The following is a 70,921-nucleotide window of genomic DNA, read 5'->3' on the forward strand; positions in this document are numbered from 1 at the left end:
TTTGATCCTTCTTGTTTGAATAAACTTTGGTGGCCTCGGGGAACTTCTTTCAGTTCCCTGAATGCCAGCGATGATCTGTCTTGCTGCTAGGACTTTGCACATGCTGTTCCCTCTGCCTGGAACACTGCATGGGCAGCCGGCCTGCCTCCCTCCACTCCAAATACCTGCTTCACTCCCACTCATTGTCAGCACCCATCCCGGAAGTCTTCTTTACCCCCTCCCCCCACAAACCTGATGCTGCTCCCACAACCCCCTGCACATAGACGTGTCAAGGGCTCATTGCCCACAGCACCAAGTCTGATATGACTCACCAGTGCTCTCCAGCACCCAGCTCGGGGCATAGTAGGTGCTCAGTATTCACTTGTTGAATGAATAAATGGAAACATTGTATTTAACCTGATGTACAGCTGTGGCCCACACTGTGGGTTGGCTTCCTCAACTGCCATTTCTTCATTTCTTTCTTTCTTCCTTGCCTGCCTCTACTCTCTATAGAGGCTGGTTTGCTTTTCCAGCCTCCCTAGTACATAGAAGTGACCATGGGACACAGTCATGTCAATAAGATATCTGCTGGGGATTTCTGGGAAATTTTTTCCTTGTTTATAAAAGGAACTCACAGCTGGTGCTGTCTCCTTCTTCCTGCCTGGAACTGAGCTGTGATGCTTGGAGCTGCAGTAGCCATGTTTTAACCATGAAGGAAAGGCCAATAGAATCAAAGAGACAATAGTTTGGAAGTTGCTGAGCCACAGAACCAGAACAGTGGCTACTTGTCTCTAGATTTCTCCTTATTTGAGGAAAATGAATGCCTATTTAGCCCATTGTTAGATGGATTTTCTGTTATTTGCAGCTGATAGCATGCCTGATAAAATGTGTCTTGATGGCTGCCACCAGGGATGTAGGGAGAAGGAGAAAACAGTAGGGAGAGTGTACTCTTTAGCTTGTCAAAGAAGGAAGTTAACATTTGTTGAGTGCCGATCTGTCCCTGGTTATTACACTAGTTGCTTCATATATATGACATTTAACCTCACAGTTCATCCAAGTAGAAGTATCCTGTCATTACACAGATGAGGCAACAAAGGCCCAAGACCTACATGAATTGCCTCGGTTGGCAGTGGTAGAGCTGGGGTAGGGCCAGGGTCTCTCTGCTCCATCCCACTGCTGCCCTGAAGGGGAGAGTGGTAGCCTTAGCAAAGTCAGCCAAGTGTTATGGGAGTGGGAGCACCCGGGGGCTTGTCTCAAATCCAGACCTCCCCCCAGTCGACTAGGATTCTTCTAGCTCAACATCCTTTGTGTCTAGTAGCTACACTAGCTTTATAAATGCCCATCCATTTATCATAGAGATGGTCATACATCACTAATTTTAAAATGGCCACTGCCACTGCCAGAAACTTCCTGCAGAGAAGCAAGTCCTTTGACTTCAGCTCAAGCATTTTTCTCAGCAGGGCTTGTGTCTTGGAGGTCCCCAGTGCCTGGGCAGGTGGTCCTCACTGCTTCCCTTTCGCTGTCCCCCGAAGCACCTCCTCTCTCTCTTCCCTACTCTAAGAGCCTCGTAATTTCATGCTTTGTCAGTCTCTACTCCTGAGAAAAACAAACAAACTTACAAACATAATTGCATCGAAGTGTTGGCTATTTAACTTGCTCCTTCTTTCAGGCCCCTCTTTCCCCCCACTGTCTAGCCCTGGTAGCTGGACATAGTGCTACTAATAAACACCCCAGCCCAGGCCCACACTGTCAGAACCGATCCTGGACTTTGGCTGGGCTGCACAACAGTCTCCTTGTCTGGTCCTACTTCGGGACTTGAGACATTGTGCCAGGCTCTGTGCTAACAGCCATATGACTTAAGCATTATGACCCCATTTTACAGACATGGGAACTGAGGCTCCTACCCAAGGTCATACAGGGAGGACTCAAATCCAAACCTGTTGGACAATAAAACCTAACTGTAAGACTTCCCTGGTGGCGCAGTGGTTAAGAATCCACCTGCCAATGCAGGGGACATGGGTTCGAGCCCTGGTCTGGGAAGATCCCATATACCACGTAGCAACTAAGCCAGTGCGCCACAGCTACTGAGCCTGCGCTCTGCAGCCCGCGAGCCACAACTACTGAGCCCGCGGTGAGACAACTACTGAAGCTCGGGCACCTAGAGCCTGTGCTCCACAACAAGAGAAGCCACCGCAATGAGAAGCCCGCGCACCGCAATGAAGAGTAGCCCCCGCTTGTCGCAACTAGAGAAAGCCCGCGCACAGCGACAAAGACCCAACGCAGCCAAAAATAAATAAATGAATTAAAACAAAAACAAAAACAAAAAACAACTGACTGTAGTCTTCTTGGTAAGGGTGTTTCTCACCTGGTCCCTCAGCCATCTCCTTCCTGCTTCCTACTCCCCACCACCATTCCCAGGGAGCCTGAAGATGCCTCGTTAAGAGATTTATTCCTTGAGGCTGAAAGCATTTTGATTTTCAAGAGTCTCCATTAAAATGCAGAAGCCCCTGGGAAGTAAAGTCCCCTAAACCTTTATTTTACAGCACTGGAGTAGGGAGAGTTTCACGCACAGGTCCTGTGGGAGGACAACTAAGGGAGGGCCTGGGGACGGGGAGGAGAATGAAAGTGTCTAATTGGCTCAGGGCCCCTTTCCCCTGGGGCCTTGATGAGCCTAAGGTTAGCTTCCTACCTGAGTCCCAGAGGCCCCAAGGCTGATCATTTCCAGTGAGCTACTTAGGGAGGCCAATTATGCTGAATGCCTTCACCTCCTTCTCATATTCTACTGTGGCTTCCAGAAGCCCTGAGCCCGGACTGCTGCATTGAGAGGTGGAGCTGAAGGGCCACACACTCTCTCCTAACTACGGGACCCAAAGTCTGTGGCTCAGAGATCCGGGGTCCCTGCAAGGTGGGTATGAGCATGTGGTGTGTGCACATGCATGTGGGGAGGGCTTCAAATGCTACCTGCCCCCCTGGCCCCTGGGTTGTCATGGCAACCTTTCCTTGAACCAATCTCATGTTGGTCTGGGTGTTTCTGAAGGCAAGCCTTCCTGGCTGACGGTGCTGATTCAGGCTGGGCTGAGAGCCCCTCCAGATGAAGGGACCATTGCATTTCTGCTTTGACACCTCAGGCTTCCAGGACTGAACCTCGAGAATCAATATTTTTATTTCTGGCTCAGCGCGGAAAGTCTCTTTGCTGACCTGCAGGAATAAACCTACCCCTCGGCATGCTGGGTCAGAGCCTGAAGGCAGATGACAAATGTCCCCTGAACTCGGAACGTCCCCTGGACTCCCCTTCACTGTCTCCCTCCCCTCGTTGCTTTGGTATTGGATCCACTGCTTTCTTTTCCTGCATATTTTCAGAAAATAGGAGGCAGGTTATCCTAATGAGGACTGAGGAAGAGTTCATCAACATGCCAGATATGGTGGTCGTACTTTACACGCCTCATTTACCCTCACTACGGTCACAAAAGGTGCAGACGAGGACTCATTTTACACGTGAGGGCACAGATGTTCCAGGAGAGTTAGCGGCTTGCCTGGGGTCATGGGGCCAGGCTGTAATAGAGCCCAGATGGGAGCCCAGTTTGTCTGATTGTGAAGCCGGTGCTAGAACCGCTAGCACACTGCCTCTCAGTCTCAGTCCTGAGAGCACTGTCTACGGTGAGTTGCATAAATCTAGCTGCAAGGAATATAAATGCGGCCCAGGATAGAGGTTTCTCCCTGTCACTGCCACTGGAAACCAACGTGTCTAAGTGTAAAAGGACCCCTCCCAGGATTTAATGATCTGGAAGAAGTATCAACCCGTCTCCTAAATAAAAAGTTCGCATTTTGTTTAAAATAGCAACGTAGTGATTTCCAGGCTTTTTAGACTTGCAGCGCTCTGTTGCTTTTGGTTGTTTGTTTTATTATTTTAAAATGTTTTAAATTTTATTTTTATCTTCCTGCAAAAAGCCCTCCTAGAATGTCAAATCTGGGAGCTCTGTGGGTTTTTTCTTCATTGGCATCACTCAAAAGATGCAAAAGGAAGGGAAAAACTACCCACATTTTCCTTCTGGTAGAGGGAAGGGAAAAGACATGAGAAGTTCATGCAACGTGCGTGCAGCTAGAGGAAGAGGAAAACCCAAATGAGCCTTGCACCTTACCGGGGGTTACATCTACTGCCTCACTGCAGAGTGCCTGCCCCAGAGTGAGGCCGGCGCCCCCCGTCCACCCCACACCAGAGCCCCAGGACGGCGCCACTGTCCCCGCAGCCACTGCTGCCACCCGTTTTATTATTGTGAATATCCCTTTTGTAAAAGGGCATTTATCTGTGATATGAGATTCAACTTTAAAATGTTTGCTTTGAAGTCTTCATTGAACCCCCTTAAGACAACTGGAGATGCCTAAAGATGTTACCTAAAGTAAGTGCAGCAGGTTACCCGACGTGTCCACTTCGTGAACATTCGTTGAGCTGTACACTTGAGATCTGTGTGCTTTTTTGTTTGTATGCTATAGTTCAATAAAAAAATTCCCTCAAGTATCAGAAAAATAAAAGAGTGAGGGCTCTGTCTGAATGGTGTGCAAATGAGAACAAGTGTGTGGGCGTCCGTGATCTCTGGTTTTTGGTGCAGCTGATGGGCTCTGATTTGGGGCCTCGCATATAGCTCTCAGGGCCTCTACATGGGCTGCCTCACCTCCACACCCTTGTGAAGACCTTTCTCTTAGCAGCCTTCTGGAGATCCTGTGTCCCTGCCTTTCAGCTTCCAGGGGGTCAAAACATAGGGTTTGCACAGGGTCGACTATAAAGACCCCAGTGCCTGTGTGCATGCACCCACACGTGCAGGACACAGGTTGGCCAACAGCTCTGACAGCAATTAGGTGGTTTTTATTTGCATGGCGCCTCCAGCACATGCTAGCTGTGTGACCCTGGGTGAGTTTCCTAACCTTTCTGAACCATAGTTTCTTCAGCTGCAGATGGAAGAGGATAATACTGCCCACATTGTAGGATTGCATAAGGAAGGATTAAATAGGATGCTGCATGTGAAGGGCTTAGCCCAGGACCTGGTATACAGTAAACACTAAAACCATGTATGGAATGTCTGGGGATGAGGCTCAGGCATCCAGTTTTTAACACGCCCTGTAGGTGATGCTGAGGCACAGCCAAGGTTAAGAATTATACTCTGGGCTTCCCTGGTGGCGCAGTGGTTAAGAATCCGCCTGCCAATGCAGGGGACACGGGTTCGAGCCCTGGTCTGGGAAGATCCCACATGCCGCGGAGCAACTAAGCCCGTGAGCCACAATTACTGAGCCTGCGCGTCTGGAGCCTGTGCTCCGCAACAAGAGAGGCCGCGACAGTGAGAGGCCCGCGCACCGCGATGAAGAGTGGCCCCCGCTCTCCGCAACTGGAGAAAGCCCTCACACAGAAACGAAGACCCAACACAGCCAAAAATAAATAAATTTATAAAAGAATTATACTCTGACCTGGCTTCTGCCCCCGCCCTGCTGCACCATGGAATATCTAAAACATTAATTCTCTTCGCTCCCTGTTTCACAGATTAGAGCAGAGGGCAGAGGGGCCTGCCCTTTGGAAAGGGTGCATAGACGCCAGAGGAAAGTCATTTCTTCCTCTCCCCCACAGTCATTCACTGAATGTGTGCCAGTTGAGGTGTGAGGGAAAGACAGACAGATGGCCAGGTGTGATTCCTGTCCTTAGGGAGCTACCTGCTCACAGAGGAAATTACCTGATGACACACACTGTGATGAAGAGGCACTGAACTCTTGGGCTCTGGTTCCAGCTTTGCCCCATCTGAGTGTCTCTGGGCCTTATTTTTCACATCTGTAAACTGAGGGGGATGGACAGGGTGATTGCTGAGGTCTTTCCATCCCTGACATTCTATGAATGCATAATTTTATCCTTAAAAATGCTGTACTGTAAAACTCAACAATAAGAAAACAAACAACCTAATTAAAAAATAGGCAAAAGCTCTAACAGACACTTCACCGAAGAAGATATACAACAATTAAAATAACGAGATACCACTACACACCTCTTAGAATGGGCAAAATCCAAAACACTAACAACACCAAATGCTGGTGAGGATGCAGAGCAACAGAAATGCTCATTCATTGCTGGTGGGAATCAAAATGGTACAGTTACTTTGGAAGAAATTTTGGCGATTTCTTACAAAGGTAAACATACTTTTACCATACGATCCAGCAATTGTGCTCCTTGGTATTTACCCAAATAAGTTGAAAACATGTCTGCATAAAAGCCTGCAAGGGAATGTTTATAGCAGCTTTATTCATAATTGCCAAAATTAGGAAGCAACCAAGAGTCCTTCAGTAGGTAAGTGGATAAACTGTGGTATATCCAGACAGCGGAATATTATTCAGCATTCAAAAGAAATGAGCTATCAAGTCATGATATGACATAAAGGAAACTTAAATGCATATTACTAAGCGAAAGAAGGCAGTCTGAAAAGGCTACATACAGTGCAATTCCAACTATATGACATTCTAGAAAAGGCAAAATTATGGATGCAGTAAACAGATCAGTGGTTTCTGATGGTTAGTGGGAGGCAGGAATGAATAGGTGGAGCACAGAGACTTTTTAGGGCAGCGAAACTACTCTGTATGGTACTATAATAATGGATATATGCCATTATACATTTGTCCAGATCCATAGAATGTACAACATTAAGAGTGACCCCTAGTGTAAATGATGGACTTTGGGTAGTAGTCATGTGTCAGTGAGGGTTCATCAATTGTAATGTACCACTCTGGTGGGGATGTTGATAGCGGAGGAGGCTGTGCTTGTGTGGGGCGCAGGAAGTATATGGGAAATCTCTGTATCTTCTGCTCAATTTTGCTGTGAAACTAAAGATGCTCTAGAAAATAAAGTCTACTAAAAAACAAAAACAAATAAAACACCATATTGTGTATGGTTAAGAGCATGTACTTTTGAGCCAGACTGTCTGCGTGTGAGTCCCAGCTCTGCCCCCTCACTAGCTGTGATCTACAGCAAATGAGCTAAACATTCTGTGCCTTCATTTCCTCATCTGTAACATGGGTATAATAATATGCCTGCTTCATGGTCTTCTGTGAGGATTAAAGGAATTAATAAACCTAAAGCATTTAGCACAGTGGTTGGCATATAGTAAGTACTCAATCAGTACTAGCTACTATTAAAAATGTGAACCTCTTTAAGAGCTGATTCCATTCGATCAGCTGTTGCTACCATTTGGCCATAGCAATCCCTTGCACTCAGGAGACACAATCAAATGCCTGGCAGAATGGAACTTCTCTCCTGTACATTGGGGTAGAAGATCTTCTTCAGAGCTAGAGCTTTCAAGCCCACGCATGCTCTGAGGCCCAGAGAAGATGCCTCTTAATGGGACCATGCCAATGGATCAGGCAGGGAAAACAGCAATGTACCTACATTTCATTTGCCTGAGTAACCTGGCAGATTCCCCCTGTCCCCATTCTTTCCTTCACCAACCAAACACTCTTCTGTTTCTGATGTCACTCTGGGGAAGAAACCTCAACGATTAACAAAGATTCGTGTTCAAGTTTGAGGTGATCTTATCTTTGACCACAGCGTTTGCTGTGGGGCTCCCGTGGGCACCATGACATTTGAGAGATTAGTTTAGAACCACTGACAAACTTTGACATTTGGTCGCATACTTATAATGCATTTAATGTTTATTGGACATTCTCCCCAATAGTTCTAATGGCATAATTGTATTTGGAATTTACACATATGCATTTCAACACATTTAGTTTGCATTGCAATTTAGGATTTTTTTTTTTTAAAAAGGGCCTAAGAACCTTAAATGATATATATTGCTTTCAGATAAGGAATAATGTACTTAAGAACAGGTACTATAGTTGACCTTGGCCAAAAAGGGTCACTTGGCCACCACCTGTAGAGACCAAGAAGTGAGTGCCCCTAATAGGCAACTCCAGACACTTTCCCTTCCATAGAAGATACGTTTGCGTCACCATTTCATTGATAATGATAACTGCGATAGAGGACACCCTATCTCAGGGGATGTTAAAGTCTGCCAAGGGCTTGCATGAACGTTAAATTACCTCGTTTAACCCTCACAACAGTCTTGGTAAAGGAATCTGAGGCTCTCAGAGACCAAGGTGGGAGCCCAAGGTTTTTCAGTTGGTAATAGGCACAATTTGGACCCAGCTCTTAGGCTTCAAAGCCACGCTCGATCCCTTAAGTTTTAACACTTCCTCCCTTCGCTGGCTGTAACTGGTGGCTGGAGTTGCGCATCTAACAGCCCACCTCTTCCTTCCCGGCTGGCAAAGGTTCAATTTATTTAGTTCCGGTATCCACACCGCCTCCAAGCGACGAGGCCAGTCACCATCAACCCAGCACCCTGGCCAGGGATTGGTCTAGTGGTGAGCATGTGACTAAATCTGGCCAATGAGTTGCGAGGGGATGTCTAAGGAAGGGGTTTTCCTGACCTTAAAAATTGAGTGCGGAAGAAACTATCTTCTTCCGCTGATGGGCAGAGCTCTGTCTTTCCACGGTTTTATTTTGATTCCTATTTTACTGATCATGATCTTTTTTAAAGAGCACCCGGCTAACTTCCTTTGACTTGGCCTGTGGGCCTTGGCTCATCTCTGATGACACCGAGACTGGGTCTGCGGTTTGATGGCGCTTGGCTGCAGTTCCGCACTGGCCCAAGGCAGGGAGCCTACCCCAGGGAGAGGGTGCAGCTGTCCCCTGTCGGATGAGCCTGAGTGGCTGGCCCAGTGGGAGCATTTGTGGACTCAGGCCCCCCAGTTGCTCTCGGAGGAGGCTGGCAGCCAAGCCCCCGACCACACATGCGCTTTACTCCAATGCTTCAGGAACAGCGCGGGGGAGGGGTGACGGGCAATGATGACTCCTTAAGCGGAGTTTTCTCTGTGAGACCATGATTACTAAGCACTGTGGCTTGGAAAAGCCCTTTCTTCTTTGAGAGACCAAGTCCCAAGTGAGAAACCAAGAATCAGAAACGAAGTTTTTACACATGGACATTAACTCCTTAGTTTCTAGTACCTTGGCCAGCTTCCCAAATGGGTTTAGTAAATCTTAACTGGATGGGTAACATTAACAGCACAGAATGAGTACATGGCATTTCTATTTTCAGAGTGAGTCTTCTGTTGCTTCCTTTATTCTTCTGTCAACCCAGTGGACAAGGTAAGGAAGGGATTACCAACCAGTCACATGACACTGGGAAATACCTTTATGTGTACCTACCCAACCATACCCAGGCTCTGGGTTAAGTGCATCATATGTGGTCTTGCTTAGTTCTCACGGTGACCCTATTCAGCAGGAAGTCCTACCTTCACTTTACCTCAGAGTATAATGAACCTCAGAGAAAAGCATAAATCCTGGGGCTGGGATTTGAATCGAGCCCCTGCCACCTATGTCACATGATATTTCTGGGTGTCCTTTTCCTTAGATAGAAGATAAAAGGGTTGTAATATGGACTCTCTAAGGTCAAGTTTAGTTCAAACTCTATGATTCTATGAATATTATCCTCTGCCTTTGAAAAATGGAAACAAAGCATAGAAATTATCTTTGTTCGGGGCCACATAAGCTGGAGGTAGGTGAGCCCTCTCAAAACAAGGTCTCTGGGCTCCCTTCTCATTGCTCGATGAACAGGCAGTGGGAGTGGCTCCCAGTCTTAGGGAGTTGAGATCAACATGCCCCACATCCATCTGGCTTCACTGCCCTTGTCTGTCTAGCTTCCAGTCAGTCTTCATTGCTGTCAGTATCTCATCTCTTTAAAAAAGGTCCAGCCTCTCCTCCCAGGCAAGCAGTGGCCTGAGCCTCTGACCTGGGCTGGGTTCAGACCAAGGCTGAACACCTTTGTTGGGGAAGATTCAAACTATAGCATCCAAGAGCTCCCTTGCTCAGCCCTTACTTGTGCTAAGCACTGTTCCAAGTGCTTTATAGGCAGTACCTCTTTGTATATTTACATATTTAAATCTTTATAATACCCCTATGGGTTGGGTATTACACACACCCCCACACACACCCACACCCCATTTTAAAGATGATGAAATTGAGCACAGAGCCATTAATTAACTTGCCCAAGGCCACACAGTATGTGTCAGAGACGGGGACAGTCTGGTTCCAGAGTCCATGCTCTTTGCCACTATGCTCTACTGCCCTGCACGATGCATTAACCTTAGGCCAGGTAACTAGATGAAAACCTTGTATATGGATGGCCATGGATGACAACCTCAGACCCCAAGATAATGAAGAAGTCTGGGAGAGTTAGGGCTGGGCAATGGAGTCTCAGGAGACCCCCTGGAGCACTGAAACTTTGACCTATGGGAGGAGGGAACAAGTTTTTGTAGGACACCTGCTCCTGTGCTTGAGAGGAAGAGGCCTGGGGCACCAAGCTGATTTGGATAAGAGTCCCTGACAAGTAGAGAAAGGTTGATTCTGATGGTTTCTCTACCTATCTCGTAACACTCCCTAATTCTCCTTTGCACAGTTGTAATTATTTAGTTAATTAGCTAATTATTCTCTCACCAAAGAATTGGGCCAGCCTCGTTCAGGATTGTATTGCCACAGCCCTGCACATACAATCAAATATTTGTTGAGTGAATGAATGAATGAATGAAGAAATGAATGAAAATCCGGCCCTGTGATCTAAAGTATACTTTCAGTCAGAGCTCTTGGGAAGGTTATTAAAGGGGAGGGCACAAAAATAACAAGCTGGCATTTGAGGAAGTATTTGAAAGGAAAGGCAGGCTTTAAAAGGGAGGAAGGAGAGGATTAGGGAGGTGTATTTAAGAGATACAGAAACACCAGCAGGAGGCAAGGGTAGGGAAATGTGGGCATAAAACCTGAAAGGGAGCCTGTGAGCCTGGCCAGGGCTACCAAAGACGCCTTGTCCAGAGGCCTCCCTCTGCAGGACTCACAGCCCCCCTCCGAGCCTCGTCCTGAGGCCAGCCCCTAGATGTCTCCCTGTAACAGCGGTGAGTTCTAATTGTAAATGTTTTATCTTCATTGCCCAAGGACAGCAGATCCCCCCAGATTCCGAGTGTGGGGAACTTTTCTGCTTCTTGGGATGAGTTTCTGTTAGCCTGGCCTAGAGACAGGTACAAAGCTGGGAGCTCTTTGGAAGGCACCCTTGGGCCAACTTAGGGCAGTGTGCTTAGGAAAGCAGGTGTCAAAACCTGGCCTGGATTGCCTGGAGCTGGAAGAGCTTTCCTAGAAGTGAAAATACCACCCCTGCCCCCGACACTGGGGCTCACACAACAGCCCAGTCATAGGGCCCCCTTGGCTCCTTCCCACACCTCTCTCTAGCACACCACCAAAATTGTTGAGTGTAAGAGGAAATGCCACCTCCCGCAGAAAACCTAGGGGACTTTTTTTTTCCCTTCAATAAACATTTGCTGAAATAACTTTTATTGGTGGTTGTTTTAAAACACAGAGCATAAAAAGAGTCCTGAGAATTATTCCCATCATAACTTTTGTTCAGCTAGATCTGTGTCATCAGTGTGGGCCTCAATTTCCTCATCTATAAAATATGGCGCCCCTTCCTCACTTCAATATTCTGCAAGTGTGCGCTGTACAAGGAGTGACTGATCATTACATTCTGCTCAGCATCTGTTTGATGAATATTCTTTAAGTGCCAGGAGCGCAGACTGCTTTTGACATTATTGGGGATACAAAAGAAATGATTTTCTGGTCCCTGCCCATCACTTCTTTAAGTGTCCATTAAATGCCAACTATAAAGTCAGTATACGGTAGGTGCTATAGGAGTTTTAAAAATGTAAGATGTTGTCTCTATATCTAAGGTAAACTCAAGCACATTGGAATGACACTGCATGTATGAAATAAAGAGAACATTTTAACATAGCATATGATTACTGTTAGATGGGCAGGGATGTGCTACTTAAGGTTGGAAGAGGGAGAAATCACTCTGGGTTTGACAGATCTAAGAAGGCTACCTAACAGTAGGGCTTGGGTTGGCTAAAACTTAATGTTGATGGTGATGATTGTGGTGATGATGATGAGGATGAATACAGCCAAATTTATTGAACTCTTAGCATGTGGCAGGTATTGATAGGGTGCTTTATAAGTATCACATTTAATCCTCATATCAACACTCTAATGTAGGCACCATTATTTTCCCCATTTAGCAGTTGGGGAAACTGAGGTCCAAACATTTTATCTGGGAATCCGACCAATACCATAGTAACACCTTCTAGGTTTGGGGGAACAGGGATTAAGAAGAAAGGAAAGAGTGGAGAAGGGTCCTCAATCCCTCTAGAAGCAGCATTCTGTGGGTGCTAAGTGGAAACATCTTCATAGCATAATGTCTACATTTTCAGATTAAACTCCCTCTTTTAAGAATGACTTGAGACCACTTGAATATATATCCCTATGTTTATAATGTACTTTCTAGATCTGAACAAATACAGTGGACTCATCTCAGATTTTCTCTATGTTACATTTGACCATACAACAACCCATTTTGGCTTCCATGGCAGTGGGGAAGCCCACTCCTGTGTTAAGGGAGAGGGGATCTGAGGGACCCTGAGGTTCTGTGCTTCTGTCTGTGCCTTCCTTTCTGCTGTCTTCTGGGGTACTCTCTGTCTGCTAAATTCTTTGCCTCCTCTTATATCCCCAGTTTGTTAATTATCAACATCTCCTAAGACTGAGTCCTAGGCCAGCTTCTGTTTACTCATTCGTTAACTCAAAATTTGTTAATCACCTACTATTTGAAATTTAATATTTCTAAAGATCATCTTTAATCTAAAGGAGTTTGGTGATTCTACCTACAATTCTGGTGTCAACTTCAGGGAGCACCTATATATATGGATGACTTACACAATGACATCCCCACATGGACATTTCATCTTCTCCCAGGTGTTTTCAAGACATGTTTTGAAACATAATATTCTGGGAGCAGAATGAATCAGCATCTCCCTAGATCACTCAAGTCCTCATTTCCCCATTTTAATGAATATCATCCGTCTTCCTGGCCCTCTACTCTGTCATCTTTATGGGCACGGATGATATCTTCTTTTTGCTTTGCCCCCTCAAATAGGGTGGCACATAGCAAACATTCAAACAAGGTTGTCTGACTAAATTATTTAAATGACTAACCAAACCCTGAACTGTAAGAAAGCAGCTCAGTGTAGTTCTGTATTCAGTCTCAGATGGTTGAGTGGCATTTGATGGATGGGGCAAGAATAATACGCAGATAAAATTCTACAGTGTCAGTTCAGCAGCCTTTTATAAGTTTGACTTTGGGCCATTTTATTCATGATTTTTTCAGCCTTCTTTGGTGGTAAGAGGCAGAAAACCCTCAAACTACCTTAGTAAGAAAGAGAAAGCGGATGTATTGACTCCATCACCATGAAGTCCAAAGACCAATTCAGCATGTTCTCATGGCATGTTAGGTTCAGGAACTCAAATGATGATGTCATGGTTTTTCTGTCTTTACGTGTCTTGGCCCTCTTTTCCTCTGTGTGTTGATCCCCTTCTCAGTCAGGCTCTTGTCACATGATAAGAAAAATGGCCCCCAACGGCCACAAACTACATCCTTACACTGATGTTTAAAGGAAAGAAGCTCCCCTCTTCCTTAACATTCACATATCAAATCTCAGGGAAGACTATGATTGGCTCTGTTTGGGTCATGTGCCCATCCCTGAACCAATCACTGTAGCTTTGGAAATGGTCTGCTTTAATTGGCCAGCTGAGGCCACACACCCACACTTGGGTGGGGATGATGAGGCGCCAGGATTGACATCCTTCCAGGGTCTCAGGGAGAGGGAGAGTAGTGGTTTTCCAAAGAAAGGAATGCTGAGGAGAACAACATACCTCCACTACACCCCTCCTCTCCTAACCCCACCTGGCCCAGCATTTTAACTAGAGAATTGTGTTAGGAGATTAAAGAGAAGATGCTGGGCTTTCCCCAGAGATGGCTGTATTTCCAAGGGTGCTGATTTATTATTAAACCTTTAGACATGTTGTTTTATAAAAGTCTCATTGGTGGTTTTTGGAAGAGAAGCAGTTCTGTTCCCAACTCAAATTTTCTTCTCAAATACTTCAGTCATGAATATATATACATACATATATATGGGAAATTTTAAAAACTTTAAAACAGACCTCCCCACAAAATTACTACCATGTATCTTCTCCTCCTACCCTAAGGGAGAGAGTGGAAATCTCATTTCTCCTGGTCTCTCCTGGTAGATATTTGATTGAGCGAGGGAAGAGTAGGAGGAAGAAACTATCATAAACAGGTCTCCATAATTTGCAGACTATAAAACAGCTAGTCTCAACTTCTTGTTTGATTTTGTGGTACCATCCTGCCCTTCACCTAAGAATTCTCTGTGGCATTTTTTTTTTAATTAGCAAATTTTAAAAACCCTGTTTTTGAAAAATTTGTTATAACCCCATGGATCACCAGGGACACTGAAAGACTGATATTGAGATTGGCTTTGTTTATACAAGAAGCTGCAAAATCAAATGCCCCCAGAGGCTAGGCAGGCCATGTAAATGCCCTGGCAGGCTGGGTGGAAACTGTGTCAAACTGGGGTGTTTAAGTCCCATGCAAGGGGGCAGCTTCAAGTGGGCTACGGCCCATTGTTGCCATTAGGGAGTGCATGATGTGGCAAATATTAACTGTTCACTAATATGTAGTTCCCTTCTCCTCCTGGTACATAGGAGGATTGAACTTCCCTGCCTCTTTGAAATTAAGGGAAATGGCCATGTGACTTGTTTTGGCCAATGAGATGTAAGCTAAAGTGTTAAGTGTTACTCCAGGAGGAAATATTTAACTGCTGGTGCCTGGCCCTCTCTACCTCTCTCTCTTTCCATGCCATCCTGACCAGGGATACACTTGCTGCTATGGAGGTGCCATACTGAGCTACCACCTGCAGGACAGCTGCCTTGAACAGTCACCTCAATCACAGTTGTCTTGTGAGGGTGAGAAATAAACCCTTATCGTGTTAAGCCACTGAGTTTTGGAGGATGTCTGCTACTGCAGCATAACCTGTCCTAAACTGACTTTTTTTTTTTTTTTTTTTTGGAGGAAGAATCTAGTCCTTTCGATTTTTTTTTTCAGGAAATAACTTTTTAATTTTATATTGGAGTATAGTTGATTAACAATGTTGTGTTCATTTCAGGTGTACAGCAAAGTGATTCAGTTATACATATACATGTATCTATTCTTTTTCAAATTCTGTTCCCATTTCGGTTGTTATATAATATTGAGCAGAGTTCCCTGTGCTATACAGTAGGCCCTTGTTGGTTATCCATTTTAAATATAGCAGTGTGTGCATGTCAATCCCAAACTCCCTAACTGACCCTTCCCCCCAAACCCGTAGCCATAAATTCATTCTCTAAGTCTGTGAGTCTGTTTCTTAAACTGACTATTATATGTCACCTGACTTTGATTTTTTTTCAAGAGAATAGGAATCTAGATTTTTGTGTGTAATCTTCAAGTTAAAAAAAAAAAGAATTTGGCCATCAAAGCCAAGTTCAGCCTGGCAGCTGCTAGTTTGCAATTTTTGGTCTACACAGTTTGAGTAGAGAATGGAACAATTAACAAATGATTTTTCTATTGTGCAACAATCCTGTCTGAACTCCTACAGTGCTTATAGTCGGTGTCACTTAGTAGCTTTTAGTTACTCTTGGTCTAGCTGTTTATTAGTGTTCAAGTTATTCTTCCTAACTAGATGGGAAATGGGGACAGGTGAGGAATCATGTCTTAAAGTTTGTGTATCTCACAGGCACAAAATATAGTTTCCATAAATCCTAGCATAAGGACTAGTCAATTGGTTGTTTACTCAGAACTACCACTTCCTCCATTGATACTGAGAAACAGGTGTGGGGAATTAATTATTTTACCTTGCTGGTTCACTTTTTCCTGTTTGTAAAAAGGTTGGGATTCATCAATGTCCATTAAGCTTTAAAAGGCAATATCTAAATAAGTCAGAGACACAAAACCCAGTGTATTAATCAGAACTTTTCTAGTTGCAAGTAATAGGAAACCTAAATTCGAACTGCCTTAGGTAAGATATAATTTCTATAATATAGAAATTATATTATATTATATTATATAAATATGGTTTCCTATAACTAAAAACTCTAGAGGTAGGGATGATATCAGGCATGTCTGGATTCAGGAACGCAGACAACGACATCTGAACTTGATCTGTCTTCCTCTCCCTTGCTTGGCTATACTCTTCTCTACTCTTCTTTGCATTAGCTTCACTCTCAGTAGACCCTCTCCACGTGGTAGCTTGGGGCATTTTCAGGTCCAGCTTCTCTTCCTAGCAGATCCACAAAATTCCTAGTGTCATCAGACTCGGACATACGGAAATCTCTGAGGCAGCCCATTGGCCAGGGCTGGATGTATTAATTGGGACTTTTTTAGTTGCAAGAAATAGGAAACCTAAATTTAAACTGCCTTAGGCTGGGTCACTTGTCCATCCCTAAGAGCCAGTGGTAGATCAGCACCAACCAGCAAGGCAGGGAGAAGCAGACCAATGTCAACATAAATGGGCCAATTTATGGTCTCTCCCTCCAGCCGCTTCCAGGGGCAATAACTACGGGGAGGGGCCTAGTAGGGGGCAATGTGGCTGGAGGTCTTGAAGCTGTGTTTACATAGCATTTTATATAAAATTAAAAAGCATCCATATCAAATAATGGAGGAGACCTAATGGATATTATAGGGAGACTGAAGGGGCTAAAGACCTCCAGGTTACCCCTCGGTGCCCCCCCTGTAGTATATTTAATTTGTGAGTGAAGCAAAGGCCCAGTCAGCCTGCCGGTGGCCCAACCACGTCCAAAGGCAGCCCTGGAAGGATTGCTCTAACCACGCACACTAATTATTGGTTCCTACACATAGACCAGTGTAGTTTTTCCAAAGTCCCAGACGAAGACGCATAAAGGAACATTGCCTCCATTCAGTGTTTTCTTCCATATAAACGTCCAATCCTGAGGCTCACGGGGGAAACATTGTAAGGCGGTTTCATAGCACCCAGGTTTGATGTTTCTGCTGTAGTAAAGGTGTAGTTGGCCTTTCTGGGGCTGAGAGTCATGTTCTTCCACAAGACTGTCAAATTACTACTCATTTTCCACTGTACCTTCTTTCAGGACCTTACTTTCTTTTTACTTGCTAACTTCAATGCTTCAAGGGAGAGAGCTGACAGTGAAGGTGAAAATGGTCAGTCGATGTCATTGGGACCTGCTCTGTCTTTCCCTCTATAAGACCAGTCCTCTGATCCAGAAAGATTTCCCTGCACTGGGGCAGTAAGAATAGGAGCTCACTGTCCTCAAACTGAAGAGACCTGCTCACCGGGCTCTGCTCACTTGCTTCCATCGGTCTCAAGGCTGGTTGTTTCTTTCTCTCTGAGCATCTGCACTCCAAGAAGGCATGAACTTTTTCTTTCACTTCCTTTCTTCTATGGGTGATGATCTGACATCACTCTGAGAAGGAGGCTGAAGGTCACTGAATATAAACACTGTCACTCCTCCCTGGCTGAGGCAGAAAGGCAGGGGGTTGGCTGAGCAACCAGGGGGTCTGCAGGAAGGAGATGCAAACCAGAATGCCAAGGTCTCAGGTGCCACATGTGTGCTTGAGGGCTCGGTGTCTCTGTGCCTTTACATACTGAAGGCACCGTGGAGGACGCATTTCCTCTGGAGTCACCCTTAACCATCTGCCACGCTTAGGAGGATGAAAGGTAGGAGTTCAGTTGGCAATGGAAGTTGTAAAGGGAAAGAAGGCCATTCGGGGTGGGCTGAGGGCGGCGGCTACTCACACGGGTGTCCGCCCGCGCGTCCGTGAGCGGAAAGGAGAAGCCTGCTGGAGTGTGATAAAAAGCCCAGGGGTCAAACTGTGCAAGCCACGGGGAAAGGGAAAGGGGTGGGGGGCTCAGGCTGCCGTCCAAGGAGGGCAGGTCTCTTGCAGTGAACCACCCCAGGGCTTAAGGGCAGCTGTGGTGGCCAGGTGGGCTAGTAGGCGGGGGGAGAGGCACCCAAACGCCTTGATCCTCTGCCCATCCTTCTGCCCAGAAAAACGAAACAGGCTTGCGAGATCATTTCCTCACTCAGTGCTGAAGTGTCCAAGGATGAAAATGTGTTGAAATCCTCTCTCTCTCTCTCTCTCTCTCTCTCTCGGTTTGGGAAAAAAGAGCTAAGGACTGAGGAAGATGGTTCAACACAGGCTACGTCTGCTTCCAGGGCCTTTTGACTTGTCCGGCCGCCACCTTCTCATTGCTCTCGGCCCGAGCTGTGTCTCGGGGTGGAAGCCGGGCGGCTGTGCGCTGGGGATGCTCTTACATAACCGCCCGCCGCGTCCTGCTTCCTCGCGCGCTCCTGCACCGCCGGCTGGGAGAGCCGGGGGCCGCGATGGAGTCAGGGCCGCTGCTGCGGGGCCGGGGCCGCCCCCGCGGGGAGCGGACCGCGAGGAGCCGCGGGAGGAGGGCGCGAAATGCGGCGGGGGAGGTGAAGGTCAGTGGGTGTGAAGCGCCGGATCCACACCCCCCCCTCCTCCCCTGTCCCCTCCTTCCCTTCCTCTCCGTCCCCCTCTGACGTCTGGAGCTGGCAGCTCGGCCGGTTCCGCATTCCCGACCCCTCCCCGCCGCCCAGGGGCCGCTATATAGCCGGGGCTGATGCAACCCGTCCCGCCGCCCGCCACAGCCTGCGGGAGGGACGCTCGGCGGCCGCGACGGGGGGGCGCTGGCTGCGGCGGACGCTGCAGCGGCGGCGGGGCTGGCGCCGCGGCGGCTCCCGGGCCGGGACGGGCCTGGGCACCGGGCGGAGCTCCGCGGCCGGGCGGCAGCGGCGCTGAGCGGGCACGGCGCCTGCAGCCGGGTCCCGGTCTCGGGGGCGCCGCCTCCGCCCGCGGCTTCTGCTCGGTGGGTGCGAGGGCGCGCGCTGGGGGCGCCGGGCCGGGCTGGGTGGGGCGCGCGGGCCGCGGGCACCTGGGACTGCCTCCCCCGCGCGGGCGGAGAGCGCCGGGCCCCGAAACCCGAGCCCCGCGGGGAGGCTCCCGCAGCCCCGGGACCCCGCGCTGCCCCGGAGGGGGACGCTGCAGTCCGGGCCCCTCCCGCCAAGGGTCCGCGAGCCGGTGGCTTCCCTTTGGTTCCCACCCTGGGACGGGAGGCTCCGTCCGCTCCCGGGGCAGCCGAGGCGCTCTCTCCGTTTCCCTCCCGTGCTCTCCTCCCCCGTCCGTTTGCAGGGAGGTGCTCTCCTTGCGCGGCGGGGGAGGCGGGTGAGTGGGGGAGAAAACTGCCTGGGGAGACGAGCCGCGGGGTGGAGATGGAGGGTGAAAGGCCAGGGAAGTGCAGGGTGCTGGTGGTGGAGGGATGGCAGGGACCTGCTGGCAAGTCGCGCCCGCCCCACCCCCGTCGCAGGGAGGAAGCACGGCCCCCTGAGGACCTGGAGGAAGGCACTGAGAAGGGCTGGGGCTCTCCATACAATGAAGAGGGCTTCTCTCAGGGCCATTCCCCCTCTGGGAGGGGGTCTCGGGGTGGCCGGGTCCCCTTTGGTCTCCCCCAGCTCCCAAGCCAGGTTACATAAGGAGGCCAGCCGGCTCCTTTAGGTAACCAGCCCCTCCTCTCCGGCCCAGCCCAGTTCAGACAGCTGTCTTCTGCCCGCCCCCCCCCCGCCACCACCAAAAGGAGCCTGAGCGGCTGTGGACCCCTGACCCTGCGGTTGCAGACCCAGGTTTTGCCTGGGTCAGTGGTGGCGTAGGGGGGACTGGGAGGCCTCCGCACCTCTGCAGGGATGGATGGGCCATCCCTGCGGCTGGAGATGGAGAGGCTGGTTAAAGAGCTCAACTGACCCCTCGGGTCAGCTCCCGTAGCAGAATTGCCTGACCCTTGCACTGGGCCTCTCCCCCCCACCTCCCCGCGTATCCAGGGCATTGGGCTGTGGCCTGACCACATGTGCTCAGGGCGGCTGGGCTCAGGTCTGCCTCTCTAAAAAGGGCTTGCAGGCTGTGTGGGTGTGTGTTCCCAGGTTCAAATCTTCGTGGACTCCTCAGGGTCTTAGTTTGAGGAACTGTGAGAAACTGAAGCTTTGAACCATGCTTGGGTGCCTGCTTGTCCTTTAAGGCCTTGCAGTGAACTGTGTTCACATGTTATCTCCCTTCCCCCCAACCTCCCTTCCCTGAGGGTTTTTTAAAACACCTCCCACTGTTTTCATCTTTCCAGCCAATCTGGCTGCAGTTTGGATGGACGCCTTATCTTCCGTTGCAGGTTTCTAGGGGAGAGTTTAACTAGGTATCAGGTGTGAGCATGGCTCTGATTTTATATAAACCTGACGACCGCGGAAGAGAAGCAAGATCTATTCTCGTGCCTCTGGCTGGTTAAGGTTTTGCCTTGTTTAAAACAGGGAGGACGGATTTCTCAAAGACTCTTCTGTTCCCCTTCTACTTTGGCTTTGGTTCAGAGTTGCAGGCAGCTCCAGAATTTTCCTGAAGAGCTGGGCGCTGTGAGATCTGAAGGGCAGCTGGAAGGCATGGATGTGGAGGCTTCTGACTTTTCTCCTGGGTGGGCTGCAGCCACCTCCAAGGAGATGTGTTGATAACTGGTAACAGTGTCCCCTAAGGAAGAATCTGGACAAGGATCTCTCCCTCACTCGCCGCCTGGTTTTTGCAGCCACCAGCGTCTGTCGTTGCCTCCCCAACCTGTTTGCAGGATGTGTGGGCATCTTTTCCAACCTGCAGAAAACTCGGCAGAAGGCTGAGAAGGGCTAGGCTCTCCAGGCCTTGTTTGTCGTGGGGCTGCTGGTGTTGCGACCATCCCTCGCACAAGTGTCTCTGTTTCCAGCTCTGTTCTGGAAGAAAGGGGCCAGTGCAGACTCTAGGTTGGCCTGCTCTGTATTCATTCAGCCCCAGCTCAACTTGAGCGATCAGAGCCAGGGCTGAGGGCAAGCTACATTCTTTTCTGCTTTTCTGCTGCAGGATGCAGTTTGCTTTTTTTCCATGTGAATGAATTATGTTAGAAACCGAAATGGGAGGAAGAGAAAAATAGAGTGAGTGTATATGGGTATGTGTGTGTGCATACCTATATAGGCAGGGGGAGAGCAGCGGGCACATTATTTTTCCATTTTCCTTTAATTAAGGCTCTGTGGAGGTGTGTTTGAAAACAGAGGGTCTCCTATGCCTTTGAGGAGGGTGAGAACGCTGTTTTGGCTGCGTCCTGGGCCATATGCAGTGTATGGTGGCCAATGAAACTGGGCCTGGCTCATTCTGTTGCTTGTCTTGGCAGTCGGTTCTGTGGCTTGTGTTACCAGCTCTGGAACTTACGGGCTGCCAAGCTCCGTGTGCCTGTGTGTGCGTGCACATACGTGTGTGCGCGCGCTTGCTCTTGTGCGTGTGTATGGTTTGGCCTCCCAAAGCTCAGCAGAGACAAACGCGTTAGCGACCCCCGGTTGGAATTTTCAGCCTGTGCTTCTTTACACTCATCGCTGCGGGAGGCCCGGCCAGAGCCCACCGTTCTGGGTTTTTTTCCGTCTGTTTTCTTGCTGCAGCCCTTGGGATTCCATTTGTGGAGCTCCATTTCCAAAGCTTTAACTGGTCAATGGCATATTTTTTAAAAATGGCCAAAGGATCGGTCACATTCTGTGTGTGTGTCTGTATTATGTATGATGCTGTGAACTCCTGGCACCAAGGAACAGAGATGGGGTGAGGTGGGAAGAGAGTCTAGAAGTCTGGCCCACTGGCAGTTCTTTCCCAGCTTATTCTCGCTGCTCGGGATAAGGATCCTGGCAGAAATGACTTACTGTGTTTTTATTGAGCACCTACATTAGGCAGGGGAGAAAGCTGTGTTTACAGGCAGGGCTTGTCAAAAGCATTTTCCTGGTCTCCAGGGAAGAACCTTTCTTGGGGAGAGGTTCCAGTTTCTTCTATGGCTGGGATGGCTATGCAGGGATCAGGCTGTGTCGGTGGCTTCTCCTGACACCCACCACCTCGCATTCTCTTATGAAGATCTGAGGAGTGACTCCTTCTAAGCAGTGCAGGGTTGCAGTGGATTGAAGGACACAGGAGATGCTGGCGCTCTGCTTCTGGAGGCGGGCGTGGAAACCCAGCCAGCTGGGAGTGCCCTGTTGCCAGTGATCTATGCAGTTGTGTTCTGGCCTGTGAGATGGAGGAGCACTTAGGAGAAACTGAGGCAGAGGGCATGTGCTGGGTCTCATTTCCGCACCTTTGTACCCAGCCCTGATCTGCCACCTGTTGTTTCTATTCTGCAATAACTGCCTGGTTGCAGGATGGTCCTGCCTCCTTGAGATTTAGAGTTGGAAAGTGGGAGAGCAGAGAATGCTCTGGGCTGGATCCCCAGAGAATCCTCCGGGTATCCTCCTCGTGGCCATAGGAACGGGAAATCGGTGTTAGGTGGGAACTGGGAACTGTGCAGAAGGGACCTTGAGGGGTCATCAAGCACTGGTGTTGCTCCAGGAAGGAAGGCCCTTGAAGCTACACTGACTTCACACTCACCAAGTGCAGGTGCTGTTCCAGGTGCTTTCCAAGTATTAACGAATTTAATCTTCTCAGACTTACAGGGCAAATAATGTTATTAGTCCCATTTTGCAGCTGAGGAAAGTGAGGCACAGAGAGTCTCGGGAACTTGCCCAAGGTCACACAGCTAGTAGGGGCAGAGCTAGGATTCACACTCAGATGATCTGGCTCCGGAGTTTCCACTTTAACCTGCCTCACTGTTCTGCCTGCAGAGCTGAGCCAGCCATCGGAGATGGTCTTTCCCTGCTTGCCCTTTTCTCCATCTTGGAGCTTTCACCATCCTTTCGCTCCCTGCCTCCTGGATCTCCTTGTCTTTTGGAAGCTGGTTGACCTGCATCATTTCAGATTCCAGGAGAGAGGTCATCCCAGGTGATTCCTTAGCTCCAGGAACAGATTTGGTGTTTAATTCTCCAAGATTCATGATGGTTAGTACTATGCTCTGTGATGACTGGTCTGACACCTTTCTGCCCTCTCTGTCCCCCAGCCCCTGCCATGGACTTCTGCCCTCCACATCTTCCTCCTGGGAATCTTCCCAGGCTCCAGCTCCCAAGACCTCCCACCGGTTGATTTCAGTTGCCAGTTACTTGCTCTTGACTTCCAACACCACTAGTGCTCCTGGGGCCTGACCCTATGAATTCCCTTGCTCCTTGACCTGCCCTCACTCACCTCCGCTTTCTTTTAGCACCAAGCCTTGCAGCCTTAGCCTATCTGCACTCATTTGCACACCGATTCCTGGCTCCTGATGCCAGTCCAGGCCAGCTGTTTGCCTGGAGGGGAGCAAACCTTCTCAGAGAGACCCAGGGATTTTAGAGCCTTCCTTAATCTTTTTTTCCTATGGACAGAAAGTTCATGATGCAGATCCTAACTTTCTCTTGATCTGTCTTTAAAAAAAAAAATCTACCTTTGCCATTCTAGATGAAGATGCCAATTACTGGGCACTTTCTAATACGAGTAGCCTTTTACAATTTTGACACATCAAAGCAAGACTATTGTTTATTTATAGATACTCCCATTAAAGAATATGATAATATCTTACAGATTTACATACAGTAAACAGGAGAAGAAAATAAGAGGGAAAAACTTAAGTTTTTAAGTTATCTCTTCATTCTTTTGGCTGAAATGACTTCATCTTAATATCTCCCAATAGGGCCCATTTTCTGGACTTGAAGTGTTTTGTGACTTTTTTTCTACTTGTACAAGGCAACATCCCAAATCGTGTGCCTACAAGTCCCTGAGGAAGTCAGGATAGAGAGATAAAGATATCAGATTTTTTCTTTAGGTTCTTTTCCCTTGGATCCACCTGGTCCCTGTTTCTTTCAAGCTGCCTCTCAGGAAGCTGCATCAAACCACCCCAAATCTTAGACTCAACAGCAGCTTAGGGTCCACTGTGACCTCCAGAATGCTTTCTGTCTTACTCATGCCTTGCTTGTCAGTCTCATCTTTGATCTGTGCATTACCCAGTTTTTCTTCAGTGGCTATTTTCCAAGTTGTTCCTGGTCAGTGTCCTGAATTGCCAAAGTCTTTTTTTTGAATTTATTATTTATATTTATTTATTTATTTATTTTAATTTATTTTTATATTTTTATACAGCAGGTTCTTATTAGCTATCTATTATATACATATTAGTATATATATGTCAATCCCAATCTCCCAAATCATCCCACCACCACCCCCCTCCCCGCTCTCCCCCCTTGGTGTCCATTCGTTTGTTCTCTACATCTGTGTCTCTGTTTCTGCTTTGCAAACCGGTTTACCTGTACCATTTTTCTAGATTCCACATATATGCGTTAATATACGATATTTGTTTTTCTCTTTCTGACTTCCTTCACTCTGTATGACAGTCTCTAGGTCCATCCACATCTCTACAAATGACCCAATTTCATTCCTTTTTATGGCTGAGTAATAGTCCATTGTATATATGTACCACATCTTCTCTATCCATTTGTCTGTTGTGGGCATTTAGGTTGCTTCCATGACCTGGCTATGGTAAATAGTGCTGCAGTGAACATTGGGGTGCCAAAGTCTTTTTGGAGTCTAGGCCTGTCTTTTGAAGCACAGGCGCTATTTGCCAATATGGGTCTTCTGCCAGTGTACAGCGTTTGCTCTTTATTTATGCATCCCAGTTACTAATGGAGACATGGAAGGTGTTTATCTTCCTTATGGACTTCTGGGCCCCAGAGGGAAGAAACTCTGGGTTCTTCCCTTAAAACTTTTAGTGTGTACTTCTCCTTCTCCCACTAAATTGTTTCTGTATGGAACAACCAGTATGGGAGATGATTTCACCTCTTGTCATCTTTCCTCTGTCTTCCTTGAAGTGGGTAAATTCCTCCTGGCTGTTATTGGTTCCCTGCCACCTGCCCCCCCCCCCCCCCCCGCCCACCGCGTTTTATAGATCCCTAAATCACATCAAATTGTTTTATTTTTCAAATCACCCAAGTTGCCTTTCAGCCTTGGCTCATCAGTCAGCTCTTTCCAGTTAATGGGGATCCGATTATGAAAGGCAGCTGCTCTAGTGCCTCCATCTTCTGCCCCCCACCCCCGGAGCCCTTTAGGATGACTTCTCGCTGGTGAATGTCAGCTGTTGTGGTTGTCTCCTAGGAATGGCATGTGTTAAGGACTTTGTGGTTTGTATCTGAGCAGTTAGGGGCACGCTTGAGAGGAAAGGCAGGAGAGGGGGACTTTTTGCTTCTGCAAAGGAAAACCTGGTGCCTAATTCCCTGGGTGAGGCTTGTCACTGGGGCAGGTTCACAGGGGAGCAGGAATGGTAAGAATTCATGGGGCTGCAGCTCCCAGTGGGTGCTCCCTCTGGGAGGGGGGTTCTCACAGTAGCAGAGAATTCATTATATTTTGGGATCATTTGTTAGTATCTCATTTATACCTTCTGTATGAAAATAAACAGAAGCTGCAAGCCGAGCCTATCATTCCCGGAACAGAGTGGGGTCTGGCTTCCATCTCCTGAGATGGCTCTGGCGGGGAAACATACAGAAGCCTCTGGAGGATTTTTCTTGGGGTCTACCGTGGGAACGAATAATCTGGAGGTGGATAACGAGCATATAAACTTCCAGAGACAGATCCTTACCCTACTCACTGAATTTTGCTCTGCCATGAATTTATCATTCGTTTCTTCGTTCATTCATTCATTCATTCATTTGACAAGTATTTGTTGATTATCCTTTCTGCGCCAGAAATGTTGCATTACTCACCCCTTGAAATCGCCCCTCCACTCGCTAAGTGGCCACATGGCACATTTTGCCACACATGAATGGGTCCTTACAGTATCGGGAGGTTCTGGGGCTTCTGACCAAGGAGGGGATTTTGCACTATATTTTTGCTTTGCTCCATACCTGAGGTGTGGTGCCTCTCTCCCCTGGTAGGGGTTTGTGTCCAGCTGAAACACCAGGCATAGGACATTTTCAAGCTTCCCATCTCCTGTCCATTTTGCCTTGCTCTGTTAAACATCCTTCCTGGGGTTGCTGACTCCTTGTAGCATCAGTTCAGGTCTAGAAGGGGGAGTTTTGTAGGTTTTTTTCCCTCTTCTGAGGAAGAGATATGAGTTTCCTTTGTCAGTTTGGCTCAGGTAGCCTGAAATCACCCCCCTCCGCCCCTCCCGCCACCGCCTGCCAAATATCCACATGGCTGGGTCCAGGCATCATTTTGCCACAGAGGAGTGAGCCCCTTTCTTATTCTCCCTGGAGGAGTTCCGGAGAGACATGTAGCTCATCCACCATGCTCCTGGCGTGGCAGCTGCAGCCCTCTCTGCGTTGCAGGCCTGGCTCCAGAGGGTGGACGGAGTGACTTTCTCACTGAAAGTGGTCTGACAGACATCACATCTTCCCTGTCTTGCCGAATACACCCCTCTCTATGGGAAGAGAGAGTGGAGATAGAAAGATAGGTCAAAGCTTCTCCCCCAGGATTTCCAAGACAGATGAAGTTTTAATTTTATAGCCCTGTGCAGAGAGGCGGGAAGGGGGAGAAATGATTTTTTTTTTAAATTTTTGGCTGCGTTGGGTCTTCGTTGCCGCACGCGGGCTTTCTCTATTTGCGGCGAGCAGGGGCTACTCTTCATTGCAGTGCACGTGCTTCTCACTGTGGTGGCTTCTCTTGTTGTGGAGCACAGGCTCTAGGCTCACAGGCTTCAGTAGCTGCAGCACGTGAACTCAGTAGTTGTGGGTCACGGGCTTAGCTGCTCCGCAGCATGTGGGATCTTCCCGGACCAGGGCTCGAACTTGTGTCTCCTGCATTGGCAGGTGGATTCTTAACCACTGCGCCACCAGGGAAGCCCGAGAAATGATTTTTTTTTCTTAGGGCTAGAATCCAGAGGCAGTTTTGTACTGAAATTCTACTTACAAGGCTGTTTGGAAGCCAAGACTGTGTACAACTGACCTCTCTAGTGTTCTCAGTGCCTCTTGGCTCATAGTAGGTGGTTGACAATAGGATGGATGGATGGATGGATGGATGGATGGATAGGTAGGAGCCCTGTAAGTGGCCAGAAAGTCTGGCTTTATTAACAGACAAGCTTTCTTCCCTGCCATCTGTGCCTTGAAGGGATAGTTTCTTACCCATGAGCTTCCCCCAGTGAAAAGAAGGAAAAAGAATTCCCTTAGTGTTGACCTGTCTAATTTATGTCTTTCTTTCATGCCTGAATCTGTCTTCCTTTGCAAACCTTCTGGGTCTGGTGGAGCTGGAATATGTGTTTGCTTTGAAAGTGAAGAGCCCGTGGAGGACTTTTCTCATACTGGGCTCCACTGGGGAAGCACATGCTAATTAATTCCATCTCCTGTGCCTCAGTCTCTTCCTCATAGATGCCAGATGCACACACTCACACACACATTCACTGTTAACTTAGATCTGCTTCATCTCGTATTCAGGGTGTCTTAACAAGTATGCAGAATGGGATGTGTGATTTGAGGGGAAGCACCATGACAGCCCCGAAATAGCTCCCTCTTAAACAGGTGCAAAGGTGCTTGAGATGCCTTCATTCTGATCCATTCTCTTCGGAGGCAGCGTGTTGCAGTCTAAATCCAGCTCCTCCGGTTTTAACTGTGTACAATCTGGAGTGAGTTCTCCTTCTAAGCCTTGGCTTCTTCCTCCATGTCATGGCCTCTGACCCAGTCTTATGGGACTGATGGAAGGATTACCGCAGTGCCCAGCCCGTAGCAAATGCTGAATCAATGTGGCCTATGATTGGGTTAAGCATTGCCTAAGTGCCAACAATAACCTTGGTGTGAATTAACTGATCAAGTTTCCCTCAATAACAGAATGGACTTAAGGGCAGGAAGAGCAACTTAAGGTGGGGAAGGGGTTTAGGGGGACATTGGTGAAAGAAAGGGTGGGGTCCTGGTAAGACACAAGGACTTAAACCCCTCATGGAACCTCTCACCCGGCTGACCGTGGCTGTCCTGCTCTTCTCCTGTCCACTCCAGGCTGGACTGCCGTTCCTCCTGCTATGATGCCTGGGCAGATCCCAGACCCTTCCATGACTGCGGGCTCTCTGCCAGGGCTCGGCCCCCTGACCGGACTCCCCAGCTCGGCTCTGACTGCAGAGGAGCTGAAATACGCCGACATCCGCAACATTGGGGCCATGATTGCCCCTTTGCACTTCCTGGAGGTGAAACTGGGCAAGAGGCCCCAACCCGTGAAGAGTGAGGTGAGCAAGCCTTGTTCCCCCAGGGCAGGATCCTGGGGGGAGGGTAGGACGCCTGGATCAGTGTCCTAGGTCTAGCCCTAAACTCACCGTGTGACCTAAGCCTTGCTGTTTAACATGGGGTCTGAGGACCAGTAGCATCCATGTCAGTAACATCCTGAGGTTGTTAGAAGTGCAGAATCTCAGGCCCCACCCCAGATGGTCTGGATCCGAATCTGTGTTTTAACAAGCTCCCCTGGGGATTTCACCGCCATGTTAGCCTTTGAGAAGCACTGGGCTAGGGCAGGATGCCGAACCTGTCTCTGGTTCTTTGAGGGGCAAGGGAAGAGTGATTAATAATAAAAGTATTGAATAATAACATTTGGCCATCTCTCTGGGGTGCTGGGGGTGGGGTCAGGGGAGATAATGGGAATGTGCACATGCTTTGAAAAGTACATAAGGCAATGCCAATATTGGGTTAGCTTTAAAAATTGTTATCATTCGTCACATCATTGTCTCTATTGCTCTTGGCCCCAGGCTGGAGCTGAAAGTAGGAACTTGGAGGAGGGGTGGTGCAGGCTCCCTTCCCAAGCTGCTGCCAGAGCTGGACTTGGCCTCGGTCGCCCGGTATCATCTGCCTTAGCTGATGTTTGCAGAGGACGCACACGTGGAGCACGCCCTCCTCGGGTCCCTTGGAGCTGCAGTGCTCATGAGCCTTACTTGTAGAAGAGTAGCTTTTCCCTGGGGACCGGGGAGAAGCAGAAGTCCCCAGCGTGGGTGAGCATCAGTGCTGGGCACGCCCCCGGTCACTTCCCCGGGGCTGGCGATTTGTCCAAAGGCCTGCCCCAGTGAGGTCCCCAGCACAGCCACTTCTTCAGAGGCCGGACAGAGCAGCTGCCCGCCTGGAAGGGAGAAGGAGCCGGTGGTGGGAGCTGGAGAGGCAGCTGGGCCAGAGGCCTCGGGGGAGGCAGCTGAGCGTCAGGTGCTGGGCCGCCCTGCGGGGAGGGAGCATTCACAGACAGAGGTGCGCCCGGATGGGGGCTCATCCTGTAGGATGGAGCTCACAGGGCTGGACGTCCCAGAAAGGGGGACTCTTAGTGGAGAAAGGTGTCTGGGTACCGGCAGGGGGGAGTTGGGTATTTTAATGCCATTCCTGCTCTGCCCTCCCTCTCCCCAGAAGTACCATAAAAATTGCACAGAAGGGCTGCTGGGGAGCTCGGCCGGTGGGGGGGCGGGGGCGGGCCGGATGTGGCTCTCAGGTGTGTTTTGTTTGGCCTGAGCAGTGTTTTAAAAGAAGCTGGAACCAACATTTCACTTGAAAATTTGGATTTTAATCTTTGATTACAAAGTGGGAAGATCTGGCCACACCGTGCCCTGTTCTGGCACGGCCACAGCTGCCAGGAGCGGGGGACCCGCTTCACTTCTTTGCTCTCTCCAGTCTCCCACGGGCCCCGGCGCCTCCCTGTTACTCTCGATTTTGCTTATTTTGCTTACGCTGTCAGTTTTGCTTTTGTTGCCACCGGCTGCCTTTATTTACCCTGGACCGCGTGGCCCCTACTGTAGACATTTGTGCTGGAGATACCTGGATTAGGTGCCCTGTAGATGCCCACTAAAGACGGTTGATTACAAGATGAGAGTTGACGGTAATTATATTTTTCTGAATTGATTTTGTCAATGAGTGTGCTGTGGATAGCACTTCCTGGCTTAGTTAGTGCTCTGTGTTCTTTGTGGAGAGCCCTTATCTTTGGTCTTGTGCTATTTTGCCTTCCCAGGCCCAGAACTTGAAAGCATTCATTTCTGGGTCATTCCATAGTATTTAAAACCATTTAAAACCAGTAGCTGAGCAGGGGTACTGAGGCTGTGGGGTTGATGAGGAGCCGGGTGCCTTGGTCTCTGGGATCTGCCTGGTGGCAGGGGCTGAGTTACCACCTCTCCCCTCCGCAAAAGGCGCTGGAGGAGCTTTCTTTCTTTCTTTCTTTCTTTTTTTTTTGAAAAGGCCTTTATTTGGATTGGGTATTTTTACATTTCACAGCCTCCCCCAAATTGGTGACATATGCCCTGTACCTGACAGTGACGTGCTGTCCTCCCAGGCACCCACAAACACACACCATCCAGGCTGTGAAAATAACAAGCCATTTTTAGGGCATATTTGCATGTCCCCTCCCTCGCTGTCAGACTGCAGTGTAGCGGGTGCTGGCGTGGAGTAAGGTCAGCCCTGCACTGGGAACCGACCTCCGATGTTCTAGGTCAGACCCAAGATGGGTGGGGGGTTCATTCTGAGAGCAACTGAAAGATAAAGGGGGTTGGGAGAGAAACTTGCAGCTGGAGAACCTTATGTCTCGAAGATTTATTTGCATAGGCACACTGCCTGTGGTGGATTTTCATACTGGCATTTTGGACTAGTGAAACTTTCTTGAATAATAATAAGATACGAGCTCACATTCATTAAGCGTTTAATATGTAGCAGGCCCTGTGCTAAGGGCGTAACATGTGGAGTCTTGTTTATTCCTTACCTGATCCTGGTGATCTGGTTCTCCCCATTTTAAAGAAGAGGAATTTGGGAATTCCCTGGTGGTCCAGTGGTTAGGACTCAGCGCTTTCACTGCTGTGGCCCAGGTTCAATCCCTGGTCAGGGAACTGAGATCCCGCAAGCCGCGCGGCACGGCCAAAAAAAATAATAATAACATTTTAGAAATTGAAAAATAAATAAAAAAATAAAGAAGAGGAATTTGAGGTCCAGGGAGGAGGAGGTCAAGTCACTCAGGGTCGCACGGCTGGAAGGTGGCAGAGCTGGGCCCTGCATGGGCCAGACGCTGCTGCTGTGATAGTGGTGTGCACCAGGCACAGTGCTGGGTGCTCTCTGTGAAGCATCTTGTTGAACTCGCATGAGAACCCTTTTGAGGTCATTATTATTACTGTTGTTATTGTTATGCCCGCATTGTGGGTGCAGTCAACAAGTCTTGGGGACATCCAGGGTCACGCAGCTGCGAAATGAGGCCAGGCAGTCTGACTTTTCAGCCAAAGCTTTAACCTTATGCTATGCTGCCTCCTGTGCTCTCTGCCAGACTTCCAGGCCTCTAATCAGTACTCTATCGGGCTGGGGAAGCAGGATGAACCTGGCCCCAGAATCCTCCATCATTTTGATGACACGCCCAGATTAACGCTGAGCCCGGCAGTTCTGCAGCCATATCATCTCCCAGGCCCCCGGAGAGAGGACGGGCCGAGCCACTGGGCAGGCAGCTCTGTCCCAGCTGGCTCTTGGGCTGTCCGCCTTATAGAGGCCAGCAGCCTCTCGGGCCATGTCCAAATACATGAAGCAGTTGGGTAAAAGAAAATCAGAGGAATTAAGTTAAAGGACGGGTTTTGTAAATGATAAAATGCTTTGTGCTGATGTTTTTATTGGGTTGGCCAAAAAGTTCGTTCGGGATTTTCCATGAGATGGTACGAAAAACCCGAACAAACTTTTTGGCCAACCCAATATTATAGGGTTGTCACATCACGTTAAACTATTTTGGTGCCAAGTGCTTCCCCGCAGTCCCATTTGTCCAACAGATACATGCTAAGCACCTACCATGTGCCAAGCACCGGGCCAGACACTGGGAGCTGAACCATTAGCAAAGTAGACAAAGTCCACCTTCTCTTGGACTATGTATTGGAGTGGGGATATCCAAAAATAAGCAAATTCATATACAGTATAAAAGGCCAGGTAGTGGTCAGTATCGTGAAGAAAAGCTAAGGAAACCAAGTGGATGGGAAGTGGCCAGACTGCTCGTTGTGAGGGTTGGCTAGGGAATCTGGACATGTTATATTGTGGCTTATGGGATTTTTAGAGCCGATGCTTCTCTCTTTCTCTTTGTTCTTCTTTCCTTTCCAATACTCCTTTTCAAGACAGCTTTGCTCTCTGGCTTTCTCCAGAGCTTTCCTTCCTTCCTCCACTTTTTGTTCTGCAGCCCCTTAAGCTGGAGTCCTCCACCAAGCACTCTCTGTTGTCCTGGAGATCTCGGCCCTTCCTGGGTGGCTCATCTCCGAGTGGGCTGCAGTGGTTGCAGTGGCCATGCCCTGCCTCTGGGCCTGGAGTGCATTTCCAGTAGTGGTGGAGGGAGGCCAGAAGCCCCGCCCTTGTGTGTGTGCACGTGCGCGCGCAAGCACACATACACACACACAGAGCAAGCAATGACTTAACAACCTGCTGGATGGGACCCCTCACCCTCTGTGTCACTCTGCAGTGCTTTAGAGGGGACTCAGGTTCAAGGGAGGTTAGTCTGGATGACCTTTTAAGAAAGAGATTGCAAACTGTCATTCCATGGGCAGGAGTCAGCCTACAGATGAATCTTGTTCGGCCCTCACAGTGTGGGTTTTTTTTTTTTTTTTTTTTTTGAATGAGTTGCTATATTTAAAAGCCAGGAAATGTGGACTTTTTGACTTCTTTAAAAAACCCAGAATATCTGGGCACCCTAGACCCACACCCTTACATGCAATGAGAAGCTGGAGCTGAGCTCACTGTATTGGCGTGTAGTCCTCATTTCTCTGCAGTCCCCACCGCCTCCTGTTGCCTTTCCCAGCCCGCTTCACAATGCCTATGTCACCAGCTGGCTTTTGAGTTTGTGTCCTGTGTATAGGTCCCAAGGATGGGGACTACATCTTCCATTCCTTTTTACTTCCACCAGTCGGTGGACAGTGCCTGGCCTGTAGACTGTTTAACACAGGCTTGTTGGTTTGAACATTAATTAGCTGTATCAACTTGGCAAGTCACTTAAACTTTCCATCCCTTGGTTTCTATATCTCCCAATTCTCACCTCCAAGCATTTGTCCATTTCTTTTTCTATTTGTGAACATAAGCGACTTCAGGCCAAAGACAAGAGGACACAATGAAAATCAAACCAACCATTCCCAAAATTGGTTGATCATCAAAACCACTTGGAAAACTTCTTATGAATCCAGATTTCCAGACCCAACCTTGGGCCCATGGACTCAGAATCTCTGAGGGCAGAGTCCAGGGAATCTGTGTATTTAGGTGGCCCAGAGAGTACTTGGCTACATTTGGGAACCTGACTTTATCTGTTTGTACTTCTTGTGCTCTTCTGATCCCTATCAGGGAGCCTTCTGAGGGTGTCCCCTTGAGGAATCAGTGTGTGCATTCCATCGTGGACTGTCTCTGCAGCACGTCCTGCATGTGGCGACTAGATCCTTGTCCTCATCCTCTTGAGAACAGGAGAGGAGACTTAGCTGTTTGTGGATTTCACATTGGTCATCTCCCAACTTCTCCAGGGGCCCTAGAGAACATTTAGAAGGCTTTCACCTTTGGAAGAAGTGGGACTTTGAATCCATGAACTACAGTGTGGTCTTGGAAGGTGTGCTCACCCTAGGAGTTTGCTCACCAAAAAGACCAAAATGTTCATCCATGTTTAGCCTGAGCATAAAAAGTTTCCCCAAACCAGCTGATGTGCTGGGTAAATGTTGGCATAAGCATGCTTATGTTTTTAGTGATTTAAAACATAAAGGCAGCCCACTGACATTTTTTTAGCAAGCCTTGCATAATTGGTTTTTAATTTGTGGCTCTTTGGAATAGCATTGACCTTCTTCCCTCTGACTCAGACGCTTTTTCTGTCTCATACTTGCTTGGCAGAGAGATCCAATCTGTCCCTTCTTGGAATAGAGTCTCCCAACTCATCTTTGAAATTCTAAATTTCCACTTTAGTTCCGTCACTTTGTTAGCACATTTTCCAAAGCTGTTAGCTTTTTTTTTTTCTTTAATCATGTAATTTGAGGGCAAACGAGTGATAGCTAAAGGCAACCATGCGTGTGTTTAACTTTGGTCCCTGTGGTATTGAGTCTTATTTGATACCATACCCTGAGCGTTCACAAGGGTTCCAAATCTCTCATTTAACATCACAGGTTGGTCACACCCGCTGTTGTCCTAGCACTGGGTCCCTTGGAGAGGTGGTGGTAGGGACATGGCTGGTTCTGTATGTTCTTAGCAGAAATCAGACACTTCTGAAAAGTTCAAGGAGTCCATGCTGCCTTCTTAGATCTCTGTTTTAAGATGGGGATAATGATAGCACCTACCTTCTACTGCTGCTGTGATAATTAAGCGAACTAATGCAGGTAAAGAAGGGCTTCACATATGCCTGGCACTTAATAAGGTACACAACAAATGTAAGACATGATTGCGATTACTTTTCATATGTGTGGATCAGGCAAGTTAGTTTTTATAATTGATTCAAAAACTGTTCCTTGGGCTTTCATTTGCTTCAGGTATTTTGCCCTTGGATGTGGTGGGTGACCTGAGTGTTTGGAGGTGTCCAGGTGTCGTGGGAGTGGGGCACCAGCTTGGCTTTCTAACCAGACAGGCTGCTTCTGGGACCTGGGAAGAGCTCTAGGCTTGGATTCAAGCTTCTGGGTTCAAAATCCAGCTCCATCTCCCACTCTGTGTATGACCTTGGACAAGTCAGCTGGTCTTTTTGAGCACAGTTTCCTCATCTGCAAAAGGGAGAAACTGATGCTCGTGGAATTTCATCGTGAAGAAGTTTACTGTGTGTAAAGATAACCTTGACTACAGTGCATTACACCTGTAAATCACCTTTACTAGGGACTGAGTCCACTTGCAGTGAATCACACTACAAGTTCTGACAGCACTTGTCTTTCCAATGTGTTGTACCCATGACCTGGGTTTCAGGGAAGCAAGCAGACCTTCCTGTTCCTCACTGTTTATGTATTGATAGTTTAGATGCAGCCACAGTTTTAGTTACCATCACAAACTGTGAATGAAAAGGCCCTTCAACCCTCTGATTTCCACTAAGCTGCCCTGTGTGACCCCTTATCTTGTTTCCTGTGGTGTTAAGGGCGTTGCTGGATTCTCATGAATCCTCAGTTTTTTTAGCAGCCCTATGAAGTGGCCTCTTCTATCAATGCTGGTCATCTTACGTTGGTGTCTCCAGACCCACCGGTAATATGGACTCAGAGTTGGGAAACTGAGTCCCCTCACGGGTCCTTCTCTGGCTGAACAACTCTGGAGCCAGCCAAATCTCTTTCCCTTCAACTGTGCCCAAAAGACATAAGACAACTTCACTTGAGCTTGGAGCTCGGAGACCTAGAAGGACACTGGGGCAGATTCGGGTAGGCTGCAGAGATAACTGGAGTGAGGTCAATGGGCCACCTCTGGGTTTAGCGACCCCGTGAGCCTGCGCATGTCCTGCCCACTGTGGGGCTCATTGACTGTGCTCTGCTTTTTGGCTGCAGGGTCCCCCTTTACTGAGTAGTGTCTGTGCCTGTCTTGGGTGACAAGCTCCTGCACGGCTTGCTTCCGTGGCCCTTCTCCCTGCCTCTACCACGAACCACCACCAGTACACCGTGGCTCTTTGGAAGCCATGCAGCCGGGCAGGACTGCTGATCGGAACAGTCTGGCTCTGGAGAGGTTACTAGACATTTGAGCTTCAGCTTCCTCCCTAACTCCAAACATATACAAAAATTAGCTCAAGTTGGATCAAAGTCCTACTGTAAGAGCTAAAACCGCAAAACTCTTGGAAGAAAAAGCCACAAATACTTGTGACCTTGGATCAGATATGACACCAAAAGCACAAGCATCAAAAAATAAATTGGACATCATCAAAATTAAAAACTGTTGTGCTTCAAAGGACAAAAAGTGAAAAGACAATCCACAGAATGAGAATTTTCGCAAATTATAGATCCGATGAAGGACTTGTATCTAGAATATACAAAGAACTATTACAACTCTAATAAAAAGACAAATAGCCCAATTAAGAAATGGGCAAAGTATCTCAATGCACATTTCTCCAAAGAAGTATAAGCACATAAAAAGATGCTCAACATCATTAGCTATCAAAGAAATGCAAATCAAAACCACGATGAGATACCACTTCACATCCACTAGGATAACTATAATAAAAAGGACAGATAATAACAAGTATTAGTAAGGATGTAGAGAAGTTGTAATCCTCATAGACTGCTGTTGGGAATGTAAAATGGTGCAGACACTTTGGAAAACAATCTGGCAGTTCCTCAAAAGGCTAAACATAGCGTTACCATATGACCCAGCAATTCCACTCCTAGGTATATATGACCAAGAGAAATTAAAACATATGTCCACACAGAAAGTTGTACAGGAATGTTCATAATATCTCAAAAGTGGAAACAACCCAAATGTTCCTCAGTTGATGAATGGATAAATAAAACTTGCTATATCCATACAATGGAATGTTATTTGGCCGTAAAAGGGAATAAATTACATCCTACAACATGGATGAACCTTGAAAACATTAAGTGAAAGAAGCCAGTCATGGGACTTCCCTGGTGGTGCAGTGGTTAAGAATACACCTGCCAATGCAGGGGACACGGGTTCAAGCCCTGGTCCGGGAAGATCCCACATGCCATGGAGCAACTAAGCCCGTGCGCCACAACTGCTGAGCCAGTGCTCTAGAGCCCGTGACCCACAACTACTGAGCCCACGCACCACAACTACTGAAGCCCGCACGCCTAGAGCCCATGCTCCGCAACAAGAGAAGCCACCGCAATGAGAAGCCTGCGCCCCGCAACGAAGAGTAGCCCCTGCTCGCCACAACTAGAGAAAGCCCACATGCAGCAACGAAGACCCAACGCAGCCAAAAAAAAGAAAGAAGCCAGTCACAAAAGACCACATATTGTATGATTCCACTGATATGAAATGTCCAGAATAGGCAAATCTATAGAGACAAGAAGGAAACCCAGTTTCCTGGTGCCTAGGGCTGGGGGAGATGGGAGAAGTCAGGGGTGATGGCTAAAGGGTATGGAGTTTCTTTGGGGGGGTGATGAAAATGTTCTAGAATTGATTGTGGTGATGGTTGCACAGCTTTGTGAATATACTCAAAGCTGTTGAATTTGTATACTTTTAGTGGGTGAGCTGTACAGTATGTGTGAATTTTATCTCAATAAAGCTATTGTAAAAATGGGCAAGAATAATATCTACCTCACCCAGGTACAGGGAGGATTAAAAGTGATAATGTATGTAAATCACCCAGCAGGTATCGGTGCTCCAGAATTAGTAGCTATGGTGATTAAAACCCCCCTTTTAGGCCAACAGCAGTGAAAAAGTCAGGGTCTGGTTAGGGATATTTTTTTTCTCTTTCTCTTTTGTTGCTAGTGGCCATCCAGAAGCAATGGGAGCAGCCTGGCAGGGTTTTGTATGGAACTCGGGAGGAAATATGGAGTAATCTGGGTTACTCATTAGCATCCCCCGGAGAGTGTTTAAAAAATACTGACATTCAGCCCAGAGATTCTGGTTCAGTTGGTCTGGGTGGGGCGGGCTGGTGGCTCTAATCTGTAGCCATTGGTTGAAGCACGTGGTACCTTATAAACCAGCCCAGGGCTTTGAAGGAGTGGGGACGTTTGCCTTCAGGACAGAAGGATCACGTGAGCAGTGCACTTTGTGGTTTGAAAACTGCTTTTGTAGAGATCATCTGCTTTGATCTGTTCAAAAACCTTGTGAGGTAGGTGTTTTTAGTACCATTAGTTGTTAGGGAACCAGGGCTCAGAGAGATTAAGTAACTTGCCAGGGTCTCATTTTTTAAATTTATTTTATTTTATTTTATTTTATTTATTTATTTTATTTTTGGCTGCATTGGGTCTTCGTTGTTGCGCATGGGCTTTCTCTTGTGGTGAGCGGGGGCTGCTCTTCGTTGCGGTGCACAGGCTTCTCATTGCGGTGGTGTCTCTTGTTGTGGAGCACGGGCTCTAGGCATGTGGGCTTCAGTAGTTGTGGAGCATGGGCTCAGTAGTTGTGGCTCACGGGCTCTAGAGCACAGGCTCGGTAGTTGTGGCGCACGGGCTTAGTTGTTCCGCAGCATGTGGGATCCTTCCCGGACCAGGGCTCAAACCCGTGTCCCCTGCACTGGCAGGCGGATTCTTAACCACTGCGCCACCAGGGAAGCCCCCAGGGTCTCATTTTTAAGGCAGAATTTTATCTAATCTGTTTTTTAGAAAAAGCAAGATCCACACCCATGCTCATACCTATTAGTTATCAAATCTAACACTTTGGAGAGCTGCCAAGGTGACGTCTGGTGCCAGGTTAATCTATTTTGCATAGATTTCAGAACAAAGCTCTTTCTGCTACTTCTCTTTACTAATGAGCATCCTGAAAGTGCAAGGCAAACTGAAAAAAACATTATTTACATATGTGTGTGTATGTGTATATATGTATACACATATATACACATAAACACCGTTTGTAACTACTGATCTGTGTGTGCAGGGAAAACATAAGACAGGAATAATCTGGATCTTGAAGCTGTCAGAAACCTGCAAATGTCCCTCATAACCTCTGAGTTAAAGATTTGGCATCAACCACATCTTACTGTTCTCACTGAATGACTATAATAAGTATATGATACAATTTGAGCCCCTTAATAAAATACCACCTTTATCTATTTAGTATATTGCAGTATCCTTTGAAGAAGAGACTTCTGCTGAAACCGATCTGAAGTCCACTGGTTTACATCAGCACTATTCAAAGCCGGGTGCACAGACCAGCTGGCATCTGGGAACATGTGAGGAGCACAGACTCTTGAGTCTCACCCTAAACCTACTAAAGCAGACTCTCTAGAGGGTAGAGCCCCCCAAATCTGTGATGTAATAAGCCCTCCAGTGGATTCTGATGCTCTCAGAACTGAACGTCCCTTCCAGCTCTGACTGGCAATGATTCTCTCTGAGAATGGCTACTAGGGTCTAAAGTCGTATTTTTCTCCAAACTTATCTCAAGCTTCCTGGAGCAACCCGCATGCCATCATGTGGTACCTGAATCTGTGTTAGGCAGGGTTGCTCTCTGAGTCTGCAAACACCTTAGCATTTCCAAACCAGTTATTTCCAGGTCTTGAGATGCTCCTGCTGCCAGCATTCACACCCGAAGGGACTTTACAATTAATTAAGCAGCCGAGCTTGTCAATAGGCCAGCTCCTTTATCGTTTTAGAAGGGAGAATCAGATAAACTGTTCTGATGCCAAAGGAGCCTTCGTTTGCTGAATCTGGCCCGGAGTCTCGGCAGCTCTGGTCTGAAAACTGGGGCAGGGGGGTGCTCTCTGCCCCCCTCATCTGTCTGGGTGCTGTGAAACCCCTCCTTCCCCCCCCCACCACCATGAACTTTAGCTGCGTCCATTTCATTGCATAAGTCACGCATGGTGAAAATCACCCTTCCATCCTCCAGGCCAGGCATCTCTGGTCGTGAGTTCCTTTGACCATTGTCATCTGGGTGGGATTCTTATTAGCTGGCGTTCTGTTCCCTTGAAGTAGAGGTCGCCATTCTGCTTAGCGATTTGTTGTCTGTGCCTTGTGCCTGAAAGAAATTGGCCGAAATCTGTATTTCAGCTGCACACCCTGCATACAGATTAAACAGAACCGTGTTGGTGGAGAATAATTAAGCCAAGGACCTTGTTTTTCACCTTCATGATGAAAGACAAATGACTTCCAAGGCTTTAATAGGATGATGGCTCTTGAAATGTTCTTCTCTTTTGGCCAGCTCGGGACTTTCAGAACAGCCCTGTTCATAAATATTCTTTTCAACAACTGCATTTTCATTTAATTGTAGACAGTCATTTTGCAGGAGCTCTTGTCTCTGTTTTTTTGTTGTTGTTACTGATTTTTTGGTTTTTTTTGTTTTTGCCCTGGTGTAATCAAGGCATGCTACACTGCTTCTTCTTGTTGCTGTTGTTAAAGACCCAGTTTCAACTGTATGGTTAACTCTTTTTGAGAAGAAAATGGATTTTTCCCTGACAGATATATTCTGCTTCTTACCAGTCTTTTGGGGGTGGGGAGAATCTTGTGGAGGCCACTATTTCTCTCCTTTTCTCATCTTTTTGAAGTGAATGTCAATTGGGCAAGAAAATTGATTGATTGCCTAGTGGGAAACCGAACCTCCCTAAACCATAAATATGAAACGGGCCTGTAATAGACATATTTCAACAAAAAAGAGCCATCATTCTTCAAATAGCTCTTGTCCACAGAAGGATATCCTGGCAACCATTGTCCCTTTTCTCTTCAATGTTACGTTTCTGCTGGAGCCAAGGTGATTTTTCCTGTCTCCCGGCCTCCCCCTCACTTTTGCAGTAACAGTGTTTGCTCTTTGCTCAGCAGGGCGGTCCACAGATGGCTGCCACCCTGCCCAGCCGGCTTTTTCAGGCTTTGTTCCAAACACAATGCTGCCTTTTCTTAGCAGTGGAAATGGGCTGTTCTCCACTGCTTTCTGAGAGAATGGCCCTTTCCTACTCTGTGCATATAAACCAGGCCCAAGCCTTGGGCAGCCTATTGTTTTATGGGTTCTCTTAATCCAGGAGAAGGATTTACTGAGGACCGCGGGCGTGAGGGCAGGGGTTGGGAGAGCCGAGGTCCAGAGTTGCTACTCTTGCTGAGATGTGAGCACTCAGGTCAGTTTGGACGGATCCCCCATGGCTCTAATGCAACCAGAGTGGGAGTGGGGGCAGGCTTTCAGTTGGTAAAGGAGGTGTTCCCTGCTTCTTTCCAGAAAGCAGTGGTGTTCTGGTTGGTCTCACTGCTGTCTGACCCAGAGACCTGGGCAGACTCACTCTCCTTCCCTGAACTAGAGTTCCCAGGCCTGCGGATGCAGCAGGAATCAAGGATCTCTAGGTCTTCTTAGTTCCGGAACCTCAGGATGGAGCTTAGTTTCCAGCCCTGCTGCTCGCCACGCTTTCCTGCAGAGGCCCAGCGCACTGAGCCATCGCTTCTCCACCTGCGCGTGCCCCCAGCCGGGAGAGCTGAGTGCATCGTCTTGGCAGGTGGAACCATTGCCTCTGCCAGCTCTTGTTCAGAGCCTTCACCTGGTGGTTGGCTGGGCTGGAGCTTTGAGTGAACACGGCGTCCAGATGTGTGGGTTTGTTCATAGGTGAAAGTGTTGGATTACAGCCTGGCTTTGGGAGCAGTTGAAAAGGGCACTGGACTGGGAGTCAGGAGTCCTGGCTTCTTGTCCAGGTCACCAGCTCTGTGGATCAGGCCTCCCTTAAGCAAACATTTATTGAGTGCTACTGATGGCCATAAACTCTACAAGGTGCTGGGCACACAGAAAGTCAATAAGACATGGACTTTGCCCTCATGGAACTCCCAGTTCAGTGGGGGCAGAAACCGAGGCTCGTATATAGCACAGTAGAGGCCAGGATAAACTCAAGGTTCTATGAGAGCCCAGAGCAGAGGGACACCTCCCCAACTTGGAGGGGATGAGAATCAGGGAGGACTTCCTGTAGGAGGTGATGCTTGAGCTGAAGGTACAGCGTGAGAGTAAGCCAAGGGGACAGCAGAGGCAAAGGCATGAGGCCAGGGAAGTGTGAGGTATAATAGAGGCTCCAGGTTGCAGGAACATGGCGTGTAGGGTAGGGATAGATAGGAGGTGAGACCAGGGCAGGTGGGGCCCAGTCACGGGGAGCCTTGCTGGGTACATTAGGAGCTTGGGCTTTATCCTGAGGGTAATGAGGAGCCCCCTGAAGGCCAATAACTGGATCAGATTTGCATTTTAGAAAGTTCCCTCCAATGGCTGCGATGGAGGACGGTTGTGCAGGGTCAGGAGGCCTCCTAGGAGGTGATGCAGGAGAGGGAGACAGAGGTGGAGAGACAGAGAGAAACAGAGACAGAGACAGTGAGAAGAGAGAGAGCCTGGAAAGTGGCAGGGGAGATGGAGAGTGGGGAGCAAATCTGAGGAAGATTTAGGATGTAGAATTGGATGGCCTGTCTGGTCAAAACTGGAGATAAGGAGAGGGACAGGTGAGGGGCGAGGCCTGAGTTTCTGCCTCCTTGAATGACTGGGCAGTGGTGCCAGCTGGGGTGGAGAATAGAGATGAAGCCACCAATTGAGGATAAAGACTTTGAGGGGCTGAGGGACATCTGGATTGAATGTCCAGCTGGCAGTGGAGCTTTTGGTCTGAAAATAAAGATTTGTTTGGCATTTGAGAAGAGGTGGTGGCTGAAACCACAGATGGAAACGGTGATCCGGAGGCAGTATGTATAGAGGGCCCCGGGCAAGAGACAGGAAAGGAGAGGTCGGAGAAGTAGGAGACCACACAAGGTCAGTGTTGAGCATCCAGGGCGGAGAGAATTCCAGAAAGAGGGTGCGATGCACAGTCGGTGGAGCCAGGAGGCCCAGGGACTGACCCTCAGTGTCCCTTGGACTTGTCTGTGAGGACCCAGGCCCTGCCCTCCAGCGTGAGCCTTGGAGCAAGCTCTCCCTCCCCTGGGCCTTGGTTTCCTCATCTTGGCCTCGGTGTTGCCAAGAGTCCCCTTCCCACACGGCCCTCCCTTTCCCCTCAGTAAAGCCAACGCTGCACTCGTGACCCCTGAGGGTCACACGAATGAAACCCCAGGGAGTCAGAGCTGGCTGGGGTTTGGGGAGCTCTTGGTCCGGCCCAGTGTTGGAAGGCAGTGTGATGTATGGGAACTGAATCCCTGTTTTTCCCCAGCTTGGTGGCCTTGGGCAGACACTTCACCTTGCTTCCTCACCTGTAAAATGAGGCCCCTAGCACCCACCCTGTAGAAATGTTTGAAGGTTAGGGGAAGTGGGAGCCATTGTGTTTATTGAAGATGAGCCACGGGACCGGAGGTGGGCTGATTGGCCCGAGGTCAGAGAGAAGGGGCAGTGCGGTGACTGGAACCGGCTGTCTGGTGACCAACCCCGCCGGGGTCTGTCTCTTGCCAGGGATCATAAATTAGTAGCCCACGGCTGGGGCAGCCCACAGATGTGTTTTGTTTGGCTCCTGCAGCGTTCTTTTCAAAATGGAATTCGTTGCCAGCATTAAAAATGGGGAGATTTTACCCACAAGCTCACATTTTCAGCTAGACTTGAAAACTTGGAAGATTTGGCCACACTGAGCCCTCTCTGCCTTGGGGCGAGTGGGGGGTGTCCCTTCTGGGGGCCAGACCCTCATCCAGCCATCCTCCCTCACTAACCTTGACTTGCTTGGCTCCTGGGGGTGGCTTGAGTTTGCAACGCCAGCCCTTTGACTGACCATTTGTCCTGAATTTTCTTACAGCCTGGCCCACTGTTCACTAAAGCTGTCCGGTGTTTCATAGCCGAGGTCCATACCTTGGCCGTTCGGAGTGAGAGGGCCTGGCTGGAGAGGATGGGACCGAGCGGAGGGTGGAATCTCCAACGACGCAGCCCCAGGAGAGATACTGGGGGGAGGGCCTGGGCCCTGCGGGCTGCAGGGGGTCAGCACGGGTGCTGGATGGACAAGGGCCCCTGGCGTTTCCTCATTCCTCCCTGCAGGGGTGGCAGGAGGCAGAGGGGACTGTGGGCCCAGGCTGGCCGGCCTGGCCGAGGTCTTGCCCCTGGACTGGCCCACTTTGTTGATGTCTGAAGGGTAGGGTGGTGGAGGCAGGGGGTGGGGAGGGACCGCAGCCCCTGGCTCTGAGCAGCCGTGCTTATGTGGGAGAATGTCTGGTATGTTTGGTATCTGGGTGTTTACTTCCCAGGGTGCTCGTGGGTCCCTGGTGTTGAAATGTGGCTCCTCCATGCAGGGGGGAGGGCCCCCAGTGGGCGTGGCCAGGGCTAGATTTGGGCAGCAGGGCAGTCACTCCAGGCCTGCCCATTGACAGCTCGCGTGCCCTGAAGCACCTCCACTCTGCACCTGCCCCCCAGGTCTCCTTTTATGCCAGATTCTGCCTGTGCGGGAGGCTGGGTGGGCCCCGGGCAGCACTGGCCTCACCTGGGAAGACAGGCAGGGAAGCTGGCATTTTCAGAGCCCTTCCTGGATCCCAGGCTCTGGGCTGGGACTTAGTCCTCATGACGACCCTGTGCAGCAGGGCTCAGTGCCTTCCTTGTACAAGTGAGGGACAGAGGCTCAGAGAGGCTGAGTGACTTGCCCAGAAGCACACAGCAGAGCTGCTGGGGGCGACCCAGGCCTCTTAGACCCCAAAGTTCATGCTGACGACTCTGATGCCCTGAGTCTCAGATAAACCTGCTTCTCTCTGCCTGTGAGACAGTTCTTAGTCTGAACAAGCCTCTCAGACCTTCACTACTCTGCTTAGTGCTGGGGGTTTGATTTGGTTTTTTTCCCCCTCTCTATTTCTGCTTGTCACCTGCTTTATTGAGCTTTTCTCTATTGCTTTGTCCATGTGAGAGTTTCTGTATTTGCAGTGCCTGGGGTTAAAAAGTGTCATTGCTCTTTCTCATCCTGTCTTTTTGTGGGTCTCGCAAGATACATATTTGGAAATGCTTATGAAATGTCAGAATTCAAAATCACATCTGGGTGACTGTTGCCACCGTGTGAGAGCCACGTGGCTGGCAGACGGGGCCTGAGAAACATGACCAGGGTGAGGGGAGGCCCCCCTCCTGCTTTCAGCGCTACACATTTAATGTTAACTGTGCAAAAAATATTTTTTATTTAAAAATACCCAGGTAGGAAAAAACAAAACGGTCATCGTCCTCAGAGTCAGACGCTTCTGCTGCTGCTTTACGGTCCCATCATCAGGCTGGAGCTGAAAGGGTGGGGGACTTGTTACCTAGGCCATCTGCCCTTCCAAGAGCAGAAGACACTCAGGCCCTGGGGCCAAAAGGCCTGGATTCAAAGCTGTCACTGACCTTCTGGACAGCCTTGATATCTTTAGTTTCCTCATCTGTGAAAGTGAGGAAGATAATAGGCCTGTCCTGACTGGTTTACTGAGACCATTTAACCCCCTGGGACCCCTGATACCCGGGATTTTCTACCTGCTGAGGTGACTCACCTCTGTTTGTTCAAGGGCTCTTCTGCATCCAGGCTCTGCCACTTTCCCAGCTGTTCTAGAAGCATTGCTCCTGGGTAGGCCTTCTCCCCCGGATTACTGGGGATCACCTTCTGCATCACCTGACTTCACAAGGGTGGGACCCTGGTGTCCCAGGCATCTTTCAGTGGCAAGAGGCAGAAACCTTCTCCAGCTCCCTTCAGGCCAAAGGAGGAATTTCCAGGGTAGATTCAGGTGTACCCATCATGGACCCCACGGAGACGAAGCATAGTCAGGCCTCTCCAGGGGTGGAATCAGGAAGACCAAGAGAGTTTCTGTCTGTCCCTCTGTCTGTACCATCGGCCTGTGGCCATGTCCCTGTGTTTCTCTCTCTGTGGCTATGTCCCTGTGTTTCTCTCTCTGTGGCACTGCCTCATTCCCTCTGTCTCTCTCCACCCACCTTTGTCTCCCTGTTCCTCTGTCTCTCCGTTCCTCTGTCTCTCCTCTCTGTCTCTGTCTTTACCTTTCTCTCTCTGGAGCTCCCTCCATCTCTCGGGATCTAGACAGGGTGAGGCAAGCCAGATGCCCAGGGCACGGCATTTAAGGAGGCACCCACCCTCGGGTGCTGACCCTGCCCTGGCACAAGCCCCAGAGTGAGCGCCTCCTGAAATGTGTGCCCTGGGCACCTTGCTCACCACACCCTATCCAGGCCCTGCTTCTCTCTCTGTCACCCGTTCCCTCTCTTTGTCCTACTCCCTCCTATAGCTGAGCGTTTGTTTCTCTCTTGCCGCGTGATCTCTGCTCACCTCCACACATCAGCAGCCTGATATTTCTGCTTCTCTGGGTTGAAATTGGTTGTCTAGCCTGTATGCCTCCCAGTCCAGCAGTTCAGTTTCAAATTTCTAGTTGGTGAATACAGCCCAGCTTGGGTCAGCCGCTCACACCTCGTCCAGTCAGCTGGGCCAGGGGCTGGGGTCGTGCTGGCCCTCAGCAGGGGCTTGGGAACAGGCTCTCTGAGGAGGGACTGCTCAACAGGAGGGCACCCTTGGCCGTGGATCCCCAGGTCTGTCCCTCCAATGTGAAGGGTGGTGCAGGGGCCCCCCTCACTGCCAGCACACAGACAGCTTTGTCCTTGGGCCTTCCTGGGAATTGGGGATAAACAGAGCCAGGACCCAGTTTGAGAAGAGGGAATGATATGCTTACTCCACCCCTGCCCCCATCTCATGGTTTTTAAATGTCTTGAGCCTCAAGCTGCCTCTTCTTCAAACATGCTGGATCTTCCCTCTGTATCTGCAGAAAAAGTCATATCTCCCATTTGGGGTTCCGGTTTTAGATGTCTGAGCTGTGGGTGGTGAAAACACCCTGCTGTCTCTCACCCACGCGGGACCAAATGCTTCAGAGAATCCGGGGAGCATCAAGGAGAAGGCAGCAGCCTCAACTCTGGGGATGAACAAAGGCCTGGGGGAGGGCTGCGCCAGTCTCCAAACAGCTCCAGTCAGAGGAGGCAGACCATGCAGGCCCAGCGAAAGGAGCCAGAGTGAGCCCGTGGGGATGGAGAAGGCCAAGGGCACTGCCCAACCTCTGTCTTATTTCCAGCAGGACCTCAGCATCCGTTTTCTATGTGCCCTGTGGGAGGCTCTTAAATAGCAGCAGGGGGATTTGGGGGAGAGGCAGCACAGTTTCAAAGGGGAAAGTGTGACGATGGGGCTTTGGGGCCATTTCTTGCTTTATTGGGAGATATTAGCCAAGGCATGGGTACAGGAAAGGCCCAGGGATGGACTTGGAAGCCGGTGGTGCTGTGGTGCTGGGGGCTTTAGGCTTAAGTGCACAGCCTGGATCCTTCCAGGGCCTGCTTGGGTTTGTGCACCCACCACAGCCATCGGTGGCCTGCACCCTGAATTTTTTTTTTTTTTTTTCTTATTTGGCTGCGTTGGGTCTTCGTTGCTGCACGCGGGCTTTCTCTAGTTGTGGCAAGCGGGGGCTACTCTTCATTGTGGTGCGCGGGCTTCTCATCGCAGTGGCTTCTCTTTGTTGCGGAGCACGGGCTCTAGGTGCGTGGGCTTCAGTAATTGTGGCACACGGGCTCAGTAGTTGTGGCTCACGGGCCCTAGAGCACAAGCTCAGTAGTTGTGGCGCATGGGCTTAGTTGCTCCGCGGCATGTGGGATCTTCCCGGACCAGGGCTCGAACCCGTGTCCCCTGCATCAGCAGGTGGGTTCTTAACCACTGCGCCACCAGGGAAGTCCCTGCACCCTGAATCTTGACTCCATCTTTGGCCAATATGCGTCTGGGGAAGGCAGCACCCAATCCCCAAGGTTTGCTGGCCTCCTGCAGACAGAGAGAAGAGGCCATCCCTGGTAGAGACAGTTCCTTATAAGCACTGGAGAAAAGGTTATGCAGATGCAAATGTAGGCAATAAATCACTTTTATAATTATAGTATCCAAACCTGTGGCATGTTTCTCTTGAATCTTTTATTCCATTCATTCATTTGACTAACATTTGCTGTGCCCCTACTCAGTGCCATGTTATTCCAGGTGCTGGGGATACCCAGGTCCCCCATTCTCCAGATTAGCAGGGAAGGCAGCTACTACATAAGCAGAGAATTACCGTGGGGTGTGATAGAGACTCTTACAGCGGGGAACTCAAAGTGCTGTAGCAGCATAGAAAAAGCAGTTAATTCTATCTGGGGAGTCAAAGGAGACTTCCTGGAGGAGGTGGCATTTGCTCTTGAGGGTTGTAAGAGTTTACAAATAGGAAAGGAAGGTCATCTCAGGAGGGCCTGGCTGGCTTGGAGAAGGGTGAGACGTTTGGAGTCGAGAGTAATGGCAGGAGGGAATTGATGCAGCTGCAGAGGGAGGGTGGAGCAGCCCCCCATCTGGGTGTCATCCTGGCCCAGTTGATCTCTTAAACTTCCAGCACTGAGCCTCTTTGCATCTGCTGCTAGCGCAGCTTCCGTTGGCTTCCAGCTTTATGTAGGATGGGGCCCTGCGCAGGGGTGGGGTGGGGAGGTAGGTCTTGGAGGACAGAGGTTGTGTCTCCTAGGAAACGGCGGCTCTGCCAGAACCCCAGAACCCCGTGAGCCTGGCAGGGCCCAGGTTGCACACATCACCTTGGCAGTTTGTGGGCAAACCCTCTTGGCCGAGGGGAGATTGCACTGCCAGCCACTTCCTCCAGTTCCTTCCCTCTGCCTGTCGTCACGGTTACCTTGGCCTTGTTGGGGGTGAGGTAGAGGTTGGGTGAAATCAACTTTGTCCGGGTTTCTGTTTCCCCAGATGCGGGTCAGCCAGAGGAGCTGTCACTTCTGGTTCTGTTTCAAAGGAGGCCAAGGGGCTGGGAGGTGCTTGGGTGCGGCCGTGTTGACAAGGCGCCTCTCCAGCCAGCCTCCTAGGCAGGGTGGGAGTGGGTCAGGGAGAAGCTCCAAGGTGGTGAAGGAGAAGGGGCTGCCCTGCCAGGGCCTGTGCTGAGGGCCGTGGGTGCTGGTCTCCAGCCCAGACCCTCGGTCTCGAGCTCCTAGAGCATGCCGGGAGTGCAGGCAGAGAGGCTGTTTATTTTCCTGGCCTGAAGCCCTTTCGGCTGAGACCTTGTTCCAGGCCTCAGGCTGCCAGAAGCACCCGCAACTGGCTCCAGAAGTGAGAGAGTTGGCAACGCAACATTTCTCCAGTGGCCTCGGACTCTAGGCCGTTCCCAGCCCGGCTGGTCCTGTGTATCCTCCAGGGTCTCCTGGTGGGTAATGGACAGTGAGAGGCATCACGTCAAAGTGATCCTAATGGGCTGGGGCTGTGGTCAAGAGCAGGAAGGCTGAAGTCAGAGAAATCTTGAGTTGGAAGCCTGACTCTACCGTTTCCTTGCTGTAGGGCCTTGGGCAAACTGAGCTGTTGAGCCTCAGTCTCACCATCTGTGAGATGGGGCAGTCATAGTACCTTCCTCATCAGACTTTGTAAGGATTACATGACCTGTGTTTAAAGCATTTAGCAAAGTAGGCAACAAATGGCAGCTCTTGTTATTATTAATGAAACAACAATAACTGCGGCTTTGAAAGTCCGTGTTGGTGGGCAGTGAGCCTTCTCCTTCCCATTCCATGGGCCCTGTTTCAAGCATGGTAAATTTCCTAGTGTGTCTCGGGGAGAAGCAAGCCTGGAGACTCCGAAGGCCCCTCTGCCTATGTCCCGAGCAGGGCACTTTAAGGAGCCCATGGGATCCTGGGATGCAAGTGGGTGTCCTGGGGGAAGAACATGCAGAGGCAGAGAGAAGGATGAACCCAGGTGAGGGGGCTGGGGAGGTTTTTCCATCACCAGGAGATAGACCTGAGGAAGGACCGAGGGGGAGGACAGAATACCTCAGGGAGGTGACAGTGGGTGGGGGCAGAAGGTGAAATCAACACTCATGCCCAAGGTGTTTTGAAAGGAAGTGCCGGGGAGCCACTGACCTGGAAAATAGTGCCCAGAGGGCTTGGGCCGGGCAAGAGAACAGACCGCCACCGCCCATGGGGTGTCACCTCTGTGTGAGGAGAGCGCCAGGCTCTGGGCCTCCTGAACTCTGGCAGAACCCAGGTGGCCCTGCCCTCCTGGGGCACTGACTTCTCCCAGGGATACCCACCTACTCCGAGAGCATCCTCGGGCCGGCTGGGAAACGCTGCCATCCCGCCCGCCGAGAGGCCAGTGGGCTGGCAGTGCGGCTCACTGACGGCGAGATGTGGGTTAAGTTGTCCGTCTGCCGGTCTGAGCGTGAGGAGGGAGGCTGTACGCCAGGCCTGCCTCAGTGTCTCATCCGTGGCTCTTTGCCCTCACAGCTAGACGAGGAAGAAGAGCGAAGGAAAAGGCGTCGGGAGAAGAACAAAGTCGCGGCCGCCCGATGCCGGAACAAGAAGAAGGAACGGACGGAATTTCTGCAGCGGGTGAGCAGGGCAGTGGCCAGGGGGGACCCCGGCCTTGTCCTTTAGTGGCTAGTGTGCTTATGGACCGGGAGAGGCCATCGAATGCCTGCAGAATCAATGTGTACTTGCTGGCATCTGCCCAACTGGCCTCGACCCCTCTGCCTTCCCTGCCTTCTCTCCGATGCCCCCTCCCTGAGCCAAGACGCCCAGGGGCAGCCTGCAGCCGTTCCAGCCCACCCAGATCCCTGGACAGCCAGAGAAGGTGGGAGGAGCCAAGTTCCCCGCCTCTAACTGAGGTTAGACCCTCGGTGCTGATGGGCCCAGAGGGCCTAGAACTGGCACTACCCATGCTGGTGCGCTGAGGGCTACCAGAGTTGTCTGGCGCGGGTGCAAATGAAGTCAGTGAGAGCTCCCTGCATGTGGGCAGTGGGCGTAGCGATGGGGCAGAGAAAAGCTCCTCCCTCACATGGAGGAGGCTCTTCTGGCTCTGCCTCCCATCTGCCTGGCCTCAGCCCCACTGAAGCTGACCCCTGAGCTCTTGGCTGTTGCCTCTGGGACCAGAGGTTGGCTCTGCGTGCCAAGGCCAGTGGAGGGCCGCCTTGCCTCGTGGCCCTCGGAGCACATCCCTGCCCTTTCATTTGGAATGTGCCAAATAGGCGTTTGCTCCTTCTCCTGCCCCTTAGGCCTTCCCTGCTCCTCAAAAACGGTAGATGGCTGTGAAGGGACATGACCAGAAAGCTAATTAGTCCAAGCCGGTGGTCTCCAGCCTCCCCACCCCCAATCCCTTGTTGATTTCTAAATAACAATAGTAACACCATAGAATAATAACATCACAGGTCAGGCTCCCTTCTACAGCGTGCAACCGTTAACACTAGTTGCTAACATTTGTAAAGCGGGGCCCTGTGCAAAGCGCAGTGTACATATTATCTCATTTTATTGGCATAATAACTGTATGAGGTAGGGGCCTGCATTATTCTGTCTGCAGATGGGGACACTAAGGAAAGCACGGGGAGTTAAGTAACTTGCCCAGGTCCCTCAGCAACTAAGCGGTAGAACTGAGATGCGGCCTGAGGCTAACTTCAAAGCAACCATCCTCAGCACTCTGCCCTGCTGGCTCTCATTCATTCATTCGTGGGTTTGTTCATTCCTTCGTTCCTTCATTCTTTTGCTCGTTCATTGATTTGTGGACAAGTCGTTTTAAGCATGTACTGAGTGCCCAGCCCTGTGCTAGGTACGCTGGGGGCACACAGGAAGGGACCAGTCGTGGTCCCTCCTGTGGGAGCTGGAGAGACAAGGCCGGGCTGGCCCGGGTTTTCTCTGAGACTGGGGATCTGTGGGTCTCTTCTCATGCTTGCAACAAGTAGAGAGCAAATCTGAGATCATGGGTGCCAACACCGTGGGGCTGTGTGTACCCCTCCGGCTGTGAGCGTCTAGGGCAGGGGAAAGGTCAGTGGAGGCGGAGTTAGACTCCTGGAGCTGAGAGCCCCTTGGGAAGAGATGGTGGACCAACACCAGGCGGAAAGTTTTCAAGAAATTTCTAAGACCTGGGTCTCACATAGGCCTTTAAGATAGATGGAGTGTCACACCCCTCATTTCCAGCCCTGAGTGCCTGTGGAGTTGGGCGAGACATAGCAGGGAACAGAGAAGTCTCCCATCCCATCCCCGCCTTCAAAGGCCTGTCAGCCAGCCAGCAGGCAAGAAGGGCCAAGTGAACGCACACCAGTAACACACTAGTGCAGCGAATGGTCAGCGCCAAGTGAGCGGGGCTAGCTGCTCCGCACATTCCAGTAACACCGGCTGAGCACCTACTGTGTGCCAGGCATTTCCCGTATCTCGTTTAATCTTATAACATTCCACTGAGCTAGACATTGATGATCCCCATTTTAGACACGGACCCGTAGCGCAGAGAGTCAGGTTACTTGCCTGAGGTCACACTGCTAGTGTGCGGTGGAGCCGGGACTCACCCATGCGTTCGCTGACCCGTCTGTCCATCCTTAGCGCTGAGTGAGTGCCCGCCACACAGTGGGTCCGCAGGCCATGGCTGCAGTGGGGTGGCAGGCAGGAAACAGGGATGGGATATGTGCTGAGCGTTAGGTTGGGCAAGCGCGGCGGGCTGTGAGCACAGACGCAGGGGCCCTGTCTGAGTCTAGGCTGCGGAAAGACTGCTGATTGAGACATAAGACAGGAGCAGGGGCCAACGCGTGGAAGGACAGGGCTGGAGGGGTCAGTCACCACGAACAGCCAAAGCAAAGGCCAGAGGCAAGAGGTGTTGTTTAAGGATGTGGTGAAGGGAGTGAAAAGAATACCAGTGTAGCTGGAGTGTACAGTCCATGGAGAGAATAGGGCCCCAGAGCCTTCACCTGTCGGGTAATCCCTGTGCTGGGTTGTCTGGGGCAATCCCGGTTTGTGCCTGTTGGCCTGGCCTGATTATTAATGGCACATTCTTTCACTCTCTCACGTGTCCCTGTTAGGATGATGAAGTGTGTTGGTCATGGAGAGCCATGGGAGGGTTTCGGAAGGAGAGAGATACACCCTGTCGCTGTGGCTGCAGCGTGGGGCACGGAATGGGGAGCTGAGAGTAGAGTGGGAAGACCGGTCATGTGGCGGTGGTGCTGTCCTGGTGAGAGGAGCAGGCAGCTGTGGACCAAGAGAAGTGCAGGCCTCGAGGAGGGAGGTTTCGGCAAGTCTGTCGGGGCTCAAGTCCCCACGCCCCCCTCCTCCCCTCTGGCCTTGGAAGCAGAGTCCGGGTGTGAGGTTTAGAGCATGAAGGCAGATGGCTGTGTGCACAGTCAGTACCCGAAGACATGGGGGATTCTCTTGTAATTTATTTATTTATTTAACATCTTTATTGGAGTATAACTGCTTTCCAATGTTGTGTTAGTTTCTGCTGTACAACAAAGTGAAACAGCTATACATATACATATATCCCCATATCCCCTCCCTCTTGCGTCTCCCTCCCACCCTCCCTATCCCACCCGTCTAGGTGGACACAAAGCATGGAGCTGATCTCCCTGTGCCATGCGGCTGCTTCCCACTAGCTATCTATTTTACGTTTGGTGGTGTATATAAGTCCATGCCACTCTCTCACTTTGTCCCAGCTTGCCCCTTCCCCCTACCCGTGTCCTCAAGTCCATTTTCTGCGTCTGCATCTTTATTCCTGTCCTGCCCCTAGGTTCTTCAGAACCTTTTTTTTTTTTTAATTCCATATATATGTGTTAGCATACTGTATTTGCTTTTCTCCTTCTGACTTACTTCACTCTGTATGACAGACTCTAGGTCGATCCACCTCACTACAAATCACTCAATTTCGTTTCTTTTTATGGCTGAGTAATAGTCCATTGTATATATGTGCCACATCTTCTTTATCCATTCATCTGTCGATGGACACTCAGGTTGCTTCCATGTCCTTGCTATTGTAAATAGAGCTGTAATGAACATTGCGGTACATGACTCTTTTTGAATTATGGTTTTCTCAGGGTATGTGCCCAGTAGTGGGATTGCTGGGTCGTATGGTAGTTCTATTTTTAGTTTTTTAAGGAACCTCCATACTGTCCTCCATAGTGGGTGCATCAATTTACATTCCCACCAACAGTGCAAGAGGGTTCCCTTTTCTCCACACCCTCTCCAGCATTTATTGTTTGTAGCTTTTTTGATGATGGCCATTCTGACTGGTGTGAGGTGATACCTCATCGTAGTTTTGATTTGCATTTCTGTAATTTATTTTTAACACGTCAAGGCTCGGAGGTACAAAGGTATATGTATGTGTATGTGCACACACACACACATATATATACATACGCATACACACATATATGTATAATGTAAAAAGTTACCCTCCCATCCTTGACCCCTGGACACTCAGAGCCACCCTGGGAGATTCCTGTAGCCTCTCAGAGTTCAGCTGCCAGGACCAGCCAAAGCCCTGAAGGAAGCAGGCCTTTGTGTGGGTCAGATCCACGCCCTGCAGGCCCCAGGCCCCCTCTGCTGCCTGCATTTGGGAGCAGCGGCCCCTTGGCTCCCCACGGCTGTACAGCTGGCCTCTGTAACCCCGCTGTGCCTGGCACAGCTCCCTGGGTGTGGGCATCAGTGACAGTCTCACACCCTCACAGCGTTCCTTGCTCTTCATAGCCACTCTCTCCCTGATGGTCACAGGGACTCTGGAGGGGGCAAGGCAGCCCCATTCCACTGACTGGCATCTGAGGTTCAGAGGGATGAAAGTTGCTCAGCGTCACACAGTGGCCGAGTCAGGACCGGAACCCAGAGCTTCCTCTGTGGCCCAGCACTCTATTCAGGTGCCCAGGCTCAGGGACTTGGGAATCCTGTTCACAGCAGTGTAGCTGGCCAGTGGCAGAGTCAAGATTTTAACTCAGACAGGGCTTTTGGGCTCAGAAGTCTGCACCAGGCTTTTTTTTTTTTTTTTAACAGAAAGAGTTGGGAAGTGGAGCCCTATTTTAAGTGCATTAGGGTAACTTTTAAAAATAATAGAGTCAGAGAATCTTAATGCTTAAAGTCCCCTGGGCCAATCATTATATTTTAAGGGGGAAAATGAGGTCCGGAGAAGGGGAGTGACTAGTCCAAGGGCACACAGAAGGATGCCCAGCCTCTTACCCTGTGGGGGTTTTTTGTTTTTTAATTAATTAATTAATTAATTTTTATTTTAGGCTGCGTTGGGTCCTCGTTGCTGCGCGCAGGCTTTCTCTAGTTGCGGCGAGTGGTGGCTACTCTTCATTGCTGTGCACGGGCTTCTCATTGCGGTGGCTTCTCTTATTGTGGAGCACAGGCTCTAGGCGTGCGGGCTTCAGTAGTTGTGGCACGCGGGCTCAGTAGTTGTGGCTCACGGGCTCTAGAGCACAGGCTCAGTAGTTGTGGCACACAGGCTTAGTTGCTCCGCGGCATGTGGGATCTTCCCGGACCGGGGCTCGAACCCGCGTCCCCTGCATTGGCAGGCAGATTCTTAACCACTGCACCACCAGGGAAGCCCCCTCACCCTGTGTTTTTTCTGGTGCTTTCACTGACCACCGTGGAGGAGACAGAACCTCCTTCACTTGCATTAATTCCATTCTGAAACAACAAATGGTTTCATTTTCTCTAGGGCAGTAAATATCTACCAGAGGCAAAACGATAAACAAAAATGCAAGAAGAGTTATTCATTTCATACTTAAGGTGCGAAGATCCTAGCCCACGTTCCTGAATTTATTAGGAAAACAGATCAGGTAATTGCTGTTCTAAAACCACAAACCACTTCTACAATCATGGTTAAAAAAAAAAATTCCTTTGAGCTCAACTTACACTTACACATTAAATAAATACATAATACCAACTAATAAAACAGAAGAAAATAAAATGAAAAAGCGGTTAGTTACAGTCTGATAGCCAGACTGTCAGAGGTCAGGATATTCCACGAGGTACCCATACATTTTCAAACCAGCAGAATATCATGCCATCCCTATGATACATGCACAGGGAAGCAAGTCGCCACACACCCACTTGGTCTTTTTGTGCGATACAGGTGTTCACGTGTAAGGTGGGTTTGACGTGCAGTCTTTTCAAGGACGAGGATGTGTGTGCAGGGCTGCTGGGCCCTGCCCCTTGTATGTCCATTGTAACTTCCATTCGCTGTACGACCCAACTCGTTCCTTGCCCTCCCCACTGCTCTCCAGAACAACTCCCACCTCCCTGCTTCCTTGGACACCCCCCACCCCAGGCTCACAGGCAGCTCTCCTCCCAGCTGCCCATTCTGCAAATGCAGGCAGTCTCCAAGACCTGCCAAGTTTTCTTGGAAGTGGCCTCCTCTCTGCTTCTCCTCCTTCTTGTCTTCATACTCCCTTGCTCATGGCTTAAAGTAAAAATTCCTTAAGCCTCCCTAACCCTTCAGTTTACAAAATGCTTTTCCCATGTGCAGTCATTTAATCCCCAGGATCATCATCTTTTTACAGATGAGATAACTGAGGCTCAGGGAAGTTAGGAAACTTACTCTTGACTCTTGATTCCAAACCCCACCAGCTTTTCTGGGTCTGGCTATAAATCCACCTTCCCAGCTTTGTACCCTCCTATATCCTAAAGTGACCTATGGTCACAATGGAGGATTTTTATCTCCTAAACACATCTTAAGCTTTCCCATGTCTGTGTCCTTGTTCACTCAGGGCTTGCTTCTTGAAATGCCCCCAACTCCTACCGACTTTCTCTGCTCAACCAGAGTCAACCCATTTTTCAAACCTAAGGTCAGATCGGCCATTTAGCCCACTCTCTCATGGTCTTCTAGACCCTGGATGGCTGATGGACACATGATAAGCTCTGCCCTGGTCTATAAATCCTTCTTCCCCTTAGAGTGGAAGCTGCACAAGATCCGTGTTAGGGGCTCATGGGCCTCTGGACCCCCTAGAGCATTCACTGTACACAGCAGGTTCTCAGCACACGCTTGTGGGTGGGTGGATTGAACCAAAACTCCTGGAGGCAAGAGGCTCAGAGGCTTTGAAGTTGGAGCTAAAACCTTGACTGGGGGGAACCGGATGGTCAGAGACATTCCCAAGGTCACCAGGTTATAGACCCAGTGAGCAGGCAGCTAAGACGGGCACCTACCTGCCCCAGACTCATGGTTTCACGTGGGGTCTCTCCTGGCCCTCAGCGATGCTCTTCTCTCGGAATTTGGAGAACCATGGACCAGGCCGGCCTCCCTGTCACGCTTTATCTGGCTGAATCCAAAACCACCCTAGCTGGCTTTTAATATTTTCCCCCTGCGCACTTTTTCCTTCTTTGAGGCTGTTCTCCCTCAGCGTCTGGTCATGAGGACTGTACATCTCAGCAGTTCTGAGTCCCCAGCACTGGGCTGCCTCCGCAGAGATGAGCAAAAGGAAGAACTCAGTCAGCCTGGCTGGCGTGGGGAAGACAGCAGGCCTGGGGCCCTGGAGAGCCCGGAGGGAGGCTGCCCGGCTGGGCCCCCCGGCGGGACGACTCAGCCCATCGCAGCCACAGCCCACGCTCGGTCTGATGCAGGTTGCCCGGCCTTGGCACTGTGGACGTTTTGGATTGATAGTTCTTGTTGTGGGGTCCTGTGCATTGAAGGATATCTGGGGGCATCCCTGATCCCTACCCACTGGATTCCAAGGGCACCCACCCTTCCCAGTGTGACAACCAAAAATGTCTCCAGATACTGTCAAATGTCTCCTGGGAGGCAAAAATTGCTTCTAGTTGAGAATCACTGGTCAACCTTTGCTGGCCCTTGAGTAAATTCCAACCTCCAAACTGGTTATAAGTTTTTAGACAGAGTCCAAGAAATATCATTCTGGCGCCTCTGTATTCTCCTGTGTTGACCCCCAGAGCCTTGAATTGGTACGCCCATCACCTGTCATCATGAACAGGTAAACCCCCCTAAATCAAATCAACGTTGCTTCCTTGCCCTGGAGCCTCTCCAACTGAGCTGGAAGTTCTCTGGAAATCTCACTTGCGGTCTATTTAAAGCCACATTTTGGATCCAGAAGGATGACTATTGATTGCCTCCCAGTGGGCAGAGATTCTAGATATCAGGGGATAAGGAAGAGGCTGTTTAAATAATTATAGACTAATAACCAGGAAGCACATGTTTTAGGAGGAATTACGTGACCACACTGGGCTTGTGGATCCTACAGGCCAATATATCCCCAACATACATTTCTCATACATAAAGCACCTTGCCATTGCACTGCCATCGTGGGCCACCTTTAACCCCTCCGTGGACCCTCCATGCATCTGTTCTGGATCCACTGGCCTCCATTTTTGTCCCACTCTTTGTTTCTTGTGCAAAGGCCCTGAGGCAGGAGAGTATTTGGCATATTTGAGCAACAGCAAGGAAGCCACTGTGGCTGGAGTAGATTGAGTGGGGAAGAGAGGTGGGACATGAGCCAGGCTGGCCCCAGGATATAACCTGGGTTCATCCCACTAGCAACACGGGCCAGTGTCACAGGTGTGACAGGCATGGCCTAAAGAAAGTCAGTTACCCCGGGGGACTCAATAGCAGATTCTGTGCTTCCTCTAGTGGGAACCTGGCAGACAGAAAACAGGCTAACGCCAGCCTGCTGTGCCCTGTGCCTACCCAGAGGGAGAGTCTCTTCCCGGAGCTGGTTCCCGGTGAGAGCCTAAAGCCATGTCTCTATTTGGCATGCAGGAATCCGAGCGGCTGGAACTCATGAACGCAGAGCTAAAGACCCAGATTGAGGAGCTAAAGCAGGAGCGACAGCAGCTCATTCTGATGCTGAACCGGCATCGCCCCACCTGTATTGTTCGGACGGACAGCGTCAAGACGCCCGAGTCGGAAGGCAACCCGCTGCTTGAGCAGCTAGAGAAGAAGTGACCGTGGGCTGGGAGGAGGAGGAAGAGGAGGAAGAGGAGGAGGAGGAGGAGATGGCAAGAGGGAGGAGGAGGAGGGCACCAGAGGGCCCTTCCTTGGTGCATGAAAAACTTTACAACAAGGCTCAGCACAGCCAGTAATTAGTGGGGCTTTTTTGTGAAACTCAGATCAGCCACATAAGGGGAAGAGCAGGCTGACGAAACCCAGAAGGACCAAGCGCTGAGACCAAAGTAGACTTGAGGGTGGGGCTGTCCTGCTGGGGCCCAGCTCAAAGGAGGCAGGACAGAGGCACCCAGGCCGGAGAGACGCCCAGCCAGGCAGCCTTGGGCACTTCTCCGGCCTCTCCGCCAGGCCACCTACCCCAGGGACCTCCGAGCAGCCAGGAAAAGCCATGAGTTACAACCAAACACGGCTGAGGATGGAACTGAGTAACACTGCCATCTGCCTGCCCCAGCCTGACCCCTGACCCTGATGCGAGGCCGGAGAGGGCCGAGATGCGGGGCCCAGTGCGGCCTTGCTGGGAAGTAGCAGCCGGGTGCACCCTCGCCGGCCCTGCTGGAGTTTGCTGTGGGCACGAGGCGCGGGCGCCCTTCCAAAGCACATACTCACTGAATGTTTACAGACTGGCTGTCCTGGCAGGGCTTTCAACTGCACATGTTTTTTATACTTTCTTTTTTTTTTTTTTTTTAATATTTTTTACAAAAAAAAAAAGATTTTATACAAGCAATATATATATGGATTTCTATAATCACTCGATGTGATACAGTATAAATATGTTATGGTTTGTTTGTTACGAACAGATATCCAGCAGTTATGGCCGTTGTGTGTAACTCCTAAGTACTGTAGTCTCTGGGTGTTGGGGGGTGTCCGGGGAGGGGGTGGGGTGCGTTTCCATCCTGGTAAACCCTTCATAGTACTCAGTCCTGTATCGCTCAGTAAACGTTACTCTTACTTACCCAGCCGCCTCTTGTGGTGTCTGCCTAGGGAATGGGGCGCAAGGCACACTTGGTGACCTCCCGGTGTGCAGTGTCAGAGAATGTTTGGAGCATCTGCCGTGGGCCCTTGGTTTTCACAACAGCCCTCCCAGGTAAGTTATTTACATGCCCATTTTATAGACGAGGAAGTCGAGGCTCAGAGAAGTTAAGTCTGCAGTACTTACTTTGCTCCTTCACTCAACAGATGTTTCCTGAGTGCCAGCTGGGTGTGTGCCAGGTACGCTACAAGGGGCTGAGTAGTCCCTGGGGAATAAAACAAACCTAGGCCCTGCGCTTATGGAGCTGACAGTCATGAGCTAAATCCTGTGTGTGCTCCGTGCACTGTCTCTGTTCATCTTCACAGCAGCCTTATCAGGGAGCAGCGGTTGTCCCCATTTGTAGATGAGGAATTCTAGGCCCAGGGAGTTTACACGTGCCTTGTTGAGGACTTACTGGGTGACCAGCATATATAGTCTCATTCACTTCTCTCAACAGCACAAAATAGGCATCATTACCCCCATTTTAAAAATAACTGAGGCTCAGAGAGGGTGAGTGGCTCATCCAAGATCACCCAGCTAGTGAGGAGCAGAGCTGATGTTTGAACTCTGCTTCCAAAGGCCCATGACTCTCCCCACCTGTGGCCAGCTGACTGTGTGATTTTCCCGATGGCGGAATGTCTCACCTGATTAGAACAGGAGGCCTATCAGGCCATGGTTACAGATCTAGTTTCTGGGAGGGCTGGATAGAGTTCCAGGCTGTGCTATGGTCACGGAGTGAACCAGTGATGTGAGCAAATGGTGTGAATGAATACCCCACCCCCCCGAAGAGCAAGAACCATAGTGTCATAGGCAAGAGCTGCCATTTACGTGGCATGTGATGGTTCACAGGGCACTTCCATGCAAGTTCCTCATCTGATGTTCCAGCTCTGTGAGGCAGGTGGGATGGGTGTTTCAGTCCCATTGTACTGTTGTGCAAACTGAGGCTTACAAAGATTAACGTTCACCCAGCTGTAAACAGGCAGACCCAGGAGCTGAACCCTACTGTCCTACCTTATACTTGTGTGTTCTCTCTCCTCCATTCCTGGGGCTAGATAACTGTTGCTGATGGTAAGCCTTCATGTCAAGGACAGCAGTGAGCTTGGGTTGCTTCTCAGATCTTGAACGAGTCCTCCTGGGATGGACAGGAACCAAGAATAGGTCATTAATACACCTTTGGTTCCTTACTTCCTTATCTCAGGTCCCCTCTACCCAGCACGCTTGGTGCGCCACGCCCAGCCCTCACCCTCCGAGCCCTGTCTTGGAAGCAGTGCCTGGTCAGCTCACTGGCAGCTGTGGTGGCACATGACAAACCCTCAGGCTGGAATCCTTTGACATTTACCAAGCCTTGAGAAAAGTGAAGATGTGGACTTACAGGCCCCTCATGTGACCTGGTGGACGTTCCTGCACGACCACCGCCTGCCCCTGGCTGTGGTTCCTCTGGTCCTGTGCTGGGTGCCGCGAGCCTGTACCTCCAGGACAGAGCCCTCCTTCGCCTCCGAGGACGGGCTGTCTCCCAGAATCAGTGACGTGTGCTATGCTGCGGCCCACCTTTCCTCATCAGGACCACCGCTCCCTGCTGTGGGAAGCCAGAAGTCACAGTCACAGTCTGCCTCATAAGAGCTAATGTTCACATGTTTTCTGTGTGCCTGACAGGTTAGATGTGCTACTGCAGCCACCGGGAGGTAGGTGCCATCATTCCCATGTTACAGATGAGAAAACTGAGGCACAGAGAAGAGGTAACTTGCCCCAAATCACAGTCATTTGAGTGACAGAGTCAGGATGTTCTTACAGTCTGACTCCAGGTGTAAAAAGCTGGCCTGGGCCTCACCCTGGGGGAAATGCTCTGTGTTTGTGGTGTGACCTCAGTTGCTGGGAGAACTTGTGTGCAGAGGGCCAGGAGAGATGGCACAGGTTGAGGATTCCCAACTCTCAGACACCCATCTCCAAGTGTACATACAGAAGACGTATTTTAAAGGCAAATAGGCTCAATATCCAATCTTCTACTGACCAGCCATGAGCCTCACTTTTCTTATCTGTACAGTAGGAACAGTAATCCAACCCCTTATCTGTACAGTAGGAACAGTAATCCAAGTCTTTCTTATGGGGTTGTTGTCAAGGTCAAATATGGAATGCATGTAAAAGTGTTTGGTGAAATACAAAGCTCCACCAAATGGTAATTATCTTGCCCTCTGTTAGCGTGGATGGTTGTTATTTACCACATAGTACTAATTACTTGAATATCTTTTATTCTCTAAAAGTAGCCGCAGAGTTAGTGTTCTGGCCATGTATCTGGTTCCTGTGGCGATGCCTGGGATCCAAGACTCCTGGGTTCTTTCGGCTCCTGAACGGCCACAGCCAGCTGTGTTGGGCTCATCATCCTCTCCCTGGGCTTCCTTGTGCCCTCCTGCCAGGTGGTCATATATGAGACTTGTGCCACATCTGCCCAGGGTTGCTGTGAGAATCAGCTGGGCAACCCGAGAAGGACAAGACCCATTAGCAATCAGAGAGGCAGCGGCTAGTATGTATTGGTCAGGATTCAGGTTAAAGGGAACTTACCTACACTGCCAGTGGGAAATTGGTGTGACTACTGTGTAAAGCAGTTTGGCAATAAACGGTGACACTAAAGCTACACATCTTTGACCTAGCAATTTCCCTCCTAAGGATACACCTTGGAGGAACCCTGGCATAGGGGCACAAGGAAAAGTACAAGCACGTTTACTGAATCTTCGTCTGTTAATAAAGATAAGTTGCAAACAACCTGAATACCTATGAACAGAAGACCAGGTAAACAAATTGTGTTTTCATAAAATCGAGTATTACTCAGCAGTTAAAAAGAATGAATCAGAGCTACAGGTATCAATGTGAGTAAACCTCAGAAACACACGAACTGGAGGACGGGGAGCAAGTTGCAGAAGAATATATGCGGTGTACCATTTATACAATGTTTCCAAACATGGAAATTGATACTTTATTGTTTACGGGTACACACAGATCTGGGTAATAGAGGTACAAAAGCATGCACAGGAATGCTATCAACATCAAAATAAGTAATAGGGAATTACTCCTGGGGGGTGGGGAGGAAGGGGTTTGGGGATGGTATCTGCAAGGCTAAAGAGGACACTGGGTTTCAACTGTATGTGTAACATTTCATTTATTCTTAAAAATCTGAATCAAATGTAGAATAATCTTAGAATTTGTCAGAGGTGAGGGATATGCACACAGACGCGGGTTATCTTCTTCACACTTCTCTGTATGCTTGGTATATTTCCTAATAAAAAGAACAAGCCACAAACAACACAAATAGAAGGTTTTGTTTTTCCATTCTTTCCTTGGTAAACTCGGGAAATAAAACAAAATCTGAAATTACGATAGAGTTGCAGCATACGCTCTTTGAATTTATGCAAATTTAATTGCATGCCTTGAGGGAGAGAAAGATGATTCAAAGCGTGTGGATTGTTTAGCTGGCCCTTCCAGTTAATAAGCCGTGTGCCTGGTGGTGAGGGTACCCCGGGGTGAGGGCACCTTGGGGAGTGTTTATCTGTACCACTTCAGTGGGTCCTGGTCCCTACCCTCTACATAATGAGCCATGGAAGGTATGTTCAAGGTTAATTCGGACTCTACCTTTTCTTGTTACATCCTGAATATTCAACCCAATCCCTGTGTAAAATGCAACTCCACCACACCTTTAAGTGCAGCTTTAAAGCAAAGGGGGAACCTTTTAAAGACCAAGGTGTCACAGGTGTATTGGACTCCTGTTGCCACTATAACAAAGTACCACAGATTTAACGGCTTAAAACAACACAAATGTTAATATCTTCGCGTTCTGGAGGGCAGAAGTCCAAAATGGGTCTCACTGGGTTAAAATCAAGGTGCCAGCAGGTTGCGTTCCTTTTGCAGGCTCTGGGGGAGAATCTGTTTTCTGGCCTTTTCCAGTTTATGGAGGCTGCCCAAATTCCTTGGGCTCATGGCCCCTTCCAGCTTCAAAGCCAGCACTGGCTGGTTGTGTCTGTCTCCTGTCGATCACTCTGACACTGACTCTTCTGCCTTACATCCTTTAAGGACCCTTGTGATTATATTGGCCCCACCTGAATAATGCAGGATACTCTTATTTTAAGGTCAACTGATTAGCAACTTTAATTCCGCCTGCAACCTTAATTCCCCCTGGCCACGTGACATAACATAGTCACAGTTTCCATCTTTGGAAGGCCATTATTCTGCCTACCACAATAGGAATTTACGAGTTGGAGAATCTTTTTTTTTTTAATTTATTTTGGCTGCACCAGGTCTTAGTCGCGACATGCGGGATCCTCGTTGCGGTATGCGGGATCTTTTTAGTTGCGGCGTGCGGACTCCCAGTTGTGGCATGCGTGTGGGATCTAGTTCCCCCACCAGGGATTAAACCCGGGCCCCCTGCATTGGGAGCGTGGAGTCTTACCTATTGGACCACCAGGGAAGTCCCAAGAGTTGGAGATTCTTAACGGCAGCCCTCCTCACTCCCTGGCAAGATAGACTGTTTTCCGAGTAAGTGCCATAAGGATGGAGTCTCTACACAGGCACGCCCAGTGCTTGGCACTTGGTGGATGGTCAACATGCACAACACACAATGAACACAGACACCACACACAGATCCACAGATATACTCAGATATGTGACACAATATAGGCAGAGGCAAACACAGTTACATACACAACACACAGATATATAGACACACATTTATTCATATAAGGTGTGACTAAGTATAAAGCAATGAGATTGATGCCAATCTTATTCCTTTATATTACATTTCTGTAACTTTGAAATGAGCTTGTTCTCCATACTGGCAAATTGTCTTTCTTTGGTAAGAGCTAAATTATGGTTAATGATTAGGTTAATTAATCCAGGCATACTGTTTTGGCTTAAAAACTAAATACAGGGCTTCCCTGGTGGCACAGTGGTTAAGAACCTGCCTGCGAACGCAGGGGACACAGGTTTGAGCCCTGGTCCGGGAAGATCCCACATGCCACGGAGCAACTAAGCCCATGGGCCACAACTACTGAAGCCCGCACGCTTAGAACCCGTGCTCCGCAACAAGAGAAGCCACCGCAATGAGAAGCCCTCGCACGGCAACCAAGAGTAGCCCCCCCTCGCTGCAACTAGAGAAAGCCCGTGCGCAACAACGAAGACCCAATGCAGCCAAAAATAAAAATAAATAAAATAAATAAATTTATTAAAAACAAAAACAAAAACAAAAAAAAACTAAATACAGTAAGAGACTGAGTTTCTCATTTAGGTCCTAAACTGGCTCTGTGGGTTATTCCTAAAGAAACGACTCCCAGTGCTTTGGACCAACTTCAGTGAAGTTACACTTAAGCATCAGCTTCTGCTGTTCGGAAGGACAGTACTCACCTGGGTGGACTGTACCGGGCACCCGTTGTGCCCCATGTTAAGTCCTCTGACCCCAGCTTTATCACGTGACTAGTTCTGAGCAGGTGTGAGCAACTTCACACAGGTGCAGTCTGACTGTGCCTCCCACCTCTGTCCCAGGGACATCCACGACCACCCCCTTGGCACTTAGACGTATGCAACTTGGACATTCGGGGGAGTCAATGCCCATAGGGTCCCCTTTGACTAACTGGGGAGAGGAATCAATGGATAGATGCTTTCCCCTTTCATCCTCCAGGTGGAGAGTTCTGAGGCACATTTCTTAGGTTCCTCAAAAGGTCTTGCAGGATTAAGCAAGACCTGCAGAAGTGACCGATAGAGGTACCCAATTCAATAACACACCTTGTATTGGTTTCCTCTCTTTCTCTGTTTCACTCCTCTCACTCCCACATAAACTACCTGAGCACAAGCATTTGTCTCAGGTTCTGCTTCGGGGGGGGCACCCAAGTGAAAAGAGTTGGTCAGAAGTAGCCCTAGAAATCAGACCCTCAGGGATATTTAGGATGGGATATTTAGAGCTGAGTCTATTTGCCAGTCAGGTGGCAGTGATAGTGAGTGGGGTGGGGAGAATCCCTGATCTACTGTATTTACTCAGACTCTCCTGTGTGGATTGAGATGTGATACAGGTGGAAAGGGAAGTGATTGCTGTGGCATCTGAATGGTATGGGGATAAGTTATAAAGCTTGAGTTGGTTGCCTTTTGTTAACCATTTTGGAAGCCTCGGAAAAAGAAAATGCAAAACAGTTCAGACAACTATAATCTGAAGAGGTTCTGTGAAAACCAGACTGCATCTCTGGCAGTACTTAAGGAGACACTTGTCTCTCCCAGTCCCAGGGCACACTGTGCTGAGAATCAGGCCCAGAATCTAATTGTAAGGGTGGCAGACCCATTAAGGAGAACCAATGTCCATCCTTGACAAATTTTCAATATCAAAGTCAGGATGCTAAAAGGGAAAAATGTAGGACCTTGAGACCTGAAATGGGACATCTGTGTAAATAAGACTTAAACCTCTAGAATCCCTTGAGCCCTTTGGACTGGCAAAAGCGGCCCCCTGCCCCTTAAAAGCAGCCTCCCCTTGCTTGGAGACCATGGAAAGATTGCACTCGAAGCAGGTACCCTGCAGCATGATGTTTACTCTCAAGATCCATTGCTGCCACACTCATTACTGCCAGGCAGGTAAATAGGGCCACATCTCAGTTCCGCCCAAGTAGGGGAAATACAGTCCCTGCTCCAGAGGGAAATCACTTATCTGTTGAAGGAACTACAGGATGTGGCTGATCCATCTTAGCAAGCGCCAGCAGAAGACATATAAGAATGACTGGGTCTTGAGGGGCCCAGAATACATCTGGGAAGGGGATAATTTTTTTACATGGAAAAACTCACTTGTGACTCAAGGTTCAATGCCATGGCATTGGCACCTGGAATGTATCTTAGTACACGGCCAGTGTTGCTCCTTGAGGCTTACCCATGATATGAACTTATACAGTAAATGAGGTGGAGATGCTGCACTGCCTTGGCCGAGAACTAAGGAAGAGTCAGATGGTCCGGGGAGGAGGCCATAGTTAGATGGATTTGTTATGTGAGACTGGGGACCCCATCACCTGACCACGCTCCTCAGGAGAGCCAGAGTGTCACTAAGGCAGTGATGAGGTACTGGAGAGGGGCCACTAGATCCTTGGAGAGGCCCTGAAACGGTCACCTCTGCAAGCCAGGCTGGACAGCAGGAGCTGCTGCCGTAGAACTGGGGCTCCCTAGTGTCAGTGGGGATTATGGAATTCCAGAATAGTAGAGGCCGGGTGAAGGCAATTAACTGGTATCATGGACAGCAGGGCCTCATGTACTTTCTAGATCTAAGTCAGTTTACAGACCCAGAGCCCATTGATTGAAGGATAGGCTGGCTCCCCTTGAGGAAACCCCCTCTGTTACCATCACATGTATTCAATACATTATTTAATAAACAATACATTTATTCAGTAAACATTTCCCTGATCCTTCCCTAAAGGGTAACTATAGTGGGGAAGGGAATTCTCACATCTTTTGAGGAGCATTGAATCCCAACATCCCCATTAAAATTAAGGGTATGAGATGACACTGATACCAGGGCACCTGCTATTATGTTCTTCTGGAGTAGCTGGAGATGGGTTTGTGGAGGCCAGGGGATAAAAGATGTTCTGGCCCAAGTCTGCCTCTAGGGGGTTTAATGGGCCCACAGACCCTCCCTGTGGCTCTTTCCCCAGCTCCTACTGATAAGAGGGTTTTGGTAGGAAAAGCTGAATGGAAGTGCTTGAAACTATACCATCCCCAGCCAAGATGACAAGTCAGAAATGACTCTACATCCTAGGTGCAACTGCAGAGAACAGCACCACCAGCAAAGACTTAAAGGATGCAAGAGGCTGGTGGCTGTCCATATCATCTCCCTGCAGAATTCACTCATTTGATTGCTGTGAAATCAGATGGATAGTGGTGAGCAATGGTGGACTACTGCAAACCTAACCGAGTGGTATTCCCTCTCGCTACTGCCATGCTTGGGGTGTTATCATGATTAGAACAGGTTATACAGTCCCTGGCCTTTGGTAAGCAGCTATTAATTGATAAATGCATTCTACTCAATTCCCATCCATAAAGAAAATCAAAACCAGCTCACTTTTACATGAGAAAGGCAGAAGTGCCCATTTACTGTCTAGCCCAAGGGCTATATTAACTCTCTTGCCCCCCCATCAGAATATAATCCACAGGAGCTTTGATCCCCTTGACATTCCAAAGAATCCAACTGCTCCCATTATATTGATAACATGGTGCTGATGGGACCTGCGGAGCAGAAGTGGCTAATGCCCTAGGAAGGCACATGAGCACGAGAGGATGGGAAAGAAACCCCATGAGGATTCAGGGGCCTGCCGCATGGATGGTATTTTTAGTGCTCCTGCGGTCTAGGGCACTTGGAAGCATCCCCTTCAAGATAAAGGATAGGTAATTGCACCTGGCACTCTGCTACTGAGAAAGAGGCACAAGGCCTAGTGGGCCGCTTCGGAATTTTGGGCCTGTGCTCTTTCCTTCTGAGGGAAAAGAATACCCCATTTTGGCTGAGCACACACCTTGGTGTGGGACCATCTTATCACTTTGCTCCCCCAAGTGTAGTTTCCATGTCAGCATTTTAATCTTTGACAGCAGTCCTGGCCCCTCTGATCCCTGATGGTCAGCCAACAGGGCAGGAACCCTCTCTTCTCAGCAATCTCCTAGTTAACTCTCTTAGGTGACCAAGGGGATGCCTGGTAGTGGTGGCCATGTCCTCAGGGAGGGTGTTCTAATTGGTTCCCATTCCAGTCACTCAGTCCCAGCTTCTCCTGGCCTTCCTGTGGGAAGTACCGCTGACACACCAGCTGTAGGCCTCACAGCTGATTCAAGCTCCTCAAAGGCCCCAAATCCTTCCCTTTCAGCCCTATTTACTGTGGTATTTATAGTCCAAATGTGAAGGGTATTAATCCTCCTTCCCTTCCTTTCTTTGCTTAAAATAAGAATCAGTCCACCCTTCTATTAAGCCAGATTTGCATAACACTGCCTGAGAAGAAACCTCCTCAGGGCCCAGGGACCAGAGCCTCTGAACTCTCCGTCTTTATACAGGGTTTCTGAAAAAGCTCTGTTCCTCTTTGAAGGCACAGGGGGAATCAGGAGAGACTTCCCTCAAATGCTTTCCCTTCAAGTAGCTGAACCTTTGCATTTCTAAGCAGCTTCCAGCCCGAGCTCTAGAGAGTCCCTTCCCTCGTTAGAAAGAGAGGAGAGGGGGAGTCCAAGGTCACCACTGTGGGTCTCATGAAATAAGCTCAAGTGAAACATTCAGCTTCGCAGGGAACTGATTTGGGGGCCTGGTCAGGTACCCACACACACACTCTGCATCAAGTAGGTGGAGGGGCAGGTAGCCCCTCACTCACCCTCCATCCCTGACTGGGCTCCCCACCAAGGAGCAGTTGACCCACAAAGGTGACTTGGCATCCACAGTTTCTACCCCTCCCCCATACTGGACGACAGTTCTTTAATTAGGCCTTGCTAAAAAACATGGGGGGAGGGTTCTTTCATCATAAACTATAGATAAACAATGAATGGGATTTAGTAAATTAGTTATAGAAATACGAAAACTGTTTAAAAGTATAACACATAGGCGTGGATTCCTCCTCGCTAGGAATTAGTTCTAGTCATGTAACCAGGCAAGAGAGGCTAAACTAAGTCATTCCTGTTCACCGTCATCTTCTTTATTTAAACATTTACTTGAGAAATACAAAAGTGAAAAATGGCTTATAATTAAGAGAATGAAAAGACAAGTCACAGACTGGGCGAAAATATTTGCAAGACACGTATCTGAGAAAGGACGTGTATCCAAAATATACAAAGAATTCTTAAAACTCAACAGTAAGTAAACAAACAACTCAAAAGAGGGCCTCCCTGGTGGCGCAGTGGTTAAGAATCTGCCTGCCAATGCAGGGGACACGGGTTCGAGCCCTGGTTTGGGAAGATCCCACATGCTGCGGAGCAACTGGGCCCGTGAGCCACAACTACTGAGCCTGCGCGTCTGGAGCCTGTGCTCCGCAACAAGAGAGGCCGCGATAGTGAGAGGCCCGCGCACCGCGATGAAGAGTGGCCCCCACTTGCCACAACTAGAGAAAGCCCTCGCACAGAAACGAAGACCCAACACAGCCATAATAAATAAATTAAAAAAAAAAAATGGGCAAAAGATCTGAACTGGCACCTCATCAAAGAAGGTATACAGATGGCAAATAAGCATATGAAAAGATGCTCCACATCACATGTTATTAGAGAATCACAAATTAAAACAATGAGATATAACTACACACCTATTAGAATGGCCAAAATCCAAAACAGTGGCCACACCAAATCCTGGTGAGGATGTGGAGCGACAGGAACTCTCATTTAGTGCTGGGGGGAATGAAAAATTGTATAGCTTCTCGGAAGACAGTTTGGTGGTTTCTTACAAAGCTAAACATACTCTCACCGTACAATCCAGCAATTGCCCTCCTTGGTATTTACCCAAATGAGTCGAAAACATATGTCCACCCAAAAGTTTATAGCAGCTTTATTCACCATTGCCAAAAACTGACAGCAGTCCAGATGTCCTTCAGTGGGCGAATGGATAAACAAACGGCGGTACATCCTGACAGTGGAATATTATTTAGCAATAAAAAGAAATCAGCTCTCAATCCATGAAAAGACATTGAGGAGCTTTAAGTGCATACTACTAACTGAAAGAAGCCAGTGTGAAAAGGCTACATATATATAGTTGCAGTTATAGGACATTCTGAAAAAGGCAAAAGAGACAGTAAAAAGATCAGTGGTTGCCAGGGAGGTGGTGGGGAGAGATGAATAGGTGAGCCCAGGGTATGATTAGGGTGGTAAAACTATTCTGTATGATATTGTAATGGTGCACACATGACATTATACATTTGTCAAAACTCAAAGTACTGGCATTTCCCTGGCGGTCCAGTGGTTAAGACTCTGTGTTCCCAATACAAAGGGCACAGGTTCGATCCTTGGCTGGGGAGCTAAGATCCCGAATGCTGCACTGTGAGGCCAAGAAATGAACAAAAAATTAAAAAACAGAAAAAACCCCCAAAACTCTAAGTACTGTACAACACAAAGAGTGAACCCTAATGTGAAACTAAGGGCTTCAGCTAATAATAATATATCAGTATTGGTTCGTCAATTATAATAAATATACCACACCAATACAAGATATTAATAATGGAGGAAACTGTCTGGAAGGGACTTTGGGGGAAAGGAAAGGGAATATATGGAACTCTGTATACTCTCTGCTCAATTTTTCTATAAACCTAAAACTGCTCTAAAAAATAGTCTATTCATTTAAAAAAAGATCTATAATTCCATTTTTTTTAAATCACATAAAGTTAGAAGTAGATATTCCAGCCTATTTCATTCCCCACTCTACACATTCCCAGTAAGGTAACCATTGTTTATAACTTGATGTGCATGCTTCCTGATTCTTTCCCTAAGTTTCTACAAATATATTGATATTTATACCTATCTATCTAGCATCGCACATCAAAAAAAAAAAAAAGATGAAATCATGTTTTACATATTAGTCTGCAACTTGCTTATTGCACTTACATTAAGGACCTCTTTCCGGGAGGTACATGTAGATCTCACTCTTTGTTGGCAACCACGGCTGTTACCATCTCATGGACACTCACCGTGGTCATTAGGCAGAGTTTTGACTGTTAAAGAAGATTCACAGAATCCAATTGACAATGCTTGCAAATCTACAGTTTATTGCAGGAAAAGTATTAAAAACATTGAAGTAAGACAGCAAGGGATCCAGAGAGGCCAGGTATAAACTCCTACTGTCCTCCCTCTGTAAGAGCCATACCAGACACTTTCTCTTTTGGGTCACAGGTGTGCCACAAAACACCTCAGACCTAGGAAGCCCCAAATGCAGTTTCCACCAGGGCTTCTTACACCCTGCTGGTCACATAGGCATATTTCTTGCTGGTTTACCATCCCCAGC

General features: G+C 49.1%; 1 protein-coding gene and 1 non-coding gene across 3 annotated transcripts; both read left to right on the forward strand.

The window, feature by feature from the left end:
- Positions 1-18,264: 18,264 nt before the first annotated feature.
- JDP2 (Jun dimerization protein 2) lies at positions 18,265-58,914 on the forward strand. Of its 2 annotated transcripts, none has more exons than XM_059914696.1 (4): positions 18,265-18,445; positions 27,881-28,104; positions 49,553-49,657; positions 57,777-58,914. In XM_059914696.1, the coding sequence occupies exons 1-4, from the start codon at positions 18,265-18,267 to the stop codon at positions 57,960-57,962; spliced, it is 696 nt and encodes a 231-aa protein (XP_059770679.1). In that variant the 3' UTR covers positions 57,963-58,914. The 2 variants fall into 2 exon arrangements, with proteins under 2 accessions (XP_059770679.1, XP_059770680.1); XM_059914697.1 differs by lacking the exon at positions 18,265-18,445 and adding an exon at positions 18,741-18,852.
- On the forward strand, positions 30,646-30,717 carry TRNAE-UUC (transfer RNA glutamic acid (anticodon UUC)). The gene has a single exon. It is a non-coding gene; the product is annotated as a tRNA-Glu (tRNA).
- Positions 58,915-70,921: the final 12,007 nt, after the last annotated feature.

This window comes from Balaenoptera ricei, chromosome 2, assembly GCF_028023285.1.
Source record: "Balaenoptera ricei isolate mBalRic1 chromosome 2, mBalRic1.hap2, whole genome shotgun sequence".
Classification (NCBI taxonomy): Eukaryota; Metazoa; Chordata; class Mammalia; order Artiodactyla; family Balaenopteridae; genus Balaenoptera; species Balaenoptera ricei.

Bases quoted from the DNA above. Each gene is read 5' to 3' on its own strand.
- JDP2 (XM_059914696.1), top strand. From the start codon at position 18,265: ATGCTCTTACATAACCGCCCGCCGCGTCCTGCTTCCTCGCGCGCTCCT. The intron at 18,446-27,880 runs GTCAGTGGGTGT...TGTCCACTCCAG, and splicing joins ATGCGGCGGGGGAGGTGAAG to GCTGGACTGCCGTTCCTCCT. The intron at 28,105-49,552 runs GTGAGCAAGCCT...TTGCCCTCACAG, and splicing joins CCCAACCCGTGAAGAGTGAG to CTAGACGAGGAAGAAGAGCG.